Source organism: Macaca nemestrina, chromosome 16 (genome assembly GCF_043159975.1).
Source record: "Macaca nemestrina isolate mMacNem1 chromosome 16, mMacNem.hap1, whole genome shotgun sequence".
Classification (NCBI taxonomy): Eukaryota; Metazoa; Chordata; class Mammalia; order Primates; family Cercopithecidae; genus Macaca; species Macaca nemestrina.
The window spans coordinates 3,948,015-4,016,915 of NC_092140.1; the positions used below are offsets into that span (position 1 = coordinate 3,948,015).

Consider the following 68,901-nt stretch of genomic DNA (forward strand, 5'->3'; position numbering starts at 1 on the left):
GCTTATGTTTTTGAGAACTTGGATCACCAAAAACCTAAAGATACTGCAGCTTCCACTAAGCAGACCAACAAATCAATAAACCAGTTTATCTAAGAATATTAAGGAAAGTCAGGAAGAACCACAACCATAGATATATATGTGTATATATATGTATATACGTGTATATATGTATATATACATATATGTGTATATATATGTATACATGTGTCACAGAGCTACAAACCTACACACACACACATATATGTATGTATGTATTTCCGAGATGCTGGAACAGCCACCTCTCATTACCCTTCTAAGGACCCCTCCTTATTGATCCTTAACATCATTTACCCTCTTAGTTTTTCTAATCCCTTCTCAGCCGTACTTACCAGGAGGGTTCACACATTTATTTGGTGACACCTAAGCCTAAATGAGTTTATGAGGTCATTTCGTATGGTCCTTTTGACAATATGAGAAGACGAGATTGAGAGAAAATGATAAAAGGGAATTCTAACACACTGACATGGAGAAAGGTGTGGTGGAATAGAAAAGGGTGGTTAATCTTAAATCACCTTTCTGCTTAAGGAAGATCCAAGTCTAGTGTGTTCTTGGTAACTTTTGGAATGAAAGTGTAATGAAACATTCTACAAAATTACCATGATAACAATAAGTATAAGCTATAATCTAGTTCTTAGAACGATTTACATAGCACTTTTGCATTGATCGTCTTGCTAACTTAGGTCATATAATCCATCATTCATTCATCTAGTAATGCAAAAAAAATGGTATGTTGTTTTCTGGGATCTGATTTTTTAATACCATGAACCAGGTCCCTATTTCAGTGTGTAGCCTGATTACAGGTTAGATCTGCCCAGCTCAGACCATCGTCTCACAGATGTGTGCTTACCCCAAACAGTGAGATCTTTGACTATTTATCACGGTTACTCTGGGGGAATGAAAGTCCGTCCTGTGGGCAGTGGATGATCTTTCGGTATGAGTCAGAGCTGCCCTTTAATTTTTTCTCAAACCTAGATTTATACGTCTCTTGTAAAGATAAATGACATCATAGATGGGGCCATCTGCTTATTTTTATCTTCTTTAATTCTTTGTGAGATGATGGCATTGGCTGAATGACAAGAGTGTGCCACTTCCACAAAGCTGCAGATTGTCCAGTGGACTCTAGTCCCTGTGAAAACAACATGGATTCAACTTGTTATTCACATAATCTCTCGAACAGTGAACACTGCTAAGCCCAGGCCTCAAATGAGCCATACGTTGGTGCTCTCTGGGGGTTCTACCCAGAAAGGCTGGTTATTGCTGCATCAGGGATGGGGGAAGGTGGGACTCCTGCAGGCACTCTTCACGTGTATGTGATCCGCATCTTCAGTTCTCCTCAACATCGAAGTCAAAAGAAGCAATGCTGTTACTCAAATACAATGATTAAAATGAGGATTAGACTTTGTCTTAATTCAAAAGAAAGAGCAAGTTGTATTACTTGATGTCCAGCCATACAAAAAGCAATGTATGGGAAAGAAAAACCTAAAGAAGGCACTTGGGGAAAAGAAAAACAAGTTCTATGCAGGGAAGGAAAGTAGTGATGGGATTGGGTTGCTCTTCTTTGAAAATTCTCCGCTTTACAGGGATGGTATGTTTTATGTTATAAATTAAGCTACATTTAATCCCTTAGCAATGTGTCCCTGAGACATTATTATGGGCTTGCATTTGTCATGGATTCTATTGAAATATGTTCATTATTTTTTCCAAAAATACGAAATAGAAAAAGGGGCTTTCATGGGCTCTAAACACCAGATTTCATTATCTGCATTTAGAGCGAGGAGAGATTTGTCAGAGGTTTCAGGCAGTGACTAAGAACTCAGAAGGAGGAGGGAAGAATAAGTACTGACAGCTTGTTCTTGACCTGCCCAGTTATTTCAACCACAGGAAGGGTTTTTAAGATTCTTTGCGTTATCATTATTTGGTGACTCATACTGTGGGTTAATAATTCCCTTTTTCCTACTTCTCTTGCTCCTCATGGGTCAGCATAGATCAGGGGCTCAGGGACCTGCCAGCTCAGATGTCATTTCATCCTCAGTGGGGGTCACAACCTCCACATGTGCTTCCTGAATATGCTTGAGAAAAATGTTATCTGGCGATGGAGCTGCTGGCTGAGAGATCTGGTTGAGGGATGGTGTTTTAGCCTGAGGTTTCTTGGAGAATTTCAATCCTAGCCCATTTCCGAGGATAACAATGCTGAACCCATTGGCTGTTACCCTTTGAGGAGCGATTTTCTTCACCATCTAAACAAACATGTTGCATGTTAAAATTCAGTGCTCCTGTTCTCACTTATAACTGGGAGCTAAATGATGAGAACACACAGACACATAGAGGGAAACAACACACACCAGGGCCTATCGACGAGTAAAGGGGAGGAGGGGTGGAGAGGGTCAGGAAAAGGAGCGAATGGATACTAGGCTTAATACCTGGGTGATGAAATAATCTGCATAACAGACCCCCATGTACCAAACCTGCAATGCACCCCTGGACTTAAAAGTTAAAAACCCCTCAGTGCTCCTATGACATTTGATGTATTTGGATTCTTCTTCATGGTTTCTTTAATGTTCACCACCTTTTTACTATCAACATCAGGGAAGTGTCATGGCCTCATATTCCTGAGTTTCATGTCTTTACTGACCAAGATCAAAAGCACCTTTCTCCAAGGCAAGTACATTCTCTCCAGGCTGCTTCTATTCCATATATTTGTTTATGCTGGCATTGTAACATATTAATATTTTTCCCATTATCAAATTTTGTGAGAATATCAGTGGTACATTTTAAAATCTAATAAGCATTATCAGATGCCTTTTGAAGATCATCTCTCAAATTATAGCCCTAATAGTGAAAGATTTTTAGCCATATTTTATTTAATTAGCTTTCCTCAATGTGTTGATATTTTATTACTTAGAAACCCCCAACCCCCCGAACCTTCAAATGACTTGTTCCCTGAACATGAAGAATAAAATTGGGGCAGTCTGTCCTCACAATATTTTCTGGTCCAAAGCAATTTCAGATGAATACATGCTTTTGAATAGAATAAGCCATTTTGCATCAATTACATTTCCACTGATTTAAGCAAGGATACGGGTTAGGAGAAACAGTGCAATAATTTAGAGCTTGAAACCCTTAGCAAAACAAATCAGCATCAAGTGTGTAAAATAATGTTCATGTGGGTAGAAAGGGAGGAAGTGCTTTAAAAGACTGGACCAGAGTCTCCTTTCTGGCTGCCCTCTGTGTGTTCCCAGCAAATTGATTTCATAGTGTCTTATGACTGCCTGCTATCTTTACTAAGCAATCTGGTTATTGCTGTTGTTGAAAACATTCTCCCCTGATTTTAAAGCCACATGCCTTTCATTTGTCATGCAAGTTGATGAGCATACTTTCTTTTTCACTTATAGACAACCTGCTTTGAGCCTCCTAAAAATGTTTCTATGAGGATTGTGGTCTCTGAATGTGGTAATAGCTTTTACTTGATGCCTTATAAACAGGTGCTGTCTACATTAGAAGCGTAGCCAGAGCCCCTACTCTCAGGGCTTGACATCTGCGGGTTTTAGAGCAATAGCTGGGTGAGTGTGTTGCTACTATTCTGTTGATGGATGACAGCAATAGATCAAGGTAGATCAACATTCTTAAGGTACAGCCGTAAAAGGGTGAGTGTAAAATGGAAATGCATGAGTGCTTTTCAAAGGCAAGAGATTAATAGCTCTGGGCACGCCAGAAATACCAGGATAACTTTTCCACATCTCTAAATGGAGTTAGCTCTCTTCTAATTAGCTTGTCTTCCGCCAGACCAGAGCTGGGGGCAGCTCATACACACTGTGCCTTTAATTCCCACAACTGCAGTGGGTGGCAGTCCCTTCTAGGATGTGTGGAGACGAACAGAACTGAACTTTCTGGAAGCATTATTGAATTTACTTCTTACATGACTTCCCATCATCTTCTAACTGGTGAGGACCAGTGACTGTCACTAGTCAGGCTGCACCAACAAGGAATGGAAAATGGAGGTTACAGGCTCTATGACGTCAACCTCTGATGGTTGAAATCTCATTTCAATATTCCTGCTTCCTAAAAAATGTGTGGATCCCCTTGTGGCCTTCTCCTAGTAATGAGGTCTACAGATCAAACTCAATTATTTCCTTATGCTATAAGACAGCCAAATTCATCTTAAAATGTCCCAGGTTCATATGATGATGTGGTTTCAAAGTTTTAAAATAAAAGAAGAACCTATCGGCTTTCCTTTCAGCAATTAATAAGCTGATGCTAACAGCTCTATCTCTGTACTGACTGATGAAGCAGTACCGTGTTCAAGATCCCTCTGAATTTATGTCAGTCCTACATTTCTAATTATTTTTAGTTTGTTCTTCTTTTTCCATTAAGTAGATGTATCCACGTATGGTGGCCTCTTCAAACAAGGTTTCCAAAATGTTAAAAGAGTAAGGACGTCTCATTGGAATCAATGATATGTTTTCTTGATCTTTAGGACAGATTTTCTCTATGTGGTAGAATTTGAGCTTGCGGCAGTGGCAGAAACCGAATGATGGCTGAAGTCATCCATATGAAGAAGTATCTTTATCCCCACTTTATTGTAGGCCCCATCCTTGTAAGCTACATCCTAATCCCAGAAGTCCTCAGAAGCTGCTCTGGTTCTGGGTTGACATACAGACAATAAAGTGGGGATAAACACAATAACTTAACAATGGGAGCAACTAGTAAGTAGTGACTTGATCTATGACACTTATGGAGGGTCTGAAATACAAACTCCCATGAGGCCACGAAGAAATTTCCAATTAGACAACAGTGATGGATGGGCTGTATTAGACAACTTTTGTACCTTCTCAAGATTTCTAGGATCTAACTTCCTTATTTGAGGGCTGGAACTAGTGACCTCTTCTATTATCATGGGTTATAAGTGACTAAGCTCAGTATTATACTTTTCATAGCAAAGATTACCATCAGTTGTTTATGAAGTTCAATACTGACAAACCTGATTGATAATGAGATCTTACTATGGATCATTAGCTAAGTGCACAAAAGATTCTGATACAATGCTTCCTCTCAGAACATAGGAATGAAATGCATTTTAAAAACGCAAAGTATTACCTGTATTTCAGGCATCAAGAGAAAACAGCAAACCAGTCTGAAATTCCATGACCAATGAGCCCTGGAATATGAGTATGCTTTTAAAACAGACTCTTTAGAAGAACAAAATGTTACGGCATAATGTAACCCTGGTAATTTCTTCATTGGAACTTTCCACCCACTACTTCTGAACGGAAAAAGTACTATTGAATCCTGAGTTACCCATTAAACATTGACTCTTTCCTTAATAGTAGCTGGTGGATTAGCTTTTGAGTAGGATGTCCTGGGACTTCTCACTATGCCTTCATTATTCCCTTTTTATTCTATGAAGTGGCATTCCTTGCTCGTTATGAAGTGGAAAATGCAGCTATTGTAACTCAGCATACTTGTTCATGAGAAATAAAACCAAAAAGAAATTAAACAATCTTTTTTAGCATCTGTAAAGGCATTTTAAAGGTTAGTTAGAATAATCCAATTTTCAGTTCCTTTAAATCATACTACATTTAATTGTAATGATTTCTGAATTCATTATGAATAGAATCATTTAAATTAATGTGAAAAAATTGGTGTCGCCTGTTTTGAATTATTAGAATTCTTCTTAGAAATTTGTAGCATGTCATTAAAGAATGCCTAGTGACAAAGCTACCTTCGCCCTATTTGGTCTACTCTTTTGAAGGCACCGTGGTCCTCTGCCACTGAGCTCTCATAATGCTTGTTGAACAGAATGGGAAGGCCTTGAGAACCACACCGTGTGTGATCTCATTGAATGTCAAATGTGGAGATGATGGTGAACTCATAAAGAAGAAACTGGAGAATATACTGTGGATCTTCTTAGGACTTTGTTGTCATTGAGCTCTGGGATAATGATTCTGTCAGATTTGTGTCTTATGAAGTTGAATAACTCACTCTGTTCATAATATGAGCCCTTAATCTCCTGCTCATTCCCATTTGATCATCAGATGAAAAGACAGTGACAGAAAAGTGGCTGAAGCCATGTTTAAACTTTGCTTGTTCCATTTTTGATAAGAGGTCAAAAGTCATAACAAAATCAAATATTTTGGTTAATTTAAATATTTAGACTTCTATCATTTTTCTACTCTTTTTCTTTGAGGACTATAGGCAAGACTACTTATTGCAATACGAATGAAGTGGATAATCCTATGGAATGTAATCCTGAGAAAAGCAGATTCGCTCTCATGTACTTATTCCTATATATGGATATTTTTAAAGCAAACTTCACAAGATCACTTTCAAATCAAAGCTCAGACCCTTACTGACTGCAAGTTTAAGCAAATGATTTTACTTTTCTGAACCTTGGTTAATTCATCTGTGCAGTAGCCACAATGCCTACCTTGCAGAGTAATAAAAAACACTTGGAATGTTGTAGGTACTCCATAAATTCGACAATGTTATACTGGTCAAAACAGGAGGACCAAACACCCATATAAATGTTTCCTCCAAAAATTTCATTGTCATTTATTTTCTACACTTACTTGTTAGTGTCTCAATTTGCTGATGCACTCTACATTCTTCATCACTATTAAATTCAAGAGTAAATTTTAGAAAAAGCACAAGTAAATTGTGCAGTTCCTATGAAAGTCGTCACAGCCACTGACCTAGTGTCAGGATAGATTCCCATTGCACTCTCTTTCCCTAGTACCTGTGGAAACCATGGGGAGGTATTCAATGGGTGTTTCTTCAGTCTCCAGTTTTTAAATAGATCTCATTTTATGAGTGTGGCAATCAATTTTGGGTGAACCATTTGTTTCGTGATTTGATCCTGTTATGCTAGATGCAGTGTGTATGTAACTGGAGGCCTTATGGCTTGATATCATTATTGCCCATGTATGTTATCTTTTGAAAATTCAAGAGTTGGCCAGGCATGGTGGCTCACGCCTGTAATCCCAGCACTTTGGGAGGCCAAGGCAGGCGTATCACCTGAGGTTGACCGTTTGAGACCAGCCCAACCAACATGGAGAAATCCCGTCTCTACTAAAAACACAAAATTCAAAATTAGCTGGGCATGGTGGCACATGCCTGTAATCCCAACTACTTAGGAGGCTGAGGCAGGAGAATTGCTTGAACCCCGGAGGCAGAGGCTGCAGTGGGCCAAGATCTTGCCATTGCACTCCAGCCTGGGCAAAAAGAGCAAAACTCTGTCTCAAAAAAAACAAAAAAAAAAAAAAAAAAAAGAAAAGAAAATTCAAGAGTCATGGTATTTAGGTGTGGCTTAAAAACAGAATCATCCCTTGAATAAGAAGACATTCTAAGAAGAAGAAGACCTAAGAGCTGAGGGTTGCAGGCTCTGAGGTCCCAGGTGGAGTAGAGACAGCTGAGAGTTCTTATTTTGGTTTGAGGTTCATCCAGTCTACATATCCTGTGGGCCCCGAAGACAAGTGAGACTTCACAGGCAGGGTCTCCAGTGGGCTGGGAAGAGCCGGTGCTGTGGTTCCAATGGGACAGTGATCCTGTCCCGGGAAGTTGGAGTTGAGCAATAGGGAGGGAAGGAGGCAGAAACCAGAGACAGGAGGCCAAGGACAAGGTGGCTCTGGTGTAGAAATGCTTTGGGCAGGACGTGAACTTATGCTCGAGTGGCGTTTGTACGTGACACAATCAGAGATGTGAAGAAATAGATTTGCTCAAGTGAGGAACCACATGTCATCCTCTTGGCTAGACCAGAACGTAATGCTTAATATATGTTTTTGTGGCAGAGGGGAGTCTCCTTCTGGTGCTCTCGGCACGGACCTTTTGAGTCATCACAGGTGCTGGAGCACATCCAGGGTGATTACAATAGACAACATTATGGCTGGGCTTGGCAGTGTTACCTCATTTAGGATCTGCTCTTTGTTCCATTATAGCATCCAATTTACCTTAGACGTTTCAACTCCTTCTAAACGAAAGCTTGGTAGAAATTTCCTTGTACCCAAAACTTCCTCATGTTTTAAAGAGGCTTGGTGCTGTAGAAGCTGAGTGGGGAAGATTTGGAATGTGGTCCTGAGTGCTTAAGCACAGGAGTTCTTAGTGACATTTAATTGATGTGTATCTACAAATAGTTACTGTGTATGCCAGTTGGCAATCTGTTTTGTACTTACCTGTGGATTTTAAGACATTTCCATGTGAGTGTAGAGTGTGTAAGATTTATTTGTGCCAGCGAGTTACCCAGTAGGCCCACATATTATGCAGAAATCCAAATCTCAAAGGATATCCTCATATTCTCTTGAAAATACAGTGCCTTATTATATCAATAGATCAACTGCTAGGTGAAACTAACCTGTTAATGTTGTGGCATAAATCTGAACAATTGGCTGATTTATTAGGGTGTGCAGATAACTACCCAAACAGTTAAGCCAAAACATGTGCTCTGAGGCATGACTAGATGGTTTGGACCACAAGATCAGTTAAAATCACAAGACAGTCACTCCCTGGCACTTGGGCCAGCCTTGGGTGCAGTGTCCCTGGTTTTCTCTGTAGACTGTTCCTCCCTACAGGCATCACCCCCACAGTGGGGGTAGCCCCACTTCCCAGTCTAGATATGCAGGGAGCAGGATTTAAGGAGGCACTCATTCTCCCCTGCTCCTCCTGTATGTGCCCCACCCAGAGCATGAGTGCCTCCTTGAACTGTGCACCCTGGTCCCCTCACTCCCCTCACCCTAGTGCCAATTCCATCCTGACTCTAAGGCCAACTGGACCTTAGGTGCCCTAAGAACTCAATCTTATTCTCGGAGGCCCAGTAAAGCGGGGTTCACCATGTGTCTGGCTGTGACTTCATGCAACATCTGTGATAACCAGGATTATATTTTGCTCCTGTCACGATTCCAAGCACCCACTTTCCCTGGGACCATCCTATTTTCACACTTAATCCTCACAGTAGCATGTGAAATGGCTCTTATCCTTACTATTCAGATGAAGCTGAGAGAGGCTGTGGAAGTCGCTCCAAGTCTCAGCGCTTGTGGTGATGAGGGCTGGGGTTTAAATCTAGTGTGAAGTCCAGCCTCCTCTTGCTCCCCATAGCTGACTCCCCATGACAGAGCCCTTTCCTGGTACTCCAGGAAATTACCATTACCCACTAGTATGACTAGGATCCCATTATCCCCTTTGCAGAGATACTCTGCATGGTCCCACTCTCAGACAACTGCCCTGTTTTTAGCCACCGGGTCTCCAAACGTCACCACGTCTTGATCTGGTGGTTGACAGGTGGGTCTCAGGAGTCCTGGCTTCACCATGTCGTAGCATGTGATTTGGGGAAGTCACTTCACTGATGAGTGCCTTGCGTCCCTCAGGTGGAAAGTGCAGATCCTAGGAAACAGGTGTCTGGGAGGCTGCTGGCAAGACCAAATGAGGCGTGGTCAGTAAACCCCTCAGAACAGTGGCTGACCTACAGGCCGCATTCAGTCGATGTCATCAATTATTATGATGCTTCCTAATGTCTGGGATTGGCCTTGCTCTTAAGAAACCCCATGTGGACTTCTGTGGTAGCAGCTGCTGGAAGCTTCTGTCTGCAGGGCCACGCCCAGGACCATGTTTCTCTGAGCACCTAGAGACGAACTTGCTTCTCCGGCCTCTCCTAATCCCTGTGCCACTGCAACTAGTTCAGCCCTGCGTTAGAGAGTGAAGTGAACAGGTGACATTCACAGAAAGTCAGTGAATACACCACAATGTTCAATCGAAGAGAATGCCGTGAGGGAGGAAGGGCTGGAATAAACTGGTGCACAGAAGAAACGAAGCACATAAGATGTGAGCAGGAGCTGTGCTGACCACATTCCTCCCCTCGTAGGTACCTTCAGCATTTTGTTCACCCACAAGGCTGAAAAACATGGCTGCCATTGGTGAAAGACACTTTATTGGCCTTGGATGTTGTTAAAAGAAATAGGTTTTTTGGTAGGGATGGTTGGGTGTATTAGTCTGGATTGTTCAGAACTGCAGAACCAATAGTCTCTTTAGAGAGAGAGAGGAGAGAGATTTATTTTACGGAATTGGTTCATACTACTGTGAGGGCTGGCAAGTCTAAAATTCACAGGATAGGCTAGCAAGCTGGAGACCCAGGGGAGAGCCCATGGATATGACTGTTTAAGTCATAAGGCCATCTGCTGGCAGAATTCCCTCTTCCTTGGGGGAGATCGGTCTTTTACTGGAAGGCTTTAGCTAATTAGAGGAGGCCCACCCACATTTTGGAGGATCATCTACTTTGTCAATGTTTCCTGATTTAAATGCTCACATCATCTAAAAAAATAACTTCACACCAACATCCAGATGCGTTGGACCAGATATCTGGGTACTGTGGCCTGGCCACATTGACATACAACATTAACTATCACATGGGGCCTTTGAAATTAACTGGCTGTCCAAGGCACTCCCTCACCTGGGAGGTTCCCAAAGCAGGTTATTTCAGGTCTAAGTCCCTTTGTCAAGTCGTAAGTTGCCAGGGGAGTAAAGAAAGTATCCCTTTAGGATGATGACTATCAGGGCGTTTCAGATGGACCGATAGCATGCATGTGCAAATAGCAGACGTCTCTTTACAGAATATTCTGGAGACATGGTAAGTTCTTCCACAACTAACCAACAGTAGACTCACACACATGTGCACAGTGCAGTGCTGCTTTTGGTGCTGAAATAGAGAATTCTCATTGGAAAACCTAATCCTGGATGGGAAATGAGTAGAATTTTTTTTTTCTTTTCTTTACTTATTTTTATTTATTTATTTATTTATTTATTTATTTATTTATTTTGAGATGAAGTCTTGCTCTGTCTCACAGGCTGGAGTACAGTGGCCCGATCTTGGCTCACTAAAACCTCTGCCTCCTGGGTTTAAGCAATTCTCCTGTCTCAGCCTCCCCAGTAGCTGGAATTACAGGCATGCACCATCATGCCCTGCTAATTTTTTTTTGTCTTTTTAGTAGAGACGGGGTTTCAGTATGGTGGTCAGGCAGGTCTCGAACTCCTGACTTCAAGTGATCCACCTGCCTCAGCCTCCCAAAGTGCTGGGATTACAGGCGTGAGCCACTGCACCCGACCAGAAATGAGTAGAATTTTGAAGTTATACCCACAGAGCCTCAACTCACTATACTAGATAGTTAAAGAAAAAGTGTGCCTTTGTTTTGCTCCTAATTGAGGGAACTCAGAAGAAAAGATTGCAGTTGTGTTGGGGACTGACATTCCGCATTTTTCTGTGCATCTACAGAGAGCATCAGCCTATTAATAAGACGATGAGTTATGAAGACAGGAGAGAACACATTGGTGGGTATGACATGCTTCTGAGATTTTATGGATGCTGGAAGGAACAAAAATGTGACCCCTTAATACTCTGATTTGTACATGGAGTGCAAATTGTAATTGTTTGGGAAACTGCTCTGTCTTACTTTCACAGGAGCGATATACATGGACAAATATTATTTTTTAATGTCAAATAGTAAAATTGTACAGAGACAGAAGGGCCTTAGTGTATAGGGAAAGAAATAGCCTGGACCTACTTGTGACCCCTTCAGAGCACTTAGCCTTCCTCTGTGGGGCACTCACAGCTATTTGGAAAGATTGTGAGTATGGGAGTCCACACGTGCTACACATGCAAATGGTAAACTTTGAAATGAAAAGTTTTCTGTTAAGGCTGAGAGTATGGAGAACTTAAATTAGTTTGAATTTTGGTGAATGAGACCTGGGATTCCGGGGCCAGCCATTATTTTCCTGTAAATCCCAGGCATCGTTTCCTCGGGACCCAGGGTCTAGGTCTGCACAGTCCATCCTCAGCATCCCCTGCACAAAAGCCCTCTGCCCGGGTGTCAAAGCTACAGTCAAAATTGCACATATTTATCTGTGAACGGCCACCTCCCCACGTCCCCCATCTCCACCCTCAGGCTCCATGTCATTCTCAGGCTCACAGGCACGTCCCTCTCCCTGCCATCATGTTGTAACTCTTCCTGTTCCCTGTATCTCGTGTCTTCCTGTACATGCACTCCCTCGCTATTCGCTTGTAAGACCTACACAAAATCCTCACTCTTTTATTATTCGGGGCCATCTTCTCCACTTTTACTCTAGTACCTACACGGTCTTTTCCTTGACTGCCACACCTTCCTTTTTTCTAAGCAATTCGATGTGGTATAGATGTTGATGCATCTTACTCCTGGACATCGCTGATGGAAAAGGCAGCAGGTCCCATTCTACTCTTCACAGTTAGAGGACATTCTCTACCTTCTTCTCTAATATCCAACAATAACAAAAAACGAAAACAAAACAAAAAAATAGGGCTGAGATCCCTTAAGGGTTTATTTGACTTAATTGCCGTGAAGCGTGCTGTGAGAAAGACATAAATGTCTGTTTTTCTTGCAGTACTCACATCATCTGACTCATATTTGAGGAATTTGGAAATAAAATATTTTATAACAACACTGGAACCGAAGTCATTTTCATGCTCCTTGTCTGATCATACTTTCCTGAATTATTTGGGTAATTTCATGGGTAGTAAGCATCCTCTCTTTAAGGGGTCACATTTTTGAGAGTCTGCCTATCAGAGCTAAGCTCGAGGGAAAAAGAGCTGAGTTGTAGATTCGAGGAATAAATGGTCTTCCCTTTTCTCCATCTGTATGGACAACGAAAGGAGATAGGTTTTGTTGTAAGCCACAATACATTTCTTGAACTCCTGGCCTCAAGTGATCCTCCCACACCTTGGCCTCCCAAAGAGTTGGGATTACAGGTGTGAGCCACTGTGCTTGGCCACAGTATATTGCTAATCCATTAAAATGCAGACACAAATTGGAGTTAGGAGTTTCAGCTGCCACATTTCTTTGGCTTTCATTATTTTAGCACGTGCAACTTACTTTCAATGGCTGGCACCTGCATCTCTGTGCCTGGGAGCTTCTTCTGGCTGCTAGGGCTTGCTGTTTCTACAATAGGTCAGAGACACTGAGGCTCTTCACCTCCAGTTCAGCTCAAAACCAAGGACTGTTGGGAGTTGGTGTACAAATACCTCCACTCCCTCACCCCTTGGATGAGACAACTCTGAGGTGTCCAGTTGACACAGGTCCCAGCAGAATAAATCTCCAGTTGCCCACAGTGGCAGCATGCCTGGTTATGCACACTTCTTCGGCTTCCTTTACTTCCTTGTCTTAGTTTGTTCCTTATTCTCCAGGAGGATCTTCCTTGCCTTTGACTCCCTGCCTTGGGCCCTCTTCAGAAGATCCTCAGACCAGGACAGGAGTGTAGAGGCCAGGACTGCAACTGCAATTTTGTCATGAACAGCAAACCTGGGTGAGTCAGTCAGTTCATAGATTCCGGTTTTTTCGTATGTCAGATAATTCGACTCGAGCGTGCTGTCTCACAACAGCAACGCATAGTGTTGACACTGAAGCTAAGCCAAAGATGGTGATTGCCCCATCATCCTCTTGCATGCTGTTGAATGAGTATCTGACAAGCATTTCAGAGGAAAACAGCAGGGAATTTTCTTGAGATCATAGGTTCAGTAAAGTAAAATTCCATATGACTTTTCAATGGAAAGAAATTAATTTTGTTGTCTCGTCCTACTTCCGTCCACACTGGTTCTCCTGCGTCGGAACTCCTATTTGCTCACAGTTGGTGTCACTTCATTTCCCTCTCCGTGAGTCCCTGTGAGGTTAGGTGGCTCCTGCAGAGACACAGGCTTACTTTTCTGGCTTCCCGTTGCCTGCGGCAGTAGAGAGAATCTCGTAGGGGACACAGAAGTGACTGAAATGAACCTGAATGGCTGCTTGTTAGCTATAGGGTAGGCGACCTAATGTTACCTGGACCTTTATCTCTGGTGAAAAGCGAACTCGATCACAGGGTGGAGAGAACCTCGGGCTCCATGCTCTTTGGAAATGAGTGCCTGGGGGCAGCTCTGAGAGAGTCTGCTGTATTCTTACAATTCCTGGGCATTTCTTCTGCTAATCCTCCTTGAACACAGCCTTTTTGGAGCAGCACCTCCGCCGCCTCCCCCAGAACAGCACACAGAACATGTGCCTGCACGTGCATGCCATCTCTGCACACGCAGAGCACCGGATCCTCCGACAGCTCAGGGGTGTGGGATCCAATGCTCAACACTTTCCACGTTTACTGGGATGTTCCAGATCGATGTTCCCTCTTTTTCCTGACCCTCTGAAGCATCATAGCCAGGGCTCCTTGGCTGTTATTTCCTCCTGCAATGCGGCCTCCAAGCTCACTGTAGGAATCTTTGAGAAATTGCAGCTCTTTGCCCCAGCACCTGACTATAGGTTTGATATCAGAGCTACTCTGCAGCCAATCATGCTACGGCAGGTTATCCCGTGATGTGCCCTTTGTGTTCCATGCCGAGGTGTCCCTTGGCAAATAAATCTGGTTATCCATGCGCAGCCTTCTAGGACCAGCTGACAGGGACACTGTACCTGGTTGACAGTGGCACAGAGGCCTCGCGAGCTACGGAAAGTGAGAGTGCTCAGCCCAGCCTCAGCTCTGTGACGTCCTTTTGCAAATTGGGTTGATTTTCTTCTTACACACTTGCTGGGAATTCATATAATTGAACTACAATATTTACCAACTTTGCATGTGTTTTTCTTTGCAGATTTTGGTGAGCATGCCAGATACTCTTCTTAAAATACATGAGGGGGAGAGGAAAAGAATAAATATGATTGAAATTTGGGGTTGCATTGCAGAAGTTCAGGACATTTATCAAGTTCCGCTCTAAAATATCTTGAGTTAGGATTTGGTTATTGCAGATAGCAGATGTCTGCATTTCCCACTGTTTTAAGAAAGGAAGTGAAGTTTATTGTTTTCCACAGATGTCATCTATAAAAGGAGGCACAGGGTAACTCACATAGCCCCTTCCTGCTGTCAATCCTGGGATGCATTTGCTGTCTCCCAAACAGCTAGATGGAGCCCTTTCCTCTTTAATTAACAGAAAACCATTTTATGAATTAATTAACAAGTTGGAGACATCAGCCAACAGTGCAAGATCTGTATTGGAATTACTCATCAAACACGTCTTCTCAGGGACAAGGCAGATGATGAGAGAGGATGGAGTGGAAGGGAGGTAGACCAGTGCAGTCTCATAGTTGATATGTCAGGAAGAGCCTCTCAGTAGGTCAGTGTACAAAAAAAAGGGATGCATGGTAAAAAGGAAAAAATAAAAGTACTGAAGCGTGTGATATGACCAATTGCATTACACAGGACGATGCCTTGAACAAATACTTTGGAATGAGTCAGGCAGAGTGGGGATATTTGCTTGATAAACCCTGGGGCTAGTTATTTCACCAAGTGGACTTTTCTCTAAGTGGTTAAGTCAAACTTGCATGGGTTTTTCCCCAGGGTATTTCAGCATTCAGGAGAAAGAGGCTGCTGGAAAATTTAGACTCCAGTAAGAGGTTGCAAACACATACTTTGCTGTTCATTTTTAAAGGGAGATGTACGGATATAAATCTTGTCTCCATTCACCCGTAAGATTCTTGGAGACTGACATATTCCTTTTCTCTGTAAATTTAACTTAATGCTGCGTCTCAGACAATATATACATTTTTTTTTATAATGGGCAGAAGGTTTTGCATTAAGAGGAAGTTCGTATTGAAGTTTATAACCTGATGTTATGAAGTGAGATGACTTTTTCGCAATATTTTGTTTTAAAAATTTTAAATCATACAGACAGCAAGTCAAGGGGGTTTTATTCCACACCTGTATGGACACTATTTAAATTTAATTCTACCATTAACATTAGACTATACTCACTTTATCACCCTTCTTTCTATCTGTAGCTCCAACCATTCATTCATCTTGCATTTCTGTACACTTTCCCTTAACACTTCAACGTACATACCATTAACTCGAGTTCAGTTTTTATTTACAGGTTTAAATGCAAATCAACACTCTGGAATCAGTTTTGACTCGTGAATACACCTGTGTTACCCAACCTTTATCAGAACAGATAAGAACATCAGCACTATGACCCAGACAGTTCTCTCCCACTTCTCCCAGCCAAGCCCAGTCGTTCTCACTCCCAGAGGCAATAACTGATCTGAATTTTTTCCTTGTGGAAGAATTTGGGGCACATTTACTTCTCTTCATAAGACCAGATTCCCAAAAGCATGTTAAACTACAATTCATAAGTTATTACATTTATTGCCTATGCTTTAGGAAACAACAGAAAGGCAAATTTCGGCAAAAGATGGCAAGGTCTTCTGACCCATAGTAACCTTAAGGCAGCAGTCCCCAACCTTTTTGGCAACAGGAAGCAATTTCACGGAAGACAGTTCTTCCACAAACTGAGGTGGGGAGATGGTTTCCAGACGATTCAAGCATATTACTTTTATTGTGGGCTTTATTTCTATGGTTATTACATTGTAGAATATAATGAAATAATTACAAAACTCACCATAATGTAGTGTCAGTGGGAGCCCTGAGCTTGTTTTCCTGCAACTAGATAGTCCCATCTGGGGGTGATGGGAGACGGTGACACCCAAGTGTGTTAGTTGTGTCTGGTCTACTCTGTAATTTTGATTTGGTTGCTGTCACTGCAGAAAACTCTGCTTCAGAAAGATAGGATGTTGGGAATGGATGCAGGCTTTTCAATGCTTTTGTGGCAATCTCAAGATGTTCCTCCCTGACCTTAATCCAGAATGGAGATTTGAAGTTGCCGCAAACATACTTTCAAGGCCGCCATCATTTGCAATCTCAAGCAGTTGATCCTCTTTAGCACAAACAAAGTTGATTCACCTGGCTTACTCACAAACGGGTTGTGGATCCGTTCCTTCCCACTTCCAGGTTCTTTTGTGGTTGGCAAGTAATGCTCAAGATCTTTTGAAAGCTGAGGTAGGTGATCATGCACTAGCTGGGGGGAAAGAAGGCCCTGGCTCAGCCTCTTTCAAAATCTCTGCTAATATTTGAAACATGTCGGAAATCCCAGTGTTCACTCCTCACCCTCGTAACTCCAGTTTGGCTTTGAATGCGGCCACTTTATCTACCGATGTGAACATAGTTGTCATTCTCTCCTGAAGTGGCAGATTGAGTTTGTTGAGCAGGTTGAATATGTCACACAAGTAAGCAAGTTTTGCGACCCGTTCTATGTCACTGAAATGTGCTGCCAGTGCTGACTGTTTTTCTAAAAGAAATCTCTGGAGCTGTTCTCATAATTCAAACACTCTGGCCAGGGAGCTACGTTCAGAGAACTATCTCACTTCTGTGTATCAGAGAAGATGTGTGTGCTCTGCGTCCATCTCCTGACAGAGATGCAAGAAGAGACGTGAGTTAAGGGCACGTGGTTGATAAATTTAATCACATTCTGCAAAACGTTCTTAAGTTCAGGTGACGTTTTTTGGCTAACCAGCGTGTCTCTATGGATGATGCATAGACTCACATTCAGAACTGGCCTCTTTGACCTGAGTAGTGAAACCAGAAAGCCGTCCAGACAGACCCTGTCCGTGCATATACCGACACAAAATGACCAATTCAGTTTTCCTGATATGTAACCATTTGAAGGCCTGAATAGTTCTGCAGCTGTAGTGTCGGTTGGTAACAAAAGCACACATAACATATCCTCATGCACGTCATCCTGAAAAATGTATCGCAAAGAAACAAGCATTATTGCCTTTGTGGTCAACATCGATCAGTAGACTTGTCAACCTGGTGGTGTGTACCATGGTGCCTCATTAATCTCCTCTCTAAGAATTGTGCCTCAGTATCCTCTGTTATTTCATCAGTTCATCTAGTTATGGTACTAGCTGAAAGAGGAACACATGCCACCTTTTGAACTGCAGCCTCCCCTAAAGGTTCATGACAAATATCCCTAGCAGCAGTCAGGATCAGCTCTTCACCAATAGTAAAGGGCTTCTTAGCTTTAGCAATGCGGTTAGCCCCTAGGAATGATGCTCTCAGTGGAGACGCGTTTGATGAAGTTGTGGCCTTGAATGATTGCTTCTGTCCTTTGTTTAACTTTTTTTTTTTTTTATTTTGAAAAACTCCAAAGGTTTGCCTTTTAATGCAGGGTGTTCAGTCTCCACGTGAAAATGCAGTTTTGAAGCTTCATGACCTCGTTGGATAGCTGGTCGCCACATAGTATAGAAAGTGGGCTTGGAGAATGTGAATCACCTGTTGCAATGAACTGGGAAATTAAGTAGGACTCTTGGTATTTTCTTTTAAATGCAGTTTTCTTTTTGTTGGCAGACTGAGAGTCCTCTGCTCTCTCATCATTGGTTCTTTTCCGCTTTTCAAAGAAACTCTCCGTGATGTTTGTTTTCTACTCATTTTGGCTGGGGTTAGCTTGTGGGCTGATAAAAACTGTGACTGAGACAAGAGTGCAGTGCAGGAAAGAGGTGTGGATGGAAGTGGTAAATAAAATAATAGGCAGGCCATGTGTGGACTAAAATAAGTGTCAGATTCTGACTTAAAGCCTGCCACTAGATACAACTGCATTGAAGTATATCAACTCACTTGCCACTACGAAACCTGAAGTTTAATTGTCACTTGCCACTCACTGCGCGGGTTTTGATATGAGTCTGCAAGCGGTTGACTTATTATGGTCACTGTGCAGTCAAACCTCTCTGCTAATGTTCATCTGTATTTGCAGCTGCTCCCCTGTGCTAGCATCACTGCCTCAGCTCCACCTCAGATCATCAGGCATTAGATTCTCATAAGGAACGTGCAACCCAGATCCCTCGCCTGTGCAGTTCACAATACAGTTCACGTTCCTATGAGAATTTAATGCTGCGCTGATCTGATGAGAGGTGGAGCTCAGGCGGTCATGCGTGCTCACCCACCAGTCACCTCCTTTTGTACGGCCCGATTCCTAACAGGCCACAGTACTGGTCCATGGCCTAGGGCTGGGGACCACTGCCTTAGGAGGATGAGACATTTGGCATCACGAGTTCCATGTGGACAAGCATCCTAAGGTGCTCACCTGGGTTTCCAGAGTATAATGGAGTCAAAATTTGCTGTGATTTTTAAAAATAAGAGCTTCTGAATAAGTATGCATTATGAAGTTTTTATTAACCTACTTCAATCATTCAGATGCACAGTTTTATAAACTATTTTGTAAAGCCATTTTGTATTTACAGCAGAAGCAACTTTCTCCCAAAGTATGAGGTTTGAAGAGATGTGGTTTATGGCCAAAGGCATTCCCGTGGCTTCTGTACGCACCATCCGTCATGCAGTCTTGAAATTTTCCAAACTGCCTAAAACAGAACATTTGACCAACTCAGAAGTCAGTTCATCCAGGACTCAAAACAGTGTTAACTCAATGGCAGGAACAGTGGGATGTGAATAAAGAAAGCAGGGACTCACCAAGCTTGAGCGACAGGCCAGGGAAGTATGCAAAATTAGTCCCAGCTCTCTGGATGGGCTTGAGAGAGAAGAAAACCGTGTTGTGAGTACAGGACTCTGCACAACATTGATAGAGTCATTCCGCTCTAACGCTGGGCTCTGAAGCACAAAAGAGAGAATTTGAAATTATGTGGTATCCTCAGGCCTCTAGCAAGTTTTGCTTAGATATTAGAGACCCAAGAGGAATTCGTGTTTCATTTTAGTTCTGCATCATCTTTCAGTAACACGTTTCAATGTTTGAACACAGATCATGGCAAGGACGCCACCTCCATCTAGCCAGAACATCTCCAGCGCCAGTCTCTCAGAGTGAGAACTTTGCAGGAAATAGAAAATTTGACCACAAGTCTGGGTAACGACCTTGTTTGTTGAAAAGCAGCCAATCCATTTTTATTCTGTTTTTCGCAAAACAGAAATGAAAAACAGAAATGAACAAATTCTTTACTGTAAAGAATTTCCAACTGAATTTTTAGATTCGGAAAGAGATTTTCGGCAGTTGCTGTCAAGTTATTCCCTGATAGGTGGAACCCCTAATGCCTGCACAGTGGGGAAGGCCCAGTGATCTGTGACCACCCTGTGTGTGCAAGAGCTCCTGTGGGACACCCTTTCATTGCAGGGCCATCTTGTTGGTGCCGAGGCTGAGGCTGGAAAACATGAAGTCCTGTGCTCTTTCCACAGATGTCCTCCCTTGAGTTAGCCATCTGTCTGGCCTGCTTGCAGAGTGGGCATGCAAGATCCTGTTTACTTCCAGCCTGTCTCCTTCATCATCTTCAACTTGTTTTCATTCTCAGATCAGTTCGCCTTCCTCTGAACCAGAGGAACATCCCTCTGTGGAGTGGCTTGAGTCTAAATGAGACTAAACAGCATCATTCTGGGCTTTCTCCTGGAAAGCCCCGGACAGAGCATGGAACTTCATCCCTCCAGATAAAAAGAATGCACTTCATCCTATAATACAGAAAAGCTTCTTTATGTTCATGATATTGATTCCTATTTTTCCCATAAGTCTGATTTTGAACATGAAAAAAGAAAAACATTTAATTACTCTGAAATATATGGGCCCAAAGAATTATCAATAATGATAAGAATGTAGAAAAGTTGCTTCCATGTTAAAATTTGTTTTATTTCCAACCAGGTTGGTAGGCTGTGTGTTTGCAGATGATGATAATACTAAAAAAAGTAATGTGAACAGCTGGACTGACTCCTTTCATTAATTAATTCGACAAACATGTATTGAATATTGCCTATGCCCCAAGACTCTAATGGGTGCTATATTAGTCTGTTCTCATGCTACTAAAAAAGACATACCTGAGACGGGGTAATTTATAAAGAAAAGAGGTTTAACTGACTCACAGATCAGCATGGCTGGGAGGCTTCAGGAAACTTACAATCATGGCGGATGGGGAAGCAAACATGTGCTTCCTTACATGGCTTCTTCACTTGACCTTGTAGTGCCGAGCAAAAGGGGGAGAAGACGCTTATAAAACCATCAGATCTCATGAGAACTCACTCACTATCTTGAGAACAGCAGCATGGGGGAAACTGCCCCCTTGATTCAATCACTTCCCACTGGGTCCCTCCTACAGCAAGTAGGAATTATGGGAACTAAAATTCAAGATGATATTTGGGTGGGGACACAATTCAAGATGATATTTGGGTGGGGACACAGTCAAACTACATCAGGTGCTCAAAAAATAAGCAACTAAGAAATCATCCCTACCTCTCAAACTAATAGGAGAGAAAGCTAAATAAAAGAGTTTCCCTAAACATTGGCCAAAGTGAATGATTGGATAGATTTAAAATCCAAGGGGTATGGGTTCACAAAGGAGGGAACAGCTCATTTTGTTTGGAATGATCTGAGAATGTGCCACAAAGATATCGAGGACAGCTGGACCCAGAACTTGAAGACTGGGTAGAAGTTTGCTGAGAAGTGAAGTTGAAGGGCATTCCTGGAAGAGGAACTAACAGATGCCAAAAAACGGAATTAGAGGTACACAGCACGTACTTGGAACTGTGGTGAGAATGGAAGACTGGACTGGTTTGGAATCAGATGGCCCTAAGTTCTGTTCTTGGTGTGCTGGGTAGGACAGGGGTGTCATCCAAAAGCTCTGAGCTTTGGTTTCTGTAAGTGGGAAGCTGGCATAATGATAATGTATCCTCCCATGGAGACAGGAGGATGGAATGAATAAGTGAAGTGAGGCCAGTTGTGGTACATGTCATCTCGGATCACTGGAGCCATAAGCGCCAGACGACAGAACCCGGAAACTGTAGGGGAATTCATCTGAAATGGCAGGTCAGAGCCCTATTAGGATGGGCCATCGGGAGCAGCCTGAGGAGGGGGGACCTTGTAGAATAAGCAGTGGAAAGACAGCAGCATTTTCCATAGGGAGAGTTACCTGACGTTCTGAGTTTGAAATAGTTAATGCCATATGCAGTGTGGAAAGTGGCCAAGTTAAGATGGGCCTGAAGTTGGGCTGAGCATTTGGGCAGCTCTTGCAATTGTCCATAAAATAAAATTTGAAAGTTCTAAATTTTTAAAATTTTCCATACAAAAGTAATATGTACACAGTGCTAAAACTGGAAAAATTGAAGGAGAAAAGGGAAAAGTCAGCCATGGTTCTGCCACCTACATGTCATAAGCACCTTGGTGAGTTTTGTTTAGGTCTTCTGTTCAGATGAGTTTTATTTGTTTGTTTGTTCTACATAATTCCACTCATATTGATGTCCATTTGCATACGAAGTCCTGCTTATAAAATGGCCTTACAGTATATCTTGTGTGTGTCCATATTAACATACATTTCTCTTAATCCTCATTTTAAAATAGTAGTGATCGTGAATCTGAAATGAACTATTTTGTGCCTTAAGCGCTTTCTGTATTTAACAGCTTTTCCTTAGGCTGGATTCCAAGAAGTGAGATTGATGAAATCATATTTGCATTTGAGAAATTTGGGGTAAATTTTCATGCTGACCATCAATATAAGGAAATGTCAGATATCAATTGATAGTTGTAAACAATAATAATGTTTATTAATTTAAAATATTTATTACTTTAATAAGGGAAATGACATTACATTTTTATTTTAATTTTTATTTCTTCAGAAACATTTTCTCATATCCCTTCTTGAATATTTCTGTTTGTATTATTTGAGTAAATACTAAATATTGGTGATTTGCTCATGGTTATTATTGTGACATAGAGTATGGGGTCTTTCAGTTCTGATGTTTTGCCTATAACCCATTCATCCATTCATTTTCTCATTTATTGTTCTTATTCATCCTCAGTAGTTTTGATAACCTACTCTAAGGCAAGCAACCTTGAATCTTGCATTAACTCACCCTGGCCTCTGCTAGGTTAGAACATTACTTACAGGGAAATGAGTTTAACAATAATTGTGTGTGAGTGTGTAAGGGTGGATAGGAAGAAATGGTCTAATGTAAATTACTCTTGTAATTTTTACTCCTGTTTTTTTTCTTTTTTTAAACTCACTTCTTATAGGTTCTAGATTGGAAAAGCATACATATATTTTAAAATGATGACTTAGCAAGCTGTAATCTATAAACCCTGGAGAAAAGAAAGTTATATAATTACTTCCCTTTAAGACTTACAAAACTAAAAACTAGCCAACATGATCACAAGTGTAAATAATATCTTTCAGAAAGAGACTAAACTGTCACCTCACTTCTTAACATTGTTTTGTCTTCCAACAATGTCATCTGTCTCTCTCTGTGTCTCTCTTTCTTTCTCTATGCCTTTCTTTTTCTCTTTCTCTGTCTCTCACATGTTCTCACTTTCTCCCTCTTATGTGTCTCTCTTTCAGTCTCTGTCTCTTTCTCTCCTTATCTCCTTCAGCATAACTCCATCATGTAGCACAGTCAGACAGCAGGTGGGGCCAGGTGAAGTACTGAGCACCTGTTGAAGTGGGGCAGATCAGCTTGCAGTCTAGGTGTCAGATGTCTGTGTGGGTGGAGGATGGATGGTGAAGAAGTGCTAACTTGCAGGCTGAGCCTTTCCTAACTGGTGGTGAGAAGCCAGAGCCTCTCCCCTAGCAGAGCTCTGTCCTGACCCTGCCATTCCCCCATCTTTCACAGCAATACGTAAGACCTCTGGTGCAGCGCAAAGCCCAGGGCAGTCCACTGTTCACAGGAGCAAATAATTATCCAAATTAATTAACTTATTTTCTTTTTGTATGAACATCCATGCTCAAGGCTAATTGCTCATTTAATTAAAGCTTTCAGCCTTAATCAGGATTACTTTATATGTAATTCATAAGATATATCAACTGCTCTCATTGTTATGTGTCTGAAATGAAGACAGAGCCATATAATAATAATTTTTTAAAACTTAGGGAACTTAGGGAATAGAACTGCAAATAGGAGCTCGGTAAAATCACTGTCAATAGCATTTTCCCATGAGCTTGATTGACTTTGGAATATTTTCTACTGGGAGATGCATTTAGGGATTTTTAGTCACTACCATTCTTTTTTAAAAATTTTGTTCTAAACACTCCACTTTGGTTTCTGTTTCTTTTCGAATAAATATTTTTAATAGTTTAATCTTTGGATGCTCATTCTTTCAGAATGACACACGAAACTGAGTCACGTGAGCTGCGTTTCATGGTCATTTGTTCCAGGGACATGGGGATTTGTAGCGGGGGGTTGCATGGGGTCTCTGGCAGGCCAGTTTCAGGTGACAGGAGTTGGGGATTGGCTGTGTCCAGAGCAGAAGGCCAGGACATGGTCACCAAAGTCCACGGGTGTCTTTGGGTGGTGAGCATGGCTGCCTTTAGTGATTGCTGTACATCCATCTGAAACATCTGTGTCAATATTTGCAAGAGATTAAAAACAGAAAATGACTTGGATTAAAGCAAATGAGGGAAATTAATGTCCCCTGTAATAAAAAGTATATGGGTAACACTGACTTCATACATGGCTGGATTCAGGGCCCAATTTGTGTCATCAAGATGCAGTTTATTGATATCTCTTGGATCTATTATACCCAATGTTGGCTTCATTTTCAGATTTATGTGGTGAAAAAATCACCACCACCAACTTTGCCCGTTCAGATCTCACAGAGCAAAGAGAGTGCCCCTCTCTCAGCAGCCTCAGTAACACTTTCATTTGCTGTGCGTGAGTCAGAGTGAATCATGGTGGTCCTAGCAATGGCTGAGGGAAGGCAATGTGCCCATTGGGCAGGGAAGAATTACAAGATACTCCACCCCAGGGAGCTGGAGCTGGGGTCAGTCCTACTGGAAATTCCATGACTTAAGATTAAGAAATGGTGATTTGTAACCTAGAGAAAAATTAAGATGTCATTGTCAGAAGAAACATAAATGAACATAAAATAACAAAAATAACAGATAGTTATCTGGGGATGAGCATGGGATTATGTGGAAAATATTGTAGCAAAACAGTGAATTGAAATTCTTTTAAGGAATGAGGTGAGCATTGGGTAGTGTCTCCAGAGCCTTTCCTTGTACTTGGAATGGAAGCTGGAGTTGGTGGCCTGTTTTGAAGAGCTAGGTTTTCCCCCTGCCTCCTTCCCAAACCTGTGCTGTATCTGGAGCAAAGGGTCTGAGTTCTGCCTGCTTCTGGTCCAAGGATTGGGAAACCCAGAGTCTAAGACTTCATATTGCAAAATAAGGACTACTGTGTCCATTCTGCCAGCCTCACAGAGACAGAGTCCCAAACACAAAAGCATAGTGCTTTATGAATAGTAGATGTATTATAATTGAACGAAACACAATCAAAGATCTTGAACCCTGATATTCTAGACTCTTGACAGTCTGCTCCCCACGCATTTGCTGTAACATGGTGTCTTTCTATCCATATTTCACAGTCTGGGTCTTTTGACAAACTTCACATGAGGAACATCAGCTATTGTCCTGAGATTTAAATTTCACAGGCAACACCAACAGCCTAACTACAGCATTGCTGGTTACAGTACGGAACTCTGCCCTCCGTCTCTAAGCTGTGCTTTGGAAGGCTTTTTAATAAAACCATTATAGACACAACACGTAAGTGGGATTTCCAGTGGAACTCATTGAAGAAGCCCCTGTACCCCAAATAAATTTGACAACGTGGTGGAAAAAGAGAGTGCTAGATCAGTAAAACTAGATTATGGAGGATCTTGAGAACTGGACTAAAGAGCTTATACTTTTAGAAGGCGGTGGGGACTCAAGACTGTTTCTTGAACAATAGAGTGATATAATGCAGATGGTTTTCAGAGAGAAAATGCTGATCGGTATTTTCCGTGTGTTGACACAGGGAAGAGATTCTGTTGGCCAACCTTATAGCTGTGACCAGCTGATCAGGTCTAGGAAGACAAGCTATGTACGGAGAATCTAAAGAAGGGAGGGACAGGGCACACACACAGTGGAGATGAAAAGAAATGGCCTATTTGATTCCTTTCCAATGTCTGAGTTGGGAGCCTCTTGCTGCCCTTCGTCTACATTTTCTTCACAAAAATGGACTTCCTTTTTCCTGCTGTTGTGGATATGGTATTGGTTGACAAATCAGGAACTGCCCCCTTTGACCTCTGCTGGCATAACAGCTGTGGAGTCACCAGGCTCACCCCTGGTGAAAGGCTCTCACCTCACGTGGCTTTGGGGCTCAGAGCCAGTCCCCAGGTACCACTTCTTTAAGCTGCCTCTTTAGCCTGCACTATCCATGCTGGAGCTCTCCGCATCTCCAAATACTTCTCATTATCAAGGAATAAGTTAACAATGTGTGGCAGCATCACCTGTTGGCCCTGGCTGCACAGGGGGACCCTACCACACGTGAAGTCTTCCTGTGAGCTCGGCAGGGGCCAGCTTTGGGTGTTTCTCAAGTAAACAGCCGAGAGGCAGAAGACATCCTGGACCTTCACCTTCGCAGAAAAACCGAGCGTCAGAAACCAGAGAAACAGAAAAGTGAACTTTTTACTCATAGAATCACTAAGCTGATGCCCTTCAACATGGAACTAAATTTTATACCAAATATTGTCTATTAAGGACATTACATTTATATATGCAGACTGCGTGATATACTGACTATCAAATTCTTCATCAATCTTTAGAAACAAAACAGTAGCAATATTTGTCTTAATCATTTAAAATGTTGAAATATAATCATTACTAAATCTTATTCCTAAATGCTTAATGAAAGATGACACCATAAGTCATAGTTGCAAAGGTGGCTCCCAAAGGGTAAATATCAATCATTGTGGGCTGAATGCAGAAACAACAAACCCATTTAAGTCTTCAGTTGCTACTTGGTATTAAGTGAAAAGGACGTTAAAGTTTTTACTTTAAATGTGCTGATAGCTTACTGGAAAATAGGCATGTTAATAAATATTACTGCACTTGTTGGATAGAAAGAAATGTATGTGCTTTCAACAGTGCAAAGACCAATAGTGAAGCAAAATCACAGAGCAAAGCAGGCTTAAAGATTTCAAAATGAATTCAGAGGACCCACATGACTGGTTTCTTTACATACCCTTCCCATCCATGTAAACACAAGAATGAAATCTCATTTGATCATCAAACAACTAGCTCATGAGAGGTATATCAATGTGATCTGATGGAAAGAAGATGAACTTCCAAATCCAAGAAACAGCCCTTTGTTTTAGTCCAACTCTATCATTTTCTAGCTGTTTGGCTTCTGGAGCCTCAGTTTCCTTGTTTGAGCACAGTGGTGCAGGGTTAAATTGGAGAAGTAAAAAAAAAAAAAAATCTGGAGTACAGGGAGTCAATGTAAATTCCCTCCCACTTCCCTTTCAAAAATATAGCTAGATTTCAAGAAACAGTCATAAAAATAGCCTGAAAGAAACCCAAATCCTTTAGTTCTCTTTACTTTTCCTTTTTCTTATTTCGCTTCCCATTGTTTGCGCTTATTTTTCAATTTCTGGCTGTCTTTATGTGTTTACATTGCTTATCGTTCACTTACTTCTGTGTTAGTGGAACGTTGATTATTCAAAGCATCTCTGATGGCTACTGCTTGAGCGTCCTTACCACAGGGGCTCCAGTATTTTGTATTTTGGGGGCTATATCCGCACTGCACAGGGCTGGCTCCGACATCTGTGGATTTCAGTCAACAGAGGAGAGGTTGGAAGAGCATCTTTCTTTCAGAGTAGATAGTGGATTCACTGAATCCCCCCGCCACTAGTAAATCTCTTCTAGTAAGCCATTTGCATCCTTTTTTGTTGGTTTTTAATCCTTGCGGAGTTCTCAGCGATGCTACGAGTGATGTGCTTGCACTTAAGGTGATGGACTGTAAATGCCTGAAAAAGGAAGAAGCAGTTGTCGAAGCAAATTAATTATTAATGTTTATCGTTTTCCTGTCTTAAGGGTTTTCAGAATCTCAGCTGTTCAGTGTCTGAAGCTGTAATGTCCTCAACTGTAATTACTCAGTGAATGGGAGGCAGTGTGACCGTCACCCACAAGCATCCTCATCAGGAATGGATGAGTCGTGACCCTTTGGAGAGGCAAGCGGAGCCTTTGCCTTGAGAGCCATTCGTCCCTCCAGGGTCAGGCAGTGGGAGGAGGCAGGAAAAGGGCTTGTTGCTCTGAAAGTAAGACCATCTCCCAAACCACCCTACTCCCCACTTCTTCCAGGTGGGAGAGACCCACAGGGTTTCAGGAAAGTCCAGTGGGAAAGACTTCATTGAAATTGAGGTTCAGTCCTTTCAAGTTCTGAGCTGTGAGTGGGGGTGGCTATGGGAGGAAATCACTTTGCACAGGGTTTGATGCGACACTTCTGGGAAGCTTATGAATTCCGTAGGAGTGGGCATGAGGTTGTAAGCACGAAGGACCTGTAATACTTCAGAGGAGATGAAGGAAGGAGTCTGGCCATGTCGGAGTCATAGAGGGAACCTGGTGTTTGTGTAATGAACATTTCTGGGGTTTTGTTATCTGCTTTTTGTTTGATTTTGTGTTTACTTTGGGAGCTAAGTATTTTTTATCTTAACAGGTATGTTTTGTCCTCCTTAGAGCAGTATATATTCATGGATTAAAACCAAAGACAAAAAATCTCTGCAGATAAACAGAAATGCCCACCATGGCTTTGACCCCAATACCGGGAGATAAGCATGGCTGCCCCATTTCCTCTCTGTATTCATAGAGCTGAAGATATTAACATACATTGCAATCAACTGTACTGTTTGCTTTTTGCGTTGAACAATACAAACTCGGAATTCGTTCAGGGACTTCATGTGCTCCAGCATGTAATTTTCAGGGACTGGGGAGCAGTCCACAGTGCAAATATCAATAATGTGCTTAATTAGGCCACCACTGCTGGACTTTCAGGCTTCCTCCCACTTTTCTCTATTATGAACAGCACTTAAATGGACATATTTAAAGCCTTGTGAAAATTAATCTCCATTGACATCTTTCAGTAAAATTCTGTGATAAAGAAGAACTGCTGAGCTTTTAACGTGGCTACTTTTATTGTTTGCGTGTGTGTTGCCAAATCACTCTCCTGAATGTTAGAAAATCAGGTTTCATTCCTTGTTTACATAACATTTTTTTTCTACGTAAACATTGGCAGTTGATTTTCAATCAACACATTGCTTTTATAACTTTAATGTCTATGAAATAAGACCATTCCAGTATCCTTACCTTACAAAAATGACATCAACAACAGCAAATATGAGCTAAGAAAAAAACATTTAAAAAAAGATGAAAAGACCACACCCTGGGCTACATAATGTGAAAGTGAGTCTTGCAGACCAGGGGATCTAATCACCATTATGATAGCCAAGACTCACACCAAAAAAAGTCTTTTTCTCATCTTGAAATCTTACCACTCTTTTACTTTTCTGTTGCCCTTCATTATATTTTTGGGGTACAGGTTTAAGTTAGTTGTATACTCTGGTAACTAGGTCTCAAGTTCCTGAGTGACATGCCACTGACATTTTCACCTCTATTTTATCTAAATACTTAGCAGAAAGCTTGTACGTTGAAGGTGCTAAAATATCCGTTGCATGGAAAAATGCTTTATTGTTTTGATTCAGACTATTCCTCAAAATGTTAATGTCAGCACTGGCTAAAGATATGTGCACAGAAGTCAATATCTTTGATTATTCCTGGAGTGGATATAAACACTTGGTGAGTAGGCAATGCAAACCATTTGCACAAAACCATTTCTGGCCAAAGTGTCATGTATATTAGCCCATCAAAGGAAACACCAGGCCTTTTTATAAAGAGGCACAATTAGTCTCAACTCAGGTTAGGTGTTGGGGAAGTGGGAGCAAGATATTCTTTACTCAGTTGAGTTTTAGGTTAATTTGCCATTTGACTGTATTTAGAGAAGTTCCTTCAGTGCCTTCCTCTTTGGAGTCTATTTAGGATATGTGGAGAATTGTGACAAATATTTCTTATTTGTCCTGTTTGGTTGTCAACGTGCAAATGCAAAGTTTGTTTCTTTTCTAATGGTTATAAATACTTGAGAAGAAATACGTGGAAAGAATAAATGAAGTGCAGGATCCTGCTTGCTTCCTCAAATTAGAATGTTTGCCTCTATGAACTGAGTGACACTAATGAGAAAACCCTGGGAAAATATCAATATTTCTTAAATAACGTCTTCTGGGTGGGCTTTCTTACGAATGCTATCTCTGAGCATTTGTTATGAAAAAATATGGCAATCTGTGCAGAAGGGAGTTGATTTTCGACAATTGAATGCATAAAATACACTTTAAATCAGATCTGTTGTAGATACAGCCCTTATTTAAGGAAATTGTCAGAATGTACTTTAAAATTTGTGTGGTTAAGTGATTTTTTTTTTTTTTAAACCACGTTGAAATTTTGACAAGCTTTTGGCCTATTCCCACGACTCCCCATCTGGGTCCTCGAAACGATTCCTTACTTCCTCGAACATTGGCTCTCAGACACCATCCATTCCCTTACACACAGAGCCGTGGGCTGAGAAAGAGAAAAAAGCACACTTTGTTTTTTGCTGTCAAAAGCGCTGTGAAAGCAGGCTTTCAGTCTCCCCGCGAGTGTAATTAAAGACTCCGATAACCTGAAAATACATTTGCCCACATTCTTTGCATATGTTTCTTTGAGCTCTTTTTATGTGGCCTGTTCGGGATCATGGTGTATTCTAGTTAATAAAGCGTTCTGGTTTACTGCAGCTTTTATTAAATGCTTAGTGTGTGTCAATTACCGTGCAGAGGGCTGCCATGCACAATTTTGTTTGACCTCCGTAACAACCTCTGAGATATTGTTGTAAGAATTCTTTTCAGAAGGGGAAACTGAGGCTCAGAAAAATTAAGTGGATAGCTGTGAATTTGCATAACTTCCACACATTTTCCAAGTCTTCGTTTTTTTATTTTTTAATATAAGACCTGGGGAAATGGTTGTCCTGAGAAGGCTGGTGTGATGTTTATGTAAAATAATGGATGAGGCGCATACAACACAATGGCTGGGAGGTGTTAAGTGCCGAGTCAAGTTTTAGAGAGTACTTGTAATATAGTAATTCCTATTTTTTTTTTCAAGGAACAACAATCTGTAGACCCCTCAGATTCTGCTGGACATATTTAACCTGCTGGGAAATAGTTGAGAGGGAGGTGTCAGCATGTCACCAGCCCACAGTTAGCAACAGAGACTTACACAATTTAACATGCTTGAGTCCTATCAGTTTCACATCTTGTTTTAGGGAGCTTACATTCCCAGCAAAAAAAAAAAAAAAAAAAAAAAAAAAAAAAAAAAAAAAGTGGTGATACCGGAAATATTGTAAAGTTTAATTATATTTCATCCAATAAAAATGATTTAGGGATAAATTTACTGTCAAGTAAATAGTACCAAATGGATTTTTTTTTTTTTGACGATAGGGTCTTGCCGTGTTGCCCAACCTGGAGCGCAGCAGTGCAATCATGGCTCAGTACAACCTCGGCCGCCTGGGTTCAAGCGATCTTCTCGTCTCAGCCTCCTGAGTAGTTGGGACCACAGGTGTGCACCACTGCACCCAGCTAGTTTTTTATTTTTTGTAGAAATGGAGCTGCTCGGGCTAGCCTCGAACTCCTGACCTCAATTAATCCTCCGACCTGTCCTCCCAAAGTGCTGAGATTGCAGGTGTGAGTCACTGTGCCAGTCAGAATCCAATGATTTAAAACAAACTTGATGTCTGACTTAGGTCCCACATGGTCATCCTTTGATTACGGATGATTTGCAGCATGAATAGTCACGATTTCACAGTGAGTCTCCTGTGATCTCACAGGAGGGTTGTGGGTGAAGCACAGGCTCTTTCTTCTCTCCTGTGGGTTGTCCTATCTTTCAGTTACACTGTCAAAAATTAGTGACTTGCCAAGCACTTCCCATTCACACCAGTGCATAAGTGCTAAGTGTGGGTTTAGATTCTACGAGATGTTCACTACTTTTTAACGAGGCATGAAGTGCTTTCACAGCGTTCATGTTTAAACTCCACAATTTTGTAGACTACGCTACAGTAGAAAAATAGCAACACCGCCTGAGCATCGTGCCAGAGCTCAGCACGGTCTTCACCTTCTATGCACGCCAAGACCTGTGAGTCAGGAAAGCATCTAGGTAGGCCAAACAATATAAATCCATGAATGGCAAATATAAAAACAGCATCTATGAGGACATCTGAAGTGGTAACTTGCTTTACAGTGTTTCTAGCCTGTAGGAAAATGACCGGAGAAAAATTTAATCGTGAACATTCTATGAGTTGGGGAACTCAGGACAAATGAAGGCAAACTGCTTGATGATTTTGAGTTCTTTATGGGTGGGCACCACAGGGGCCTTCACCATTGTCTCTGACATTTGAGGACCCATCGTGCTCTCTCAGGCTGTAAGACAAGTCTTGGACTGACAGAGCCAGGACATCAGTTGTATTGTAGCATCTCTGAGATCCATAGGCAAGGTGCAGGCAGCCTTAGAAATCGGCCTCCAGCCAGGTGTGGTGGCTCATGCCTGTGATCCCAGCACTTTGGGAGGCCGAGGCAGGTGGATCACGAGATCAAGAGATCAAGACCATCCTCCGCCAACATCGTGAAACCGCTTCTCTACTAAAAATATGTAAATTAGCTGGGTGTGGTGGTGCATGCCTGTAATCCCAGCTACTCGGGAGGCTAAGGCAGGAGAATTGCTCAAACCAGGGAGCCGGAGGTTGCAGTGAGCTGAGATGACGCCACTGCATTCTAGCCTGGTGATAGAGCAAGGCTCTGTCTCAAAAATAAATAAATAAATAAATAAATAAATAAATAAATAAAATAATAAAATAAATAAATCAGAAAGAAAGAAATCTGCCTCCACCACTGTTGCACAGAACTGTGAATGAGCTCTGGGGTACGCTTGGTTAACTTCCCTCAACCACCTTAGAAAATGACGTCCGGCCACCGGAGCCGCCCATTCATGAAAATGTCCAGTCAACAGTCTCGTCTGGCTAGAATGTCCCCACAGTCTTTCACCTTAACCTTCATCTATGATAGACTTTACTTTTTTCCTGCTGAGAACCCAAATCAGTACACAACACAACCACAATGTGTATGCTTTCAGTAACTCTGGGTTCTTGTGTCAATGCCCTAAAATATTTAGTTTTGAAATCACATATCTCTCCGGCTTCTATTTTTTGAATTATGCTTAGAAGCTTGGGCTGCATTCTTCCCATTACCACTTACAAATTTTTAAGTATTTTACAAATCACGTGACTGTTACACTAAAATTAGGCCAAACACATTTTAAATTTTCTTTCCCATAATCACCTTATTTTGTCTTGTATTTAGAATTCTTAGCGTTGAATCCCAAGGTCTGATTATTAAAAGAAATTTTGATGTCCTTCCTTAGTTCTTATTTCAGAGCGTTTTCAGAAATTTTTGCAGTAGGAACTTTTTTTTTTTTTTTTTTTCCTCAAATGATTCATTATAACTCCAGCCCATGAGAAGCAATTTAAGTGGTTCCACTAAGGTGAATGAACTGTGGGGTGCCCACGCCCAGGCGGCTCCTGGCTCAGCTGCCAGAACTTCCCCTGAAACACCTGCAGGTCACCTTGGGCTTCCAAGGAACGTAGTTTTGCAACAGTATTCTATTTGTGAGGCATGGGCCTGTGCATGCGTCCCTCTCAGGTCCCTGAGTGCCAAGACAAGGGTGTCTAGATTTCATTTGAATAAAGGTGGACACCAACCTCCAGGGCTGCATTCTGCCTTCTGTCAGATTAAAAACTACAACAGAAGATTAAAAATCCTGTTTTATGACTGCGTAGCTGTTAATATCAATATATTGATATTACACATAGAAATATTGTCTTCAGTCTTAAAGTTCATTTATTTATTGTGATGTTAAAGTAAATGTAAACATCAGTTTCTGAAAGTATTGTGGACCTGCCATGCTCCTGTGCCTAACGGGTACGCCAAAGCCAGCCAACATCATCATCTCAGGGGTATCCCTCCATGAGCCATGTTCCTGGGAGAAATGATAAGCAGGCAAACTTTGCCTTGTAGCATGAGATGGAATTTATGGTTAAAATAAGAGAGTGTCACATCCAGGAGGCACCGGAAGGTCTTTCACTCATTCTGCTAATAATAAAATGAAAGGACTAAAGAGACAGGGATTTTAAAGCAAAGTTCAAGAACGAGTGGATAATTTGCATGCAACATATAATCGACTTACTTTAACAAAAGCTTTTTTTTTTTTTCTTTTTTTGAGACAGAGTTTCGCTCTTGTTGCCCAGGCAATGGGGCAGTCTCGGCTTAGCGCAACCTCCGCCTCTTGGGTTCAAGCGATTCTCCTGCCTCTGCCTCCTGAGTAGAACAAAAGCAGAACAAAAACAAAAACACTTTTTATCTTAAAATAATTTTAGATTTACACAAAAGAATGCAAACATACTAGAGATTGTCCATAAACTCTTCACGTGAGCTCCCCTGATGTTATTATTTCACATCCCCAAAGGACAATATTAAAACCGAGAAATTAACGTGAGTACAATGTTGTCACCGAAACGACAGACTTCCTTCAGATTTCACCATTATCCACGAATGTCCACGCTCCCCCAGGACCCACAGCGCATCCTGCTCTTATGCCTCTGAAGTCTTCCCCAGCCTGTGGGTTTCCTGGTCTTTCCCTGTCGTTCGTGACTGTGACACTTTTGAGGCAGGTGTTTTGTAGACGCTCCCTCACTCTGGGTTTGTCTGTTGCTTCCCACCAGCCTGAGGCAATGCAGTTTGGAGAGTAATGCAGGAAGGGGATGTGTGTGTGTGAGGCACGTGGTATCAGCTGACTCATCACCGGGTTAACCTGCTCACCTGGCAATTGCGTGGGCTTCTTCATAATTCACACATCATTTTTCCTGTTTCATACTCAAAGTGCTGAAGCAGGAGGGTCGCTCAAGCCCCGGAGTTCAGTATCAGCCTGAGCAGCACGGTGAGACTGCATCTCTACAGAAACTTTAAGAATTATCTGGGCGGGGCTGGACATGGTGGCTAACCCCCATACTTCCAGCACTTTGGGAGGGAGAGGCAGGGGCATCACAAGGTCAGGAGTTCAAGACCGGACTAGCCAATATGGTGAAACCCCGTCTCTACTGAAAATACAAAAGTTAGCCAGGCATGCTGGCATGCACCTGTAGCCCCAGCTACTTGGGAGGCTGAGGTAGAAGAATTGCTTGAACCCGGGGGGCAGAGGTTGCAGTGAGTTGTGTTGGTGCCACTGAACTCCAACACGGGAGACACAGCAAGACCCTGTCTTAAAAAATAAAAATTAAAAAAGGAGAAATGAACTTTTTAAATTTCATTGTAGGGGAGGAGAATTAAGTTCCTGGAGGGAGGCCAAAGTGGGTGGATCACTAGGTCAGGAGATTGAGACCATCCTGGCTAACACGGTGAAACCCCGTGTCTACTGAAAATACAAAAAAGTTAGCCAGGCGTGGTGGCGGGTGCCTGTAGTCCCAGCTGCTTGGGAGGCTGAGGCAGGAGAATGGCATGAACCCAGGAGGCAGAGCTTGCAGTGAGCCGAGATCGCGCCACTGCACGCCAGCCTGGGAGACAGAGCGAGACTCCGTCTCAAAAAGAAAAAAAAAAAAAATCCTGGAGGGAGAACTATCAAAGAATCAGTGGACATATATTAGACCATCACCATCATTAGTACATATGTTGGGGGGATACATTGAAGCCCTACAACATATACCTTTTTCCTTAAAGTCTTATCCACTAATTTCAGAATCTGCCAAATTGTTCCAATGGTGACTTTGTATGCCTGTGTTCCTTCTGCACTTACTAGTGGAAATGGCTTCATAAGGAAGAGGGGCCCCTTTTCTCCCAGGTGTTTGTATTAATGTGTTGAATATTTTAATTCTCTTACTATGGACTCACAGATACTTATTTCTTTCTTATTATTTGTCCCAGGCTTCCAACTTTAACCATTGGTCTCTGAGCCTTCTACACCTTCCACTGGAAACCAGGCTCTTTGGTCAATGGGAAGCCCGAGTGTTTGGGCTGCTTAGCTTTCAGAGGGATGTGCTGCTGATGTCTGTCCTTTTTAAAGAGGTATGCTCTGCTCACAACACTTCACACGTCATTCCCAGAAGATGCATCTCCAACATCTCTCAGAATTTGTCACATGCTCAAAGGAAATGAGGTCCCACTTTCTGTTTTGATGACAGTGGGACTGGAAGAGACAGATTCTAGGTTGTCAACAGTCACTGTCTTACAGCAAAGCCGTTTATACCAGGTAAAGAAAAAATAAATCCAACTGATTTTATGGGATTACTTGCTATTATGGCTTGAATTGTGTCCCTACCCCCCGCCAAAAAAATTTATATGTTGAAGTCCTAATCTCCAGGAGCTCAGAATGGGACCTTATTTGGACATCAGATTTTTACACATAATCAAGTTAACATGAGGTCCTTAGGGTGGGCCCCAGTGCGATCTGACTGGTACCCTTATAAAAAGGGGAGATATGGACACAGCCCCTCGCAGGGAGCACGCCGTGTGAAGATGGTGGCAGAGATGGTTGGGGGTTGCATCCACAAACCGAGGAACCCCAAAGCTTGCAGCAAACCACAGATGCTGGAGCGAGGCATTGGGCAGAACCTTCTTACAGCCTCGGTGGGAGCCAGCCCTGCCCACACCTCCAATAAGGCCGTCCAACCTCCAGGACTGGGAGGCGGTAAACGGCTGTTGGTTAAGCTACCCTGCTTGTGGTGTTTGTTGCTGTCCCGCTTGTGGTGTTTGTTACAGCACCCCCAGCTAACTCACATGCTCACATGCCTTCTTGGGGTTGAATGTATCATAGGTATAATTCTTAACTTGAAAGGCCTAGAGCAGTCAAATGTCTTCTTGGTTCAGAAATGTTGAAGACACTGTACCATCAGTCGTGCTGAAGGCTACACTCTGTGCTGCCTTTTACAGCTTTGGCCTAATTTCTGCTCTGCATGGAGGTGGTAGACGCATGCTCATTTACATGGCTGGAGTAAGTTTAGATGCGACTGTCCCCTGAATACCCCCGGCCCAGAGGTACACACAAACCAGTGATGACACATTGACAAACACACACGTGCACAAAAGCTCTGACTGCAGAGTAGTAAAAATCTCAAGTACTCGGAGTTGCAAAGCTGCCTTTTATTACAACGTACAGGAAGTCTTGGTTTCTATACTAAAATCATCATCTTACTTAATTTCCCACTTCTTATTACTTTAGACTAACCGACTACACTTAACTTGTTCTGCCCCCTTTGCACCCTGCTAGTTCCTGGAGGTGGGGGCACTTTAGTCAGGATCCTCAAATTGTCACTTTAATTCACTTCCCAGTAATTATATCTTTAGAATGTTTAATGGGATTAAACTCAGAATTCATCCCCTTCCTTTACCTCTACTCAACCCCAGAGAAAGAAAAACTAGTACACTTCACTTTTACTAAAATTATTATCCAGAAGGAGATACTATGAAAACTTTGCAAATCAAGGGAGATTTCCCTGGTGTCTATATTTACTGCGTACCACTCCTCACTGCCCAACTCTGACGTCAGTGAAGGGGTTTGGTTTGTTTCTTTGCCTATTTGTTGTTATCACCTCAGTGCTTCGGGGATAGCCAAGAGTCAAGCCCCTTGCATGGCTTACGCCTCTCACCTGCTTGGACGTCATTACATTGCCCTGAGACAGGCCTTATCTTCAGCCCATGGTAAGAAGGCTGATCTGATGACAGCAGATTGTCCCGGTGTGACTTAAGAGAGGCCGCCTGTCGAAAAACATGAGTGTGGTCTCTTCTGCGTGGGTGTCCTTGCAAATGTCTGAGCTGTCTCTATCGCTCCAGCTGAAATTAGGCACCAGAAGGTCTTTCACTCATTCTGCTAATAATAAAATGAAAGGACTAAAGAGAGAGAGATTTTAAAGTGGAGTAAAGTTCAAGAGAGAGGTGGTCAGAGACAGGGTCCTTGCTAGAGAGACCAGAGATTTGGGTGGGGCACCAGGGCAGGGACTCCAGGCCCTGGGGAGAACACACGGGTCCTGGGAGGTTGGGAGGGAAGTCAACAGCTGGAAGGGGCGCAGAGAAAATTGAACAGAGGGAGCCCAGGGACACCCTTTTATGTTGTTATCAGCTCAGCCTGTGTCTCCGAATCCTCCGTGTGTTTTTGTTCTTGCTGCCTGCGCCTCCTCCTGCATATAGGGCTACAGCTTAAATCTTCCTGGGAACTGGAAGATGGAAACACAGGGGCGAGCCTGGAGCAGGGCGAGGCCAGCCTGAAGGACTCTCTTCCTGCCCGCCACCTCACCTCCTCACATCTACACTGCACACTTGCACTGGCCTTCTTTCTGCTGCTTGGGACCACAGCCTGAGAAGGGACCCCCAGTCCTGCTAGCTCCTTGCTTGGTCTTGGGTGAAGACGAGTCCCGAGTTTGAGTCCAGCCTCAAACCTGCTGGCCTTGGATAAGCCACTTGTCACCACTTGGGGCTTTGGTTTCCTGAATAGATTGAGTTAAAATCTTTGTAGTTTTTAACTTAAAAAAAAAAATGGAACTTGTTTTTCAAATAAAATGTTACATGAAAACTTAATACTAAAAGCAGAATAAATTGGATTTGCTTCTGTATTCTGCATGCTTCCTGGTATGCCCTTCCCACCTGTATCCATCCTCCCGTGCCCCCCACCTCCCAGCAGCCCCCTTCCCAGTTCACTGGGGGCCATTAGACGGAGAGGCTTGGGAAGTACAACTCTACAGAGTTCACATTCAGAAAGAACCTTGCAGGAAATGTTTTTAAATGTAAACCAGCAACATGTAGCTTCTCCTGTGTAAATGGCTGCCCAGACCCCACCAACAACTGCTAATTCTGATTTTTCTCCCCTGGACATTGGCTTTTCTTAATAAATGTTTGGATTTTAAAAATCTACCATTTTTGAAGAAAATAAGCATTTCCGCATAGAAATCAAACCCTGTCTGGGAGCCAGAGATGTCCCCCGCATATTCCCGGTGACAGCGATGTGGCCTGTGAGCCCACGTGGGGCTGAGTGGTTCTGTGTTTCCCTAGCACGGAACAGAACTACTGAATGCTGCTGTGTTTGGGGCTGGGATGCTCAGAGGCTGTCCCTCTCCTCCACAAAGGCTCGCGACTCGAAATGTATTGCTTCTGAGCCTCATATGTGTCACAATTTCACCTTCAAAGGCCAAGCATGCAGAAGCAGGAGAATAAAGACGTTTGGTAAGTGCAGCACATCGATTCCTCTTCATCTGGAGCTGCTTAGGAGCCACCAAGATTGTTACTCCTGCTTTCATTACGAATACATTAGCACTGGACTTAGTAGGAGGGTCCCCCAGAGGAAGTTCAGAAGCCTCCCTCAGAGGCCACTGCAGGGAGACATGTGGGGCCCATGCTCTGGGCATCCTTGTAGAAAGGAGACTGCACCTGCTCCATCCCCTTCCCCAAGACGTTCAGTTGCTCAGTCAGAAAGACAAGGATGAAAAGTATGTGTCTCTGGCTGGATGCGGTGGCTCATGCCTGTAATCCCAGTACTTTGGGAGACTGAAGAGAGTGGATCGCTTGAGGTCAGGAGTTCAAAACCAGCCTGTCCAACATGGCAAAACCCCATCTTTACTAAAAATACAATAATTAGCCAGGCGGTGTGGTGCGCTCCTGTAATCCCAGCTACTCGGGAGGCTGAGGCAGGAGAATGGCTTGAACCCAGGAGGCGGAGGCTGCAGTGAGCCAAGATGTTGCCACTGCCCTCCAGCCTGGGTGACAGAGCAAGACACTCTCCCCCTGGCCTCCCCCCGCCAAAAAAAAATATGTGTCTCCCTCTCCTATTGCAACATGAGCCTGGGGAGCATTACAGTGTAAAACTCAGCACAGAAGTATTTAAATCGTTTAATCACATCAACCAGATAAAGATATGATCACACGTCACCAATACGTATGCATGTTTGGCCTGCGGTAACAAAGCACCACAGACTGGGCTGCTTACACAGCAGACATTTATTTCCTCCCGGTTCTGGAGGCCGGAAGCCTGGTCTGCAGGTCTCTGCAGAGTTCATTCTTCTGAAGGCCACAAGGAGAAGGCCCTGATCCTTGGCTTGTGGATTTGGCTCGTAGATGTCATTTTCTCCCTGTGTGATTTGATTCGTCTTTTCACTGTCCATGTCTCTGTGTCCAACTTTCCTCTTATTATTACAAGGATACTTGTCAGATTTGATTAGGGCTAAACCTAATGACCTCATTTTAATCCATCATCTCTGTGATGGGCCTATCTGCAAATATGATCACATTCTGTGGTCCTGGGGGTGAGGATTTCAGCACGTGATCTTAGGGGGAATTCAGCCCTTTTACAATCAACAGACGTAAAAGGCTAGTGACCAAAACAGAATGAAAACACTGGGGAGAAACCCAGGCTGTCCCAGGCTCCGGACGCCCCTCCAAAGGCATGCGGAGGCCGCCTCGGAAGTCAAGTGCCTCCACCAGGCGGGGTGTGTGTGAACCTTTCAGTTTCTCAAAGGTAAACACGCCCCCAGTCTGTCAGAATTCACAGGCATGCCATGTGCATCTGTGCCTAAAGACCAACTTGGAGTCCACATGAAATGCAGATGACGGGCATTTGCCCTGGTGCAGTGGGGACATTCCTGCAAGGGAATGTGGCCTTGGGTGGGCACTGCCAGGTCGGCCTCCGTTTGGTGGATGAGAGTTCTGTCTTTTTGGGACTGTGATGGAGACTGGTTCATGGTACAGAAGTTGCCTCAAGGCATTAAGAGAGAGGAAAGGAAGAGTTGCATGGAAGTGAAGCTATCTTCTAACGCCAGAAGAGACATCTGCTGGGAAAACCATGGAATCTGCTGAAATGCCATGCAAGGGCTTTCTGTGGGCCGCTGAAGCCGAAATCGTGGAGTGGGGGCTCAGGGGTAACAGCCTTTGCTAGCAGACTTGGAGCTCAGCACAGATGGTTAGTGGATTTGCCTTGTAGATGCTTTTCTCCCTGTGTGATTCGATTTGTCTTTTCACTGTCCATGTCTCTGTGTCCAACTTTCCTCTTATTACTACAAGGATACCTGTCATATTTGATTAGGGTTAAACCTAATGACCTCATTTTAATCCATCATCTCTGATGGGGGTGGGGGGCACTGCAGCTGGAGGACCCTGTAGCCTGGATGTGGGCTTTACGCGGTGCCGACCACATGTGAGGCGGCTGCCTGTCACCTACCCTCTCTGGTTTTACACTCTTAACACGGCTGCTATCATGTTTCCTATTGAGGCAGGCATATTCTGAGAGGGTTCCAGAAGGAGAAGAGGGGGAAAATGTAGCAGCAAACAATATTCCACCTTCCCACAGGGTGTCCAGACACAGAATCGTCCCATGTCCCTCTGCTTGAAGGCGGGGTGTGATCCTGCACATCCCAGAAGGAAGTGGCTAGCAGGCGCATATCTCTCAGAGGATGCACGAGCCTGAAGCAATGTCCCAGGAGAGGGAGGGGGAGCAGAGGGCATTCAGTCTGGACACGCACGTGCTGGGAGAGACTTTTCTGACTCCAGGCCCTGGACGGCGACTCACTGTGAATGGGGACTAGGGATGTAGCGGCTGGAAGGGGAGGACTCCCCATTTAAGCTGAAGCACTGATATCCGGGGGAGGGGGGGTAGGTAGGTGCACAGTATTTTTATTTGGAAACCAAAACATGACCATATTTTACCATAACATAAAAATAGAAAGCAAAGTCAACACATGCTTTGTTTTATGTAGCATGCATTGTGCAAGTGTGGTGCAACTTACCATATATCACATACACAGCAAGAGTTTTCTCTTTTAAAGAAAAGTATACTTTTATTCAAAAATAAAGCTTGGTTTCCTTTTTCTTTAAGGAAGCAACAATATGGAACTTTGTGCAGGAGGGCCATGCTGGCAGACAGCTAAGCACAGTTTTGGCAGACCAGAAATTCCCAGGCCGTTTTGCCCTGTCTGGCAACACCCCTTCCACCCAGTCCCTAAGGAGCCCTTGGGGACATCACAGACGCAGCATAAACAGCTGCTGTGGAGAGGTGTGCCCCATGCAGCTCCTTACATGTCATCGAGAGCAGTTGCCAAGGCACCTCATCTTCAGAGCATCCTTGCCTTTGAGGTTGGAATATCTTGGGTCAATAGTCTCCCTTCTGCACTGTCCAATAGAGCATCCACCGGCCACACGTGGCTATTTAAATTACATGTCATTTCTCAGCTGTATGAGCACCTGTGGCTGTGGCTTTGGATCTACTGGGCAATGCCGCCTCGTATGGACCCAAGAGTGGGCAGTGGAAGGCTGAAGCAGCAGGACTTGGTTGGCAATTGAACACAGCCTTGAGACCTGGCCTATACTGCCTGGTACACTAAACCTCAAACTCCCTGAGGACAGGGGCTCTGCCCATTTCTTTCTTAGGTAACCCTAGAACTCAACACATAGTAGATACTGTGTTAAGATTTGTTTATAAATGAATGAAAATATATGTAAGGAACTGGCACATAGTAGGCCCTCAATTAACGTGGCCACTATCTGGTGGGTATATTTAAGGAGAAGGGAGCCTCCGGCATCCTCCCTTTCTCAGTGAAGATCAGGTAATGAGTTATGAAGCTGTCTCTAGCCTGCCTCATAAATAACTCCAGGGTAAGGTTACTCGCTAGACCCAGACAGTCACGATGTTGCTAAATGTTTGTTGCCATAAGCAGTTTGTCAAGAATCCATCTATCACGGAGGATGAGAAGTATTCTAATAGGGCAGGTCAAATCGTCTAATCCCTTTTCTGCGTTATGTGAACCATCAGTTCTGTCTGCTCAGTAAGGCTAGATGGGGAGGGGTGTCTATAGGGAGAACAATCATCGTCAGTGGCTTGTCACGTCTTCAGAATCCTGACTCTGTAGCAGACATGCAAGACTGCAGGAGAGTGTAACACATGCTTAGCTGAAACAAGATGCCTGGATCTCCCAGGACCTGCCTGGGAGGCTTGTGGGTTTCCTGCCATCACTGCACAGACAGGCGCTGCCACGCGGCTCTCGCGGCCTCTCTTCCTATTTGGCGGGCCTCTTGTTTAGGTTTCACACCCTCATTTGAATTCTGCTGGGGCTGCTTGCCCTGCACAGCTACCTCCCTGTTTCATCGTGAGGCTCTGTCACCCTCCCCACATCCATTTTAATTGTCCCATTTCTGCCACGTTTCTTTGGCACCAGGGGTCTTCATAACAGGGCCCAGAGAATATTTTATTTCTCCTGATTAAATCTGTTAGATTTTTTTTTCCTGGGGCTTAGTGGGTTCTTTTAATTTCCTCCTGTTTATTACTTTTCTTGTCAGTGACATTCCTAATCCTTGAGTTGCTATCGTGTGTGTATTTAATTACTTGCAAATGAACATGCAAGAGGATAAAGGAGCTCATTTGAAAAAGCAATGCCAACTTTCCAGAAACGTTGTGTCAGTCTCAGGCTTTTGTTCCTGCAACGCTGAACCACAGTAGGAGGATTTCCAGTCCAGTTGCATTTTTAAAGTGGCTGTAGACAATGGCACTTTGACTGGGAGGTAGAGAAATAAAAATTGCAGGACGAACAAGTTGGTTTAAACTGTCCTTTCTTCTCTGCTCTCTTGCTACCCACGTTCTTTTCAGTGCTATGCCACCAGGGCGTCCAAAGACCAGCTCTCTTGGCCTCGTCTCTCCAAACAAGTGGAACTAAGTCCTTGTAATCTCTGCCCTCAGGCCCTCCTTTTTTTCCCACCATATACCACATTTTATGCATCCTCATATGTATTTTCTCCAGGAGACAGGGGCCTTATCTCAGGTAAATGTTCATTTTTTTTTTTTTTAGATGATACAAAACACGTCCCTTTCTACAGGTCATTTAGATAGCATGCATGTTTACAATTCACTTCGGGGCTGTTGTCTCCCACTGTACATAATTGAAGGCATCCACCTAGCCAAGGAGTCAAAGATAGGATGAATCCAAGATGACCAAAGATGAGAGGAGCATCCAACCAAAACAAATCAGCAAGGACATTTGAGACCATTATTGCTTGGGGACCTTGAGGTCACAGGGAATCTAGGATTCAGGTATCGTGTGATCTGGAAGCCACATGCTACAGCTGTCTGCTCAGCTGCTGCAGAGACGAGCAGATCTTTGTCTTTAGACGCTGACAAAGACTTTATCCTTCCTTCACTTTCCTTCCAGGGTCTACTTTTATGACAAACACATGCCGTTGAGCCCCTTGACTTTTCTGTCTCTCTTCCTCAGTCTGACTTACCTGTAAACTTCACCCTTGGGTGGGTTATGTCATTGTTGACATATGCTCAAGGGGTCGACATGGTTGGAGAAAATGGCACAACAAGGCCACCTGGTTGGACTCTAAATTCACAAACACAAACCTTCAAGCAGGCAGACAGCACCAACCTGCTATATGTCTTTCATTTTTTTCCACTTTTCCTGATGCCCATTCGATGTCTTCTCCTCTTTGTGGAACCTCTCACAACCTCTTTTCTGTCTCCTTCTCTGGCTGGTGACCTGATCTTGTACTTCACCAACAAATTAGAAGCCGTCTGGTGAGAACACACACATATCTTCCCAGGTGCACGTTTCTAAAACTCCCTGCCTTGAGCTCATTGTCCCCTTTCTTTCTGATTCTCTCTGTATCAGAACTCCATCTCTTTATGTATGCTCTGTTTTCAACCCACTCCTCCCTTCCCAAAAAACCCTGTGTTTATTTGCCCCAATCTGCCTTGCATTAATTTCTCCTTCCCATGGGATCATTTCCGTCAGTGCTTAACACGCTCTGGGTCTTTGTTCGTTACATAAAGACATATGGGGTCAGGCACAGTAGCTCACACCTGTAATCCCAGCACTTTGGGAGGCTGAGGCAGATGGACATTTGAGGGCAGTAGTTTGAGACCAGCCGGGCAAACATGACAAAACCCCATCTCTACTAAAAATACAAAAATTAGTTGGACATGGTGGTGCCTGCCTATAATCCCTGCTACTGAGGAGGCTGAGGCATGAGAATCACTTGAGCCTGGGTGGTGGAGGTTGCAGTGATCCGAGATCATGCCATCACTGCATTCCAGCCTGAGGGACAGAAAGAGATTGTCTCAACCCAAAACTCTGTCCGCATGTGCTGCCTGCATGGCCTCTCCACCGGGACTATGTGGACACAAACCAAGCTACTCAAACCTGGCTTCCATCAGACCACACCCCTGGGACTGCTCTTGTCAACACCACCAAGAACCTCTCCATTGCCAAATCACAATAACACATGTGTCCTTGTTTCCTCCCCTCTCAGAATTGCTCAACACAATTAGCTAATCACACATTTCTGAAACATACGCTCTCTCCAAAATGTAAGCTCCAAGAGGCAAGGACCTTGTCTGTCTTGTTGATCTTTTAATCACTGTCAATCAAAAAACTGCCCGACACAGCAGATGTGCAAAATATACCTGTTGAATGCATAAGGGGCATTCTTTGCAGGGCTTGGCTTCTGTGAGACTGCGCCCTTGGGGTTCCCCTCCGGATTCCTGCCCCCACTCTTTTCCAATCCCTCTCCCCTGAGCAATTTCTCTGTGTTAGAGCTCTGCAGGGTTCTGCCTGGACCATCCACAGGGGAGCCTCTCGTTCTCATGATTTCAATCTCTATACTCCCCAGTTTATATGTTCAGTTCTTGTCTCTCTCCTGAGATCCAGCCCTGTGTGTCTAACTTCCTAGTAAGCTTCTCTAATTCAAAGTCTCATGCACAACTCATGTTTATTCAAAACAGAACTCTAAACTCTCCCTCTGTCCCTCAGTGCCCCCATTTCTACCCAGACATCGCCAACCACCCAGCTGTTCAGGAAAGAATCCGGCAACTTCTCTGTCTCCCCTGTTTGTGTTTGCTCCTCTCTGTGACCCCTCTCATTAGCACACCCCACTAAGTTTCCAAGTGACCTGTCATCTCCAACCACGTCTCCCCTCTCCACTGCCCTCACCCCAGCACACCCCTGTCTCATCTTCACCACCCCATGGGCTTCTTGCCATCCCCCACCAACTACTCCCCTAACTTCCTCCCCTTGTGGCCCCATGGCCACCATTGAGATCTTTTTCAGAGCTCATTGGGCCTTCTTACTCGCCTACTTTCGACTCTTCAGTGACTTCCCAAGACCAGTAGAAGAATACCTACACTCCTGCCTGTGGCCAGCAAAGGCCTGCACCACCTGACTTCCTCTCCCTTTTCCACAGGAGCCGTGCCCCTTACACATGGTGTTCAAGACCCCCCGCCTACCTTCAACTCCGCCAAACTCTCCCCTGCTTCTGAATCCTGTGTGCGATGTTCCTTCCTCACAGGTGCTTCCATTTCCCTCCTCCCATGCTGGGTCTTACGTCTCCAGTTCTCAGCTTAGCTCTCTGCCCCAGCAAAGGCTGCTCCTGGCTGTATTCTAAAGGCTGCCCTGCCTAGCGTACTTTCTCATGGCTGTGCTTTGTTTACTTCATAGCGCTCACCATAATTCTGTTTTTAAAAAACTTACTGACTTACCTCTTTACTGCCTTTCTCACAAAACTGTAAGTTTCATGAGAACAGAGACCATATTTACTTGTTCACTTCCATATTCTCAATGTCAGGCCCTGTGTCTCCCCCAGATGTACCCAACAAGTATTTGTTAAATAACGAGCAATGTTAGGATTTAGTAACTGTGACCTTTACATCACATTCATCCACTAATTTCTATTATGGGGACAAAAATATTTCTGGTATCGCCATCTCTACCCCTCCACAATTTCTAGAATATTAATGGACATGATAGGAGACAAAGATTCCATGTAAATGTTGGTCTTACAGTTTCTAATAGGCAAAGCATATTTTATTTTATTTTATTTTATTATTATTTTTGTGACGAAGTCTTGCTCTGTCGCCAGGCTGGAGTGCAGTGACATGATCTCGGCTCACTGCAACCTCTGCCTCCCAGGTTCAAGCAATTCTCCTGCCTCAGCCTCCCGAGTAGCTGGGACTATAGGTGCATGCCACCATGCCCAGCTAATTTTTGTATTTTTAGTAGAGATGGGATTTCACCATGTTGGCCAGGATGGTCTCCATCTCTTGACCTCGTGATCTTCCCACCTCCGCCTCCCACAGTGCTGGGATTACAGGCATGAGCCACTGTGCCCGGCCCCTAGGCAAAGCATATTTTGTTATACTTCAACTTCAAACTTGTGTCTGATTGTCTGATCCAGAAATGTGACCCTGCAATTGTTTTTGTTGCCATGTGATTAATCACCCATTCATAATATTTCCCGATATCCATCTGTAATGTTAATGCTCATTCATCAACCACAAGGCCCCTCTAAACACTGTTACGGAGGTGAGCTGCCAGATGCTCTAATTTCTTCATGGCCATGGGACTGTCTGGAGCTGGACATTGCCTGTTTGGTGGGATTTTACTTAACCAGTATGTTGTATGAATGCTTTGGTAGTTCAAGGATCAAAGTCGAAGTTTATCAGCATTAGATTTCTCTTTCATCCTGAATAAAAATTTCTAACTAGACTTTTGCTGTAACCGTTTAATGGTCTGTAGCAGTTCTCAGTGGCTGAAGCATTCGGGATGTGTGGTTTGTGGAGCACTCCGGGGATGTCATCTGAAGCCTGTGAACACGGAGCAGTCCTCCTGGTCAACACAAAGACAGTTCCACAAGGCTTTTCTCCATGTCACCACTGCTTAAACATCTAGACTTCCTACAATCAGTGTGAGTAGTAAAATAAAAAGATACCCTAGATCGTCATTGCTGGTCAAAAAACCCAAAATGGACAAAACCATTCAGAACTCTTGACTCAAGGACACACCTTACCAAAGTGACTGCCCGTAAATTGGGATGGCTCCCAACGAGACCCAGACACGGTGATGGGCTGGTTAAGGAGACAGAAAGCACAAAAAGGTTTGATGCACTTGGGTTTAGGTTTTACACCCCACACCCTACTTCCTAGCGCTGTGAGAAGTGCCTTCTTGATGACTGCCTTTCCCCATTGGAAAAGCGAGGGGGGGGAAAGGCAACCCTCCGTAAGGAGCCATTGGTAGGATTAAACCCTTTGGTACTGTATTGGGTACCCTGTTATCATTAGTGTAAATTTTCTCTCAGAGTGAGTCACTGCAGCACCACCCTCTCGGAGGCTGATCATGCTTACGGTTTCACACTCCACATCCTAGGCTACGATTGCATGGCTATGACGAAGGCTGTTTACTTGAGAATTGCCTGCTGATTCTGGCTTTAAAATGCACCCATTTCTAGATATCCCTTTCTGCAGTGCAGTTGTGCTCATCTGGAGGATTTCGTTCCCCGGGACACATGGTGGTAATGTCTGGAGACATTTTTGGTTGTCACATCTCAGGGTGGGAAGGGGGTGCTGCGGGCATCCCAGGATGCTGTGAGACATCCTACAGTGCCGGGGACGGCGTCACCCCAAAGAGGCTTCCTGCTGACTCAGAATGCCCACGGGTCCCAGGCCGGAAAACACACTGCAGGCATTTCGTGTCCAGGGGTTCTTTTCCTTTTATTCTTTCCCCTTGACATGACTGAAAGAAATAAATGTGTTATCTTCTACATTTATCAGTGTATAAGTTGAAAAAAAAAGTTGCATTTTGAGATTGCAAATCCCACAAACAGATATGGGGACTCCAAACTACTTATTCTTGGAGTTTAAAAACATATTTTATTCATTTATTTTTGAGACAAGGTCTCGCTCTGTCACGCCAAGCTTGAGTGCAGTGGCATGATCTCAATTCACTGTGATCTCCACCTCCCAGGCTCAAGTGATGCTTCCACCTCAATTTCCCAAGTAACTGGGACTGCAGTTGTGTGCCACCAGGCCTGGATAATTTTTGTTTGTGTTTTTTGTTTGTTGGTAGAATAGGGTTTCTCCATTTTTCCCAGGATATTCTTGAACTCCTGGGCTCAAGTGATCTGCGCACCTCAGCTTCCCAAAGTGCTAGGATTACAGGCGTGCACCATCATGCCTGGTCAAATATACTGATTTTAAAACTATGCAGTAGGGAAACCCACTCCCTTTAATTACTTTGTTGAGAAAAATAAGAACTTTAGGCTCAGAACACTGTGTAGATTAACAGTGTAGAAATAAGTTTACAGTTATTTCAGATATTAATCTTATGACTATTCAAAATAGTTACCCATCCAAATATTTCATAAAGGGGAACTCACACGAAAAAAAAAAAACAAATACCTCTAAGGAAAAGCATGTGCTTTAGAGAAAGTCAAATACACTGGGCAATTTACAAAAGAAAGAGGTTTAACTGGACTTACAGTTCCACGTGGCTGGGAAGGCCTCACAGTCATGGCAGAAGGCAAGAGGGAGCGAGTCACATCGTACGTGGATGGTGACAGGCAACGAGTGGAGCTTGGGCTGGGAAACTCCCCCTTATAATACCATCAGATCTCATGAGACTTACTCGCTGTCATGAGAACAGCACAGGAAAGACCTGCCCCCATGATTCAATTACCTCCCCCCAGGTCCCTCCCACAACACGTGGGAATTCGAGATGAGATTTGGGTGGGGACACAGCCAAGCCATATCACTGCCACTTTTCTGAGTTTTTCCCAGGCATGTATTTAAAGCGTCTAGAGCCTGTTTCCTTCATTTTGTGGGTCCCAGACACCCACTGTGTAAATAAGGGGCTTGACCCAGCTGACCCCCAAGGCCCTTTCACACTGAGATCCTGAGATTACATATTTCAGTTTTCTAAAAATACCTCTGTGGACTTGTATCGGCATTGCCAGATTCACTGTATTCTTGATTTCCCCCCTAAAACAAAGCGTTTTCTTCTCCTTGACTGATTCTGTCTTTCCCCCTTGATCTCTGCTAGACTCTGGTGTCTTTAATGTGTCCCAGGAAACAGATGTTTTAATGCACTTTCGTTTCAAAACTGGATGCTTTCATCTCTGATCAAATAAAAAATGACATGTATGAGAAAGCACATTTCCTGACTGGTTGACACCGTGGCGGAATGACTTTTAGAATTTTTATAGTTCTGTGATTTGAAATGTCAGACGTGTCAGCAGGGCCGGTGTAAAGCCCTTGGAGTTATGTTTTGATGGTTACTCAAATATTCCAGTAAGCTGGATTAAACGACTTTCAGGAAGCCCAGCCTGAGCTTCTTGCCCAGAAGGAGATGTGTGGACTGCTTGTCGGGCGGTGCACCAGCTCTTGCATGGAGAATATCTAGAGAGCAGCTTGAGTGCATCTTCGAATCACCCTCACGTCTGAGATTTTTGTTCTCGAGCAGCATCATGATCCTCAAGCCTCCACGTGGGTGTGTGCTCTGCTCCTCTCTGCTCCTTCCTGGGTGGCTAGAGCCTGGACTCTCAATGCAGCAGTAAACGGAGCAGCATTAGGAGTGCAGGGACATGGCTTGATTGACGAGTGTGACGTGTTTTGTGCTTAAATGTGCAATGCAGCAAACTTCAGCTGCATTTCATCTATATTTTCAGAATAATTAATTGGTATTTTTAGCATATCATTGTTTTATTTTAAAATGGTGTCATGTTTTGTTTTTTTTTTTTTTGTCCTCTCATTTAAAAATATTACAAATACTAATACTTCCTAATTCACATTCACCTCTGATCAGTTCCCTTTTCTCACTATAGTTCTTTGTAAAGGAGGCTTAGGGTGTGTTCCCACAAGGGGGAAGGGGCCGGGTGGCCATCGCTGGGCTCAGAGTCTGTCCTAAGCCCTCCCCGGCCTTGCGGCAGCCTGGCATGGACTCCACTTCCCATCTCTCCGTCCACACCTCCCGCCTTGTATGTGTATTTCTTCTCCTCAGGGGTCAGTCCCTCCTGAGATTCATGCTATCATAAGAAGAGAGAACAATTTCTGCGTATAGCAGGAGTCTCTGTCCCCTCCGCCCACTTCTGCCCGCTTCCCAGTGTGATAGACCCCAGGCTTCATCATGGGAACCAGGAATAGCCACGTTCATCCAGTGTACACAAACGAACGTATCAGATCAAATGAATCTGCCTGACAAACTACTCCATGTGATGACCTGGCCTCAGCTTCTTTCTGATTGAAGAGACCAGAGAGCCATATTATAAAACCGATTCACCACCAGACACCTCTTAATATTTTGGTCTAAATCCATATGGTGTGTTTCTATGCTTAGTATTTTAAGCTGCAGTCGGTGATACCATTTTGAATATATTTTTAGTGGAAGGTATTATTTATAGCGAGGATTGTATGGTTTTCAGGAGAAGCAAACGAGAACATTAAACAAACAAAAATAGCTCAGGGTGGAGCTCTTGCTGTCGTATGTGAAGGAAATATTTTAAATTACACCAAGAACATGATTAGTGGAAGAAAACCTTGACTGCAGAGAAAAGTTTACTACTACCCCACACACATAGCATTTCGGAAGGGCTGCTCTGGCAAAGCCGATGCTAGAAGCCCTCTGCACAGATAAGGGAGGATTAAGGTGCCCTTTAAAATAATTAAACACCCTCTGTGTACGCAGAACCCGTGACTGTGGCAGCAGCAGCAGAGTCCCTAAAGTTTGTGCTCTGTTGTTTCAATTATCGAACTCTGCTTCCCATCAGCTTCAAAGGAGACAACGTCTTCCTTCATCCCCAGACAGTCGTCTATTTGTGTCAATTTGTTCTATTTTAACCCAGGATGAAAACCCGACTGCTGGGGCCCTGTCTCGCCAGATCTTTACTGGCAAAAGGGAGCAGAACGACGTCTCCGTTCATGGACATTCCAGGCAACACCTTCCCCGCGCTCCTAAATAATTTGGGCAATGTAGAGCAAGGAGGTTTTTCTTTTATTTTCTGAATTATCCAGAAAAGGTCCTCAGCTCTCTTCTTTCCTGGGTGTGGAGGCCTGGCCTTTCAATCTTTGATACAGAATACACATGCCTGGGAAGAAACCACATCATTTTTGAAAACTTCGGAGTAAAGGTCGTATTCAGGATATTTTACTTGAAAATGCATAATTTCTGTAAAGCTATGAGGGGAAAGCCCATTTCATTTCTGACAATACTTTTAAGGACTTGTCTCTGTGATTGTCTTTCTTCCTCTTTAGCCCTGCAAGGACTTTGACGCGACGGGTCCTCTGGCCGGCAGCGCCCCCAGGTTCTGAACACTGAACACATGGCGTCCCCGCACCACTGGACATGTAACTGGGAGGATGTGACAGCGTGACAATTTTTCCTTTATAGTTTTTAACCATTAGGTGTGAATCATGAATGTGAAGGATTTGGGATATTCTGTTCTTTTAGAACCAGTGTTGGGAGCAAAGGAGAGTGGCAGGAGGTGGGAGGCTCTCTTCCAATGTGTCACTGCCCCCGGGGAGGGGTGTGGGCTGCGGGAATGACCCATGCTCTGGGGCAAATGTTATTCGACACCATTTTTCTCCTTTGAAAAGTATTTTATGCTCCTTTTAGGTACCCATGATTTCTTACAATATTACTTAACTCCCTGGCTGCCAGCTGCATGTGCAGACATCCTTTACTTTTTATGTATAATAGCTGACTGTGAATAAGCTTTCTGCAGAAGGTATAATATTTTGAAATGATATTCTAAAGGTTAATGTGATAGATTGTTCCCCTCTATGGAATATAGATAAGAGTGAATTTTTGAAGCATTAGAGACGCTTGTGTTTTAAGCCTTCAGAGCAGGTGATAAATAAAGCTGAATCAAGTGTATGATATTGGGTCCTTGTCTGCATTGACTGGTGTTTAGTAACCAACTTAGGTATTTTTAAAAACTTTATTACTTATGCAAGTAGGCAAGGAAAGGTGACACTGAAGAGAGAAACAATAGATATATTTTCCTGAGTTTCATCATATGAAGCTGAAAAGACAGCTGTCCTCTTTCCTCTTCACACTGGGAAAGATAATACCAACCTTGATACTGGCTTGCTGAGCTGAAGAAGTGGACAGTTGTGAAGAATGATGGTGCTCTGGGGCAGGGCTGAGTGGGTGGACCAGCATCAGGAAATGGACAGAAGCACAGGGAAGGAGGGGAGGGAGGCATGGGCTTCAAAGGCAGTGCTTCCTCCATAGAGGGCTGCTCCTTCCCTCTCCCAAGCCTGCACTCTATGCACCTCTCCAAGGTGAGGGCATCACCTTCAAGGTGAAGCATCCGAGGGAGGGCAGAGATGCTCAGTTGCGTTACGATGAAGCGTTCTCTGCTCTGAAACCACAGCACTCATGTATTCATCGCCATGTTTATTTTTCTCCTTTGAGAATTGTGTTTGTTTTCTAGAGCTGTCTTCACAAGTCCCACAAACCGATTAGCTCAAAACAACAGAAGTTCATTCTCTCACAGTTCTGTAGGCTGAACTCCAGGTGCAGCAGGACCATGCTCCCTCTGAGGCTGTGGGAAGAGTTCTTCCTGGCCTCTTTCAGACCCTACCGGAACCAGCTTGGAATTCCTGGACTTGCTGGTGCATCACTCCAGTCTCTGCCTCTGTTGTTACATGGGGTATGGAGCATGATTCCCAAAGACACAATTCTGAAAGCCATAATGTTAAAGGTTGAAATCCCTAAAGATCAAAATCCCTAAAGTATAAATCCCTAACCTCACAAATCCCAAAACTTGTGATCACAGGATGGTCACATCATGTTATGTGTACTATAAGCTTGGCTTCTAAAAGCGAATTTCAAAGTGTTACCAAAAAAGTTTGTTTTCCCTGGTTAGCCCAGTGCATTTGGCAGAAAATCCAGGTGAATGAATTGGCCTTGTGATACAGCAACTATGAAAACTTTAGGCTAACAATGCATTATTTCCTGTACTGGCATTTCTTCCAGCTGATGATATTCCAGGAGCTGTTAATGAATAAAAGCCACATTGGCCTGAGGAAGCCAGTGAAACTCCTGTGCACAGTGGGTTTGAAAATCTGTGCACAGTAGGACAAGAAGACACTTAAGTAATGGTGCTGCTGTTCGATAACCAGGATTGTTTCCATCAAATTGGTCTGTAAATGAATGCATGCAAAATGGATGTCTGCATGCCCCAAACAACATAGAAGCACAATACAGAAGATGGGAAACTTTAATCGGGAATGCTCTTGTCAGTGTTTATTGATCAAATTATGGAAGAATTTCCAAAAGAGTGGCAACATGCAGAAAATAAATATGATGCAGAAAAGGCTTTCAGTAAAATTTAACATCCCTTCATGCAAAAAACTCTCAACAAACTAGGCATTGAATGAACATACTTCAAAATAATAAGAGGAACCTATGACAACACCACAGCCAATATTATGCTGAATGGGCAAAAGCTCAAAGTATTCCCCTTAAAAACCACAACAAGGCAAGAATGTGCTCTCTCACCACTCCTATTCAACATAGTGCTGGAAGTCCCGGCCAGAGCAATCAGGCAAGAGAAAGAAATAAAAGGCATCCAAATAGGAAGAGAGGAAGTCAAACTATCCCTTTTTGCAGATGATACGATTCTATACATAGAAAGTCCTATAGTCTCTGCCCAAAAGCTCCTTGATCTGATAAACAACTTCAGCAAATTTTCAGGATACAAAATTCAATGTACAAAAATCAGTAGCACTCCTATACACCAACAACATCTAAGCTGAGAGTCAGATCAAGAACTCAACTCCATTCACAATAGCCACAAAAAGAATAAAATACCTAGGAGCACAACTAACCAGGGAAGTGAAAGATCTCTAAAATAAAAATTGCAAAACAGTGCTCAAAGAAATCAGAGCCAACACAAACAAATGGAGAAGCATTCTATGATCATGGATAGAAAGAATCAGTATTGTGAAAATGGCCACATTGCCCAAAGCAGTGTACAGATTCAATGCTATTCCTATCAGACTACCAATGACATTTTCCACAGAATTAGAAAAAAGAAAGCTATTTTAAAATTCAAATGGAACAAAAAAAAAAAGAGCCTGAATAGCCAAGGCAATCCTAAGTGAAAAGAACCAAGCTGGAGACATCACACGATCTGACTTCAAACTATACTACAAGGCTACAGTAACCCAAACAGCATGGTGGTGGTACAAAAACAGGCACATAGACTAACGAAACAGAATAGAGAGCCCAGAAACAATGCTGCACACTCACAATCATCTGATCTTCAACAAAGTCAACAAAAACAAGCAATGGTGAAAGGACTCCCTATTAAATAAACGGTGCTGGGATAACTGGCTAGCCATAAGCAGAAGATTGAAGCTGGACCTCTTCCTTATACCATATGCAAAAATCAATTTGAGATGAATTAAAGACTTAAATATAAAACCTAAAGCTACAAAGACCCTAGAAGATAACCTAGGCAATGCCATTCATAACGTAGGAACTGGCCAAGATTTCATGACAAAGACACCAATAGCAGTTGCAACAAAAACAAAACTTGACAAATGGGACTTAAATAAACTAAAGAGCTTCTGCACAGCAAAAGAGAATACCAACAGAGTAAACAGACAACCTACAGAATGGGAGAAAATATTTATGAACTATGTATCCAACAAAGGTCTAATATACAGAATCTGTAAGGAATAAATTTACAAGCAAAAAGCAAACAACTCCATTAAAAAGTGGGCAAAGGAAATGAACAGACACTTTTCAAAAGAAGACATACATATGGCCCAACAAGCATATAAAAAAATGCTAAACATACTGATAATTAGAGAAATGCAAATCAAAACCACAATGAGATACTATCTCACACCAGTCGGAATGGCTACTATTAAAAAGTCAAAAAATAACAGATGCTGGCAAGGTTGCCAAGTGAAGAGATGTTTATTCACTGCTGGTGGAATGTAAATTCTTCAGCCATTGTGGAAATCAGTTTGGATATTTCTCAAGGAACTCAAAGCAGAATTGGCATTCAACCCAGGAATCTCATTATTGGGTATTTATACACAAGGAATATACATCATTTTACCATAGAGACACATGTACATATATGCCCATCACAGTAGTATTCACAATAGGAAAGACATGGAATCAATCTAAATGTCCATCAGTGGTGAATTGGATAAAGAAAACGTGGTAGATTTATGCCATGGAATACTATGCAGCCATCAGAAATAGATATAATATTCTTTGCAGCAACAAGGATGCAACTGGAGGCCATTATCCTAAGCAAATTAAGACAGGATCAGAAAACCAATACCGCATGTCCTCACTTATAAGTGGAAACTAAACATTGAGTACATATGGAAACAAAGAAGGAAACAATAGACACTGAGGCCTATTTGAGGGTAGAGAGAGGGAGGAGGGTGGGGATCACAAAAGTATCTTTCGAGTACTGTGCTCTTCACCTGGGTGATGCAATAATCTGTACATCAACCCCCCATGAAATGCAGTTTCCCTATCCTGCATATGGACCCTGAAGCTAAAATAAAAGTAAAACAAGCAATGGGAGGCAGTTCTCTGTAGATGCAGGAGGATTAGGGACTGAAGGCTGATGGCTGACAGCACTCTCTGCAGCTGGGGCAATGAGTTCTTCCTGAAGGGAAACTGGGATATGCATCCTGCGTCCACCACAGGCATGGACGGCATCACAATAATAGTCACTCCCTTCCATAAAGCAGAGAAATGAAAGGCAGTATTGGCCACTGTGGCCTGAAATGCAGTTGAACACAGGTTGAAATCCAGTTCTTTAATCCAGGCAGGGACTGTTCCCTGATGACAGCCTAGATATAGTCCCTGGATGTGACCATCCAGCTCCTGTTTTCTGCTGCTCTACAGAAAGTCCATCTTTGGGACTTTTCCCTCTACCCCTTGACATACCCTTCTTTTTCCATAAGAAATCATCCTTGTTTGCTGATCAGTGGCTTATTCTGTCTGCAGGAATTTGGGCATCAAGATCTTCTTTTCATTTGATTGTCTCTCCTTTTTTTTGTGCAAAGTAGTGGTGTTTTCAAAAGCACAACTCCGTTAAAAACTTTGTGGGATTCCTTTGAATCTGATGAGTGTTTATTCCATGCCTTAAAAGCCATACTTTTTGAGAAGATTTCTGTGTTCTTTGGGTTTCATGTGAGACTGCTGTGGGCCAATACCTTTAAAATTATTAGATTCTTAAAAGTTCCATTTGTCTAACTGAGAAGGTTTACCGAGAACTTCCTTAAATATTTCACTTGCTTGATACCCATATTCTTGATTTGATTTTGGCCTCAGACTTCAATTAACTTTGATAATTTTTTACCATTTTACTTTCAAATCTGGGAAACTCTGGGCTTTGTGGTTTATCCAATTCTGCCTTAAAACTGAACACTTCCTTCTCAAGTTTACCTCTGTCTTCTTATCCCTTTTCCTTCACAGCCGGGAGAAATCCATTGGAACTTTCAACTTTCTTTCTGGATATGTCCATAAGATCCATGAGTTCACTAGGCACATCTAAAAGAATGTTCTAAGTTACTACAGGTGATGGTTTTGCCAGTGAGTTGACTGTAAAACCGACTACCTAATATAGTTAGCCTCTTCTCCAGCCTCTAGCAGCCAAATCAAGCCCGAAGCTAATGCTTTGGTTTTTGTTATGGGAGTGCTCACTTTTAGGTAACCATTTCTAAGTACTGATTAGGCTTTATTTCATAGCAAATCACCTCAATATTTAATGGCTTAAATCAATTTATGTCTCATAATTTGGTGGGTTGGTTGGGCCATTCTGCTGGTCTATCCCAGAGGCTGTAAAAGAAAAAATTTCCACAAGCATTTATTGAAAATATTAAGATAGATTTTGATTTAGACTACCACAGTAGGGGAAAGACACTCCAGTATAAACCAAGCTCAATTCTCCCAAAACAAAAGGTAGGGTCTGTTTAAATGGTGGGGCATGCTAAAAGAAAATTACTGAGGACACTGGGGAAAAATTGGGAAATGTAATTAGGCCACCTGTGTTTGCTAATTGACACATTCAAGTTAAGCTCTGTGTGATCTGAATGTAAATCCCAAAGTTCATGTGTTGACATCTTAATCCCCAATGCAACAGTGTTGAGAGGTGGGACCTTGAAGAGCTAATCAGGTCATGAGGGCTCTGCCCTTGTGAATGGATTCATGCCACTGTCTCGGGAGAGGGTTAGTTATCTTGTTAGTGGGTTAGTTATCATGAGTGTGGGTTATTGATAGAAGGATGATTTCTGCGCTCTTCCCTTCTCTTGCATGCCCTCTCTCCATACGATGCCCTCTACCATATCATACAGAGCAAGAAGGCTGCCCCCACCCCCTAGATGTGGTTCCTTGATCTTGGACTCCCCAGCCTCCAGAACGATGAGCCACATAAGCTTCTGTTGTTTATAAATTACCCAATCTGTGGTATTCTGTGATAGCAGCACAAAACAGATTAAGATGGGCTTCTGCCCTCCCAGGGAGACTGGGAGACAGGAGTCTTATCTTTTTTAATGATTACATTTCAAAGAAATGGCCCCAAGTCTTTGAAAAAGATGTTCTTGGGTTGTAAAAGCTACCTCTCCAAAGGATAGAAAAAATATTTACAATTGCAAGTTTTCTAAAGTAAATCCTCTAAAAAAGGGAGGTCAGGGGCCTGCAATCAGACTCTTGTTGGAACAAACAGTACATTCTTTTGGCAGCATTGAGCCTTCTCAGGCAGGACTTAAAGAGGCCAGTGTCATCATCCTAGGAATGTGGACTTGAGCTGTTAGAAACTGTGCTAGTGTTTGTTCAAGTCTCTTCATGTGTGTGTGGTGGGAGTCAGGGGTACAAAATTGACAGGCTGCAGTTCCAACAGGTCAAGGTTGAGGCTAGATGAAGAGAATCCTCAGAGGAGCCCAACTAATATTTGGTCAAGGAGAGTCTTTGTCAAGCTATACATGTGGTCCCAGTCATGTTTCAACTTGAGGAGGGCTGGGGGATTTTGGACAGCCTTACCCATGTATCTAAAGCTGGTGGTGGCTGCCAGCTGCTGCACTGACCCAGATTAGGGCCCCTTGCATGGTGGCAGGAGTGTTCCAGGGGAGTGCATAGGTGGAGCTGCAAACCCTCTTTGGCTTGGACTCTAGAACCCATGCAATGTCCCTCTGTCACCTTCTGGAACAAAAGCAAGACTAGCCCAGGCTCAAGGAGAGGGGGAAAAGTCTCTACCTCTGATGGAAGGAGCTGGTAACTACAGTGAGTACGTGTTTTCTCACTTATCACAGTAACCACATACAGACTTAAGACCCCCGTCAGCATGTCACTCAGGATATTTTAAAAAATACATTATTGTAATTTCTCCAGTCATATGTGCATATCAGGAGATTCTCAGTTCTAGCCTCCTCCTTCTAAAAGGCAATTAAAGTTTTACTACTAGTAAAATAACAAACATAAGAAGAGCCATACAAATATTCCAGCCAACATGTATGGTGTCAAACCTCAGGACGCCTCCAGGTGTTTCAGGTGCATCCTCTAATGTAGTGGCCCTCAAATCACCCTAAAATAGCTCCCTGTAATGCTCAGATTAGAGCAACTAGAGGTTGGGGAAGTTCTCAAGGTCTTGCAGCTGGACAATGACAGCACCAGAGTCCTGGTCCCTGGGTGCATGGCTTCGGCACCGACACTTTGTCATCAGGCACCGTGACCAGGAGCCTTACACATGTTAGGGAATCCAGAGTCCTGAAGGAGGAGAAATATTTGATGCCATGGTTGAGAGGAGTCTTTGGAATGCTGGATCCATCCAGTACCTCGGTTGTTCTTAATCCCCTTGCCAGAAGGCTCCCCAGATCCCCATGGGACAGGAGCAGTCTGCAGCCACTTCTTTTTCAGAACCATCTATTTATGGAGACGCTCATCCTTGTTTTGAATCAGAATCTGTCTCTTCATAACTTCCACCTATGCCTCGAAATGCTTCCCCTTCCTCCTGAGGCTTGCAGCACCAAGTCAAATTTCCTTTCTTTTATGACAGTTCTTTGAGTATATGAGGCAGCTTTCATAACTGGCCTGAGTGCATTATCTGTCTTGGGCCAAATATCCCCATTGACATGCTGCTTGGTGTTTTATTACCCTCGTCTCTCTCTTCTGGAAGAATTCCAGTTGTTCTCTCTCCCACTTAAAAATTTTATTTAACTTTGATACAAATAATACTTTTGAAATAGTTCACAATTAAAAAAAAAAAAATCAGCCAGGCACTGCGGTTCACGCCTGTAATCCCAGCACTTTGGGTGGCTGAAGCGGGTGAATCACAAGGTCAGGAGTTCAAGACCAGCCTGGCCAAGATGGTGAAACCCCCTCTCTACTAAAAATACAAAAATTAGCCAGGCATGATGGTGGGCACTTGTCATCCCAGTTACTCAGGAGACTGAGGCAGGGAATTGCTTGAATCTGGGAGGCGGAGGTTGCAGTGAACCGAGATCACGCCATTGCACTCCAGCCTGGGCAACAGAGTGAGATTCTGTCTCAAAAAAAAAAAAAAAAATCTTTGGGTCTTTGGGTGTTCAACATGAAGTATGCGCTGCCCTGCTCTCTGCTGCCCAGTCCCCTTCACACCAAGCAGGTGGCCTCTGTTGTTCCCTAGATCTCTTTCCAGATGGGTATTTAAGCATAAGCAAGAAAAATAAATGTTTTCTTCCACTCTGTGATGGTTAATTTTATGTATCAACTTGTCTATGCCTTGTTACCCAGCTACCTGGTTAAACATCAGTCTGGATGTTGCTGGGAAGGTCCTTAATAGGTAAGATTAGCATTTAAATCAGTGGGCTTTGAGGAAAGTAGATGACCCTCCATCAGGTGGATGGACTTCATCCATCTTCATTCATCAAGGATCTGAAGAGCAAAGACTTAGGTTCCCCCAGGAAGAGGAAATTCTGCCTCCAGATGGCATTTTGGACTTCTGAGCTTGAACTGTAGTTCTTCCTTGGGTCTTTAACCAAAGGGCCTTCCCTGCCAATGTTTACCCTATTGCATCTCCACAGCCACATGAGCACCTCCAGTCACATGAACTGGTTCCTTAAAGTGCCTGTCTCTCTACATACATGTATGTATGTATGTATGTATGTGTATGGGTATACATTCTGTATACCCATACATATACACACATATACGTGTGTGTGTGTGTATATATATTCTGTTGGTTCTCTTCTACATATATGCAAAAGCCCCCTGCTTTTTTTCATTTAAAATTATATTTGGGGGATTATTCTATATTAGAATATAAAGAATTTTCTATTTTGGCTTTGGAGTGAATGCTGTATGAATATTCATGATGTATTTCACGAGACTTTGACAAATTTTAGATTTTTCTAATTATTTGCTATTATTTAAAAATGGCAACTAAATGACTTTATTTAGTTTGGATTGTGTCAGCTCATTTGCAGGATAAATCCCTGCATTACCAGAGGGTACACACTTTAAAAAAAATAATTTCGACTTTATGTCCATGTGTATTTGGTGTTTAGCTTCCACTTATAAGTGAGAACATGTGGTCTTTGGTTTGCTGTTCCTGTGTTAATTTGCTTAGGATAATGGTCGCCAGCTGCATCCATGTTGCTGCAAAGAATATGATCTCTTTATTTGTTATGGCAGCCTAGTATTCCACGATATATATCCACCACATTTTCTGAATCCAATCCACCATTGACGGGCACCTAGGCTGATTCCATGTCTTTGCTGTTGTGAATAGTGCTACAGTGAACGTACAAATGAATGTGTCTCTTTTTTTTTTTTTTTTTTGAGACGGAGTCTCGCTCTGTCTCCCAGGCTGGAGTGCAGTGGCCGGATCTCGGCTCACTGCAACCTCCGCCTCCCGGGTTCACGCCATTCTCCTGCCTCAGCCTCCCGAGTAGCTGGGACTACAGGCAACCGCCACCTTGCCCGGCTAAGTTTTTTGTATTTTTTAGTAGAGGCGGGGTTTCACCGTGTTTGCCAGGATGGTTTCGATCTCCTAACCTTGTGATCCGCCCGTCTCGGCCTCCCAAAGTGCTGGGATTACAGGCGTGAGCCACCGCGCCCGGCCGAATGTGTTTCTTTAGTAGAGCGATTGATTTCCTTTGGATATAGGACCAGTAATGGGCTTGCTGGGTCAAATGGTAGCTCTGTTCTAAGTTCTTTGAGGAATCTCCAAATTGGATTTTAAATTTGATAGATATTGGCATGCTGTCTTAGAGTTGTCTTTATTCGCGTGGCCACCTGCAGTGGATGAGAGTGGTGGCTTCTCTTAGCACAGCGTGACATCAAAGTTAAAAGTCTTTGCTAATCTAATAGGTCTGTATTAGTCAGACATGTTCTCTAGAGGGACAGAACTAACAGGATATATATCATATATATATTTAATAAAGGAGACTTTATTAAATATTAACTTATATGATAACAAGTTCCTATAAGAGGTTGTCTGCAAGCTTGAGGAGCAAAGAGAGCCAGTTCAAGTCTGAAAACTGGAGAACTTGGAATCCAATATTCGAGGGCAGGAAGCATCCAGCATGGGAGAAAGATGTAGGCTGGGAGGCTAGGCCAGTCTCACCTTTCCACATTTTTCTGCCTGCTTTAAGTTCGCTGGAAGCTGATTAGCTGGGGCTCACCAGATTAAAGGTGGGTCTGCCTTCCCCAACCCACTGACCCAAATGTTAATCTTTGGCAACACCCTCACAGACACACCCAGGATCAATACTTCACATCCTTCAAGCCAATCAAGTTCACACTCAGTATTAACCATCACAAGTCCATCCTTTGTCAACTTGAACCCACACACGTCTCCTGAGATCATACGTAATCTTCAAATAAAGATAATAATAAGGTCATAATTATGCCTAACACAGTACAATTATCCTTTGTACAACCAGAAATCCACCAGTCCCCAACCCAAATACTATTACATAAAGTTAGCAATACTTAAATACTGATGTGAAGTCAATAAACCTTATGTCACATGATAAATGAAAAGGAAATAAAATGAGGATTTTTTTTTTTTAAGTACAAGTGTATACATGCACAACTATGTTTTTAACAAAAGAGGGAGGAAATCCTTCTGACAGTTACAGGCTCCCGTTATGCAGCTGGTCACATGGTTGTACCTGATACTGATGATGACCTTCTTTGACCACACAATCTGTATTCCCTTTGCCTTCAGCAAGCACCTCAGCAGGTCATGTTTTTGTTTGTTTGTTTGTTTTTTGGTTTTGTTTTTAGTGGAGTGACCCAAATCTTCATTCCTGAGGGGTCCAGATCATTTGTAGTCCTGCCTGGATTGGGCTGTTGTAGTTTCCCATTGACCTTAATCACAGGGCATGGTAATACTAAGAGACTCCCTAATGGATCTCCTGTATTCCATGCATACTCTTCTTTACCTCCATTGTGGACTGATTTCATCTTGATAGTCTGGTTCAGTCAATCCCAGCCAACACTGTAGCTCCCTTCTTAGCCTGCAGACTTAAAGGTAAGTGGAGCCCAAAGTATTCAGGTGGCAATCTTAACTGCCAGTTTAATGGAATCATCATTGTGTCTCCTGATGTCTCATGGATTATCTTCCTGACCATCCAGCCAAACCACTGGCTTCAGCCCACAAATCAGTATATAATGCTGGTGTCAGCATTGCTCCTTCTGGAACTAAGACCTCTAGGCCAGCAAAGCATAATGTCGTGGGAACAGGAAGCAAAAATTTTGCTAGTAGATCACTAGGGGTGATGGTGAGTTGTACCACTTCCACTTCCACCCCTTGATTCCTGCACCCATGAATCCTGGTAATGGAAGAAACAGTACCATATATTGGATGCTGATTCAGAGCATACACAACCTTTGGAGAAGTTTGCTCCAGCCCTGCAAAGTATTGTCGCCTAGTTGACACTGTAATTATGACTTCAAAAGGCCATTCCACTGTTCTATCAAACCAGCTGCTTTGGGATGATAGGGAACATGGTAAGACCAATGAATTCCTTGAGCCTGAGCCCACTGATGCACTTCTTTAGCCTTTGTCAGAGGCAATGCTGTATGTAATAGTATGATGGTGGATAAGGCATTCTGTGAGTCCACAGACTGTAGTCTTGGCAGAAGTATTGCGTGCAGGATAGGCAAACCCATATCTGGAGTAAATGTCTATTTCAGTGAGGACAAATCTCTGCCCTTTCCATGATGGAAGTCGTCCAGTGTAATCAACCGGCCACCAGGTAGCTGGCTGATCACCCCAAGGAATGGTGCCATATCGAAGGCTCAGAGTTGGTCTCTGCTGCTAGCAAATTGGGCACTCAGCAGTGGCCATAGCCAGGTCAGCCTTGGTGAGTGAAAGTCCATGTTGCTGAGCCCATGTGTAACCTCCATACCCACTACCATGGCCACTTCGTTTATGGGTCCGTTGCACCATGACAGGGGTGGCTGGGAAAGAGGCTGAGTGATGTCCACAGAATGGGTCATCCTATCCACTTGATTATTAAAATCCTCCCTTGCTGAGGTCACCCATTGGTGAGCACTCGCATGGAATACAAATACCTTCACGGTTTTTGATCACTCAGAGAAGCTCATCCACATACCTCTTCCTCAAATTTCTTTGTCACCAGTTTTCCAAACATGTTTCTTCCAAGTTCCTGACCATCCAGCCAAACCACTGACTACAGCCCATGAATCAGTATATAATCACACATCTGGCCATTTCTCCCTCCATGCAAGGTGCACAGCCAGGTGCACTGCTCAAAGTTCTGCCCATTGGGAAGATTTACCTTCACCACTGTCCTTCAGAGATGTCCTAGAAAGGGCCTGCAGTGCTGCAGCTGTCTACTTTTCGGTGGTGCCTGCATATTGTGCAGAACTATCTGTGAACCAGGCCCGAGTCTTCTCCTCAGTCAACTGATCATACGGAACTCCCCATAAGGCCGTTAGTGCAGGCTGGGGGAGAGAAGGCAGGATGGCATGAGTGGAGACCATGGGCATTTGAGCCATTTCCTCAAGTAACTTACTTGTGCCTTCATGACCTGCTCGAGCCTAATCACTCGAGCCTATACCACTTCCATCTGATGATGGAATGCTGCTGTACATGACCCATTTTATGGCTAAATGGGTCAGAAAGCACTCAGTTCATGATAAGCGGTTCAGGTCGTATGGTGACTTGACGACCCACAGTCAAACGTTCAGGAATGTGTTCCCTCCAAAATCCAAATAGGTCCACTAGGCATTGTGCCTCTTTCTTGGTTGTAGGAGAGGCCAAATGCAGCAACTTATTCTTCACCTTAGAAAGAAGATCTTGACAGGCTTCACAGATCTAGAAATTTTACTGAAGTAGAAGGTCCCTGAATTTTAGTCAGATTTATTTCCCATCCTCTGGCACATAAATGTCTCACCAACAAGTCCAGTGTATTTGCTACTTCTTGTTCACTGGATCCAATCAGCATAACCTCATCAATGTTAATAGTCCAGTGTGATATCTTGTGGAAGCAAAAAGTGATCAAGTTCTCTCCAAATAAGTTTATGACACAAAGCCAGAAAGTTGATATACTCCTAAGGTAGGAGAGTAAAAGTATATTGCTGGCCTTGCCAGCTAAAGGAAAATTACTTCTGGTGGGCTTTATGGACAGGAATGGAGAAAAAGGCATTTGCCAAGTCAATGGCTGCATACCAGGTACTAGGAGGTGTGTTAATTTGTTCAAGCAATGAAACCACATGTGGTACAGCAGCTGCAATTGGAGTCATCACTTGGTTAAGCTTATAATAATCCACCATTGTTCTCCAAGATCCATCTGTCTTCTGCACAGACCAAATGGGAGAGTTGAAGGGGGATGTGGTGGGAATCACCACCTCTGTGTTTTTCAAGTCTTTCGTGGTGGCACTAATCTCCACAGTCCCTCCAGGGATGCGATATTGTTTTAGATTTAATGTTTTCCTAAGTAGAGGCAGCTCTAGTTGCATCCATTTGGCATTTCTCACCGTAATAACCCTCACCCTAACAGTCAGGGGGGCAATGTGGAAGTTCTGCCAGCTAAGTATGTCTATGCCAATTATGCATTCTGGCCCTGGGGGAATGACCACAGGATGAGTCCAGGGACCCACTGGATGCACTGTAAGTCAGATCTGAGCTAAAACTCCATAGATGACCTGACTTCCATAAGGCCCTATTTTAACTGGAGAACCGCAATGAGATTTTGGGTACCCTGGAATCAACGTCAGCTCAGAGGCAGTGTCCAGGAGTCCCCGAAATGTCTGATCATTTCCCTTTTCCTAATGCACAGTTACTCTGATAAAAGGCCGGAGGTCTCTTTGGGGAAGGAAGGGAGAAAGATTCACTGTATAAACTGTCAGTAATGAAGTGGGGTCCTTCCTCAAGGGGTTCTGGCCTCCCTTTCATTTAAGAGGTTCTGGGTCTGTAAACTGGCTGAAGTCTGGAAATTGAAGGGCCTTGATTCTGTTTTTATAATTCAAATTTGTCTTTTGTCTTTTCAGTTTCCATGACTGTTCATGTGTATTATTATTCAATATGAAATTAAGAATTATATAGTCTATTTCAAATATTGATATTTGGTATTGTATTGATATTCTGTTAAGGGTTTTAATTAACTTAGGAAGAAACAGCACATTTCTGATATTGAGATTTCTACAAGGTAAACCTTTGCATCTGTTCATATTTCTATTTGTGTAATTCAGACTTGCTTAAAAATTTTTCTAATATAGATCTTTCACATTCTTAGGCATTATCTTTGCTGTATTGCTCTTTTAAATGAGGTCTTTTTTCTTCTATTACAGCCCATGATGTTTCTTAACATGTGTTTCAACACAATTATTTATTTTGACAGCTATGAATATAGCATTGGATTATCTGAAATTCAATAAAATTGAATCAGTTCTTCTTCATTTGAACTTTGAACTTTTGTTAATCCAAATATTTCCTATCTCTCTTTTTTCCAATGGCTTTCTTAATCTTCAACTTTTAATGCATGATTTTTATATTTATCTTGTTTTAATTTTGTCTGATATTTCGTCAACGATGTTAGCCTTTCTGGATTATTGACTCAGAATATTGGCTTCTCCTTCCAGAACTTTATCTAAAATTTTCATTAGCCACCATCCTTTCATTACACCATTCTTGTCTTGGTCAACATCCAAGACAAGAAAAATGTAAAACGTCCCTAGCGACCAGGACAGTGCTTGTGACGAAACTTATGCCGTTCCACTAGACACCTCTCTCCAGGGCTCCAGCTGTTGTCTATCTGTTGTCCATCCACCCAGCTTTCCATTTACCTACCATGGTCTGAAATTTGGTGTCCCCCAAAAATTCATATGAACTGAACCCCCAACGTGATAGTGTTAATAGGTGGAGTCTATGAGATAATTAGGTTATGAAGGTAGAGCCCTCACAAATGGGATTAATGGCCTGAGGGAGTTTGTTTGCCCCTCTTACCCTGTGAGATGCAACTAGAAAATACCACTAGAGAGCAAGCCCTCACCAGACAGAGAACATGCTGGGGCCTTGATCTTGATTTTTCTGGACTCAAAAGCTGCAGTCCTAGTACTTAACCTCAAGTGCTGCCAAGTAGCTGGATTATAGAATTAAGTCTTTTAGAATATCTGTCTGAGTGATATCTGAAATGATCCTTACAAAAGACTTCTAGCTTGAGACTCTGAATATCCATGTAATCACACTGAAGCCTCCCTTCATATCTTCCATGGGGACCTATACCTAGCTTTCTAATTTATATTCCAGTTTGTTGAAAGAACTGGAAGAGAGACTTGTGATTTAAAAAAAAAAAAATGCTTGAATAACGGGTTGAAAAATGCCTATCCATTTCAGTATTTTCTGTACTGGCTTGGTAACGTGCCTCAAAGCAGACAGACACTGGCTTGGGCAATGCCATCATTGTTCTCTGTATTTGATCTGTCCAGAAGAATGGGTCTGTTAGACACTGATGCCAGCTTCCCCTGGACAGTGGGATCAGAGCCATCATCGGCTAGGCTCTCCCAGGCCAGGATGACCATGGCTGGGCTCACTCTCCCTTCCTGCTTTCATCAGCATGGCCCTCCTCACATGCCTTTCAGCAGAGGCTTCCTGGTCCCCAACACCTATCCTAGGACCGCACACAACACAAAAGCCGATTGTTCTGGACTACAAGTTGCAGAGCCCACCTCTTCTTTGTGAAAACTGGAAGAACATTCATTCAAATCCAGTCTTCTTGGTATCTCTTCTTCTCTAAGCTGTCTCAAAGGTTGTCTTAGGGTTTCCATGATCACAGTGTTTTCTGAGACATCCCCGAATCCTACGGACAGCCCCAGTGCTTCTTCCGACCAACAAAGGCCTCCTCCAGCCCATTTCTGAGGCTTGGACTCTCCTTTCACTTTGGTCATTTCTATCCTTCCAATCTGATGAATAATCTTCTTGACAGAAGGCAAGTAAGGAAATAAGGGGTTTACCATCACCTGGGGTCAATGAGCCCATTCCTATGAATTTCTCATCTTGCTAAAAGCCTAAGTCAGGGGATCCTTTGTGTATAGAATTAACTTTCCTGAGGCTCTTCACCTAGGTCTGCACCTGTATGTTAAAGCCTCTGGGTTATTTTCTCCTCATCCCCAGTCTACAGGTTGGAAAGCCCCCCATGGACTTGATTAAAATATATTTTCAGCAAAACTTTGAAGCTGCTGATTTTAGCCTCAGTCTCCCAAGTAGCTGGGATAACAAGGGTGTGCCACAATGCCTGGCTAATTATTTTGTCTTTTTAGTAGAGGCAGGTTTTTGCCATGTTGGCCAGGCTGGTCTCCAAGTTTTAGCCTCAAGTGATCTGCCTGCCTTGGCCTCCCAAAATGCTAGGATTACAGGCGTGAGCCACCTCGTCTAGCTTCGCCTGTACTTTTGACCACACAGGAATTAATAATGCAAAAATGATTATACAATTCAATTTCTTCATTTCCATTTGGTGTTGATGGTGTAGTCACTTAAATGTTATGCATAGTTTTATCAACTTTGTCTCTCTTTAATTGTAATCTTATGGTGAATAGGAAATAGGTCTAGCTGGTTTTCATGCAATCAAGACACAGCACATGTGGATGGTTAATCATCCTTAACAACACTGATGCGAACTTGCTGCTTTAGAGAGATGTTCAGAAAGGTTCAACGACCGAGGATTAACTTTCAAAATCATTAAAATTTCTTCTCCATTCAAAGTACGTTAGTTTAGAATTAAATTATATGACTGAAAGAGGACAATGAGATTTGCATTTTAGTTGTAACCACAGAAAAAGGAGAAGGAGGAAGACCAAGGGCAGGTAGAAGAAGACGAGGAG

General features: G+C 43.1%; 1 long non-coding RNA gene across 1 annotated transcript; it reads left to right on the forward strand.

Moving 5' to 3' along the window:
- The first annotated feature begins 9,557 nt into the window (after positions 1 to 9,557).
- LOC139359196 (uncharacterized) lies at positions 9,558 to 36,099 on the forward strand. Its single transcript, XR_011615097.1, has 4 exons — positions 9,558 to 9,882; positions 11,291 to 11,346; positions 13,232 to 13,350; positions 35,720 to 36,099. It is a non-coding gene; the product is annotated as an uncharacterized lncRNA (long non-coding RNA).
- Positions 36,100 to 68,901: the final 32,802 nt, after the last annotated feature.